Raw genomic sequence first — 70,872 nt, forward strand, 5'->3', positions numbered from 1 at the left:
CCTTTTAGGTACATCTCTCAGGCACACAGTGGGGACGGGAGTAAGGTACTGCCCTGGTTGCAGCCTAAGCCAGTTGTAGCATTGCTAATGAATATACTAGTTTGGGGTAGACTACAGAACAGCTATAGCCCAGTGGAGAGATTTGGGATCTCTTTTGCCCAAGAATGCAGCCCTTGGAGCAAATCGCTTCTGCCTTCCCTCAGCTGTACTAATTTAATATGGACATGACAGGTGCATGGAGCGCTTGGCCAGATCCTCTTCAGACAGATGAGATCACAAAAATACCAGCCTGCCTTTTCATGCCTTACCTTTCTTTTTCTGAGATATATCACCAACTTCTGACAACCCACTTTCATTTGAAATCTGTTGTGTAACATAGAGTAAAAAATAAGAGAAGCTAAGAAATTGTTTTGAGCTGAAATTGTGTGTTATCTGGAGATTTTCACCTATGTTCTCAAAAACGTGGCTCTTCAAAACAATTTCATCCATCATCTGATTTTCCTGTTTCACTTTCACCTCACAAACTATGGCTCCCCAAGTACCATAGCAGAGTGCTGATGTCATACATCAGTTTTATTCTTTTTTCAACATTTATCAGAGAGTGTATGAAATTCGTAATTTAATAGAATCTAGAACTCCAGAAAGTCACTGCATATATACTTTTTGTCTTGTTTTTGTAACTTGATTGCAAAATCATTGGTTTGTAAGAAAACTGGGAAATTGAAATGCAATGAAGTTGTTTAGATATTTTTGGAAAAAACAAAAAACCAAAAACCAACAAACAAAAAAACTTTTTTATAAATCTGTTTGGCATGAAACTCCAGCTGTGCACAAAAGCCATTGGAGATTACATCACTGGGACTTCTGCTACAGAGCTTCCACTAGAAAACAAACACTTTTATACCTTAGTGCTTCCCAAAACAGCCAAGAAATCTCCACAAATGACTCACTCCTGAAAAATGTCAGGTTCTTATTGAACTCACAGGAGCCCAACTTTCTGGGAAATTGGTAGTGGATACTGCTTCATGGCTTCCACTCCCCTAGTCTAATAAGAAATCCGTACCTTTCCTTGAGGGCTTTTCAGTTTATCAGTTATAAGCAGAGAGGAGTGCCATTTCGGGAACTGATCCATACTTCAGTTACTTAGAACAAACATGAACAGCAAAACGGAGTAAAATGAAGAGAATGACAACTTGGTGAAGATGTAAAGTGACAAGACTGTATGTGGTGCTTCAGCGCAACAATAAAACGCAAAGGGCTGAATTTAAAAACAGAACTGTCACTCTTTGAAGAACAAAATGAAATTCTTCTTTATGCTCCAGTATTAAGATATCACTGCTGTGAAGCCATACTCATAAAAACAGCTTTAAAACAGAAAGATTACTACACCAAGTCTAAAATGCACGTTGCTAAAATGCAGTAAATAGGTGTATTCATTTTTTTAAAATTTCAGTACTGTATTTTCCCAGAAGAACAATGGAGACATAGAAAGGAATTGAAACTATTTCTTCCATAAAATGCTAACTTCATTTTTCTTTGTTTCACTTTCATTTTGTGACAAATCTTTATGGTCTTTCTCTAATCATTACATGGAGGTTACATAAGTCTAGATGATGTAAGAAACTTAGTTTCATTTATGAAAAACATATCCTTTGGGTTTATGTCCTGGTTTCAGTTAGGACAGAGTTAATTTTCTTCCTAGTAGCTGGTAGAATGCTATGTTTTGGCTTAGGATGAGAAGAGCGCTGATAACACCCCGATGTTTTAATTGTTGCAGAGCAGTGCTTACACCAAGCCAAGGACATCTCAGCTTCTTGCTCTGTCCTGCCAACGGGCAGGCTGGGGGTGCAGTAAGAGCTGGGAGGGGACAGACCCAGGACAGGTGACCCAAACTAGCCAAAGGGGTATTCCATACCATCTGGGGTCATGCTGAACAACAGCTAGGGGTGGCTAGCCGGGGGAGGGGGGCCGGACTGCTCGGGGTTAGGCTGGGCATCGGTCAGCAGGTGGTGAGCAATTGCATTGTGCATCACTTGTTTGTACACATTATTAGTAGTAGTACTATTATCATCATTGTTGTTATTATTATTGTTATTGTTATTATTATTTTCCTGTCTTAATAAACTGTCTTTATCTCAACTCATGGGCTTTACTTTCCTGTTTCTCTCCCCCATCCCAGAGAGGAAGGGGGGAGGGTGAGCGAACGGCTGTGTGGTGTTTAGCTGCCGGCTGGGTTAAACAACTACAGTTTAGAAGGTCTGGAAAATATAAAGTAAAGTACATCTGTAGTCAACACAAAAGAAACTTTAAAACCCTTGACTTCTTTTTCTTTATTCCTTTTACTGACACAAAGCAACTAATATGGATATCAGAACAAACCTACAGTGAGGATTCAAGCAGGACTTAGTAATGCCATGACTTCATAATCACTTAAAAATTAAGTACACAGAAGTTTTTCTGTACACAAAAATTGCATCTTATGCAATCACCATGATTTTGACCCTGAGCAGTCCTCTGGCTCTTGGTGATCACTGCAAATGCCTACAGAGCCATGAGACCAGAAAAAGAAAGCCAAAGAAAAGGGAAGAGTAGTATGAACAACTCTTTCAGCAGCAATACAGTTTTAAAATGGTTGTCAGATTACAGCACTAGTTGCACCAGCTCCTGCAGGGTCTCCAGATGTTTCTTCAGTATCTACAACCAAAGATCATGAAATATCATGAAAGGTGTCTGTCAAGTAAGAAAGCGTAATGGAAGTTACATTCTCCAGGGCAACTTGCATTAAGCATTATGGTAAAGGACATAGGTGAGGATGCAGATGCCTTTGGACAAGGTAAAACTGAACAGAGGCCTCACATAAACGATAAGGTTAAGTCATTTTTCATTTACTACTAGAGACTTCACAGTAGTCGTTTGTATTTTTTTTTTGACTTAAACTGTTAGAGGAACTGTTTTATCTGTATTTTGACTTAAATATGCATTTATATAAAAGACAGAGCTACTTAATTTTATTACAGTTAACATATGTAAAAGCTATGAATTTCATCTTTTCATCAGTAAGAAGAATGTTTCTTGGTAGGAAAAACTCCAGTGAACAAATAACATTAAATAACACATTTTCCTTTTGCCTTTGGAATCTGTCACAGCCTTCAGGCTATATTAATGAAGTGAAGAAATGATAGTCAGTAAAAGTTGGATATTTATTGTTGTATAGACAATATACGGAGCAAAATTGAAATGTACATTGTTAAATAAATGTATATTGCTAGATTGTTAAATACTTGTATATTGCTAGTGAAAGTTTGTATTTAGCTGAACACACATTCCCTGCCTTCTTTGCATCTACCACGCATAATGCAGTCCTTTGAAACCTACTCTGGAGCTGCAAGATGTCAGCTCCTGATCTTTCTCTCTCAAACACCTATTTTTCCTCTTTCTGTGTGAAAGAATTCAATAGAGGTCTTGAGAACAACATATACAAGGTGCAACACATACATAAATTATATTGACTACACCACATTCAAAAGTGTTGTCTGCAATGCTAGTCAGGAAAGTTCCCCAAACCAACCTTTCCTTGCTGTTTGAGCAATTGTATGCTTCAGTAAATAACACAGAAATGATTCTGCAAACAGTTCAGAACATGAGTCCATACTTTTTCATTTATTAACTGCTTCCATGTTTAATATTGTTAATATGTTGTGATTTAAAGGAAAAAAATATATATTACCTCAAATATACATTAGTTGCCCACAAGTGCAGAGGGTGTACTCTGAACCTCCATAATCAAGCACTGAATCACATTCTTTTTCAGACTTGTATTTTCAAAACTGTCTGTAATGTATGTGTACATTAAGTTCCCAAGATAGTGGCACAGTGACAGAGAAACACTTATCTAACCTAACCTACATCTGGAAATAGCTCATTAAATTAAGAAAAATAATTACAGAAAGGGCACATGGACATTTCAAGACCTGGAAATATTTATGACTTGGAATAAACAAATCTTGATAGGAAATAAAGAACCAACAACTGTTTCTCATGCTGGCAATATTTATTTATTGTCATTTTGGAAACAGGTTACCATGTGTATATCAGGACTTCAGAGTAAAAACACATCAGGATAATGACCTCTTAATATATGCCAGTTGAAAATTGAAGGACTAAATGTAAAGCTGACTTTTAGAAAACCTGAACTTGGTCTATTTTTGCCCCCCTCCCGCCCTTTTTTTAAGCTGAATACCCCCACCCCCTCTCCATTACTATCTCAGAAAAATAAATGATCATCAAAATGCAACTTTTCCCAGTCTTACTAATGAACTAATGATCTGCTGGCCACCTCAGAACATTTATACTGTTCATTTTAACACCTTCAGAAGGAAGCTGACCTTTACAAACTATGTTCTTCCTCCACTTTAAGTAGCTACTGTGTCCAACTTAAAGGTCTAAATTTAAGCAGATCCAAGATTTGGTTATATTAGACTACTGTAGTTTTATCATCGCAGTGCAAACATTCAACATATGCACTTGGCTGTTCCAGAATGAGCTGCATCAGTGCAAGATCTGAGAGTCTGTGCAAAAGAAGCTGCAGTGCTATAAACTCTTTCCTCTCTTCTCTCACATGTATTGACTAGCAACATCTTCCTCCAGCTAAATTTCACCAATCCCATATACTATTGAAATAAGAGAAAGATGAAGATATTTCATGCTTTTATACAAAAAACAAATACCCCCCCCCCAAAAAAAAAAAAAATCCTCTTTTAATACCCATCCCCAAAACAAAGGTCAGAGCTATTTCTTCCCCACCCTCCCAATCCTCTTCTAGCTTTTATAAGTCACCATTAGAACTAGTGCATTCAACTTGCTGTACAAATATGAAGCTGCAGGCATTGTAATAACAGAACACTTGGAAAATATTTCAAGCATAAAAACTACACTTGATAACTGCAAAAATAAAGTCACTTTTTTTTAAAAAACATTTTGATCCAAGCTCTAGCAAAACAAACATTTAACAATTCCTGCTTCAGTTTACTTTCAGAGTAACGCCACCTTCAGAAATTAAAAACAAGTAACTCAGATTTTTGGTGATAAAGTAACTGACCATACCTTTTAATGACGTGAAATGGTATATACAACAATGGCACAGACCTTAAGCATCAACAACTTATGTCAGCCAAAAAGAAGTTCACAAGTCATCTGAGTAGTTCTTAGCATCAAAGAGTACTGATTACTAAGAACCATAATCTGCCAGGAATAGACATTAAGATACACTGGTATGAATGGAAGGAGAGATCCACAACATTGTACAGGCTCAGTTTTTGTCACTGAACTTTTTTTAGGCTAACAACTTCACTAGTGCAAGACCGTACGTTTACCTGATTAAATGAAACGCATAAGTGTCACAATTTAAGAACACTCATACAAAACTATTTTTTTCTTTTAAAAAAGTGCCACATACCATACTTTTACTAAAAAAAATACAAACTAATGGAAGACTGTCTGCCTCCATCTCTTGTCAACAAGGAACGGCCAAAGTGATTCCTTGATTCCAGCTCGAAATGGTGTTCTCTGACCAATCCCCAGCATCTCCAGCTTGGAGCAGTCTAGCTGAGCATTCCTTGGACGGAGGGCTCCCATAACTGGACAATCAGTAATCTAAAAAATAAATAAAAAACACATCACAAAACAGAAATGAAAAAAATGTATTATTTTATATGGTCATTTAAACGTTTCATTCATAGCTTTCTATATGGGTCATTTCCTCTGCTCCCTTCAACTATGCTATGTTCTCATTTTTTTGTGACTGTAGTTACAAGGTAAAAAAAAAAAAAAAAAAAAAAAAAAAAGCTTTACTCATTACTAAGGACAACTATAGAACTATTCTGCAGAAACTCTATCACCCTGCATACAGCTCACCAGCTAGGTAATTTTCATAATCCAGCAAGTTAAAGTAGTATCCTCAGCAATAAATCTGCTATGCTAAACACACTCATCTAGATTGTCCCACAGAAGTTTACTTGCAGAACCACTGTGAGACTGTTAACCTACTACTTGAAACGATAAAGCACATCCCTCTTTCTACAGGTTCAACAACACATCACTTACCGGTCTTAAGTGGCTGCTGGGAAGGTTGAAAGCATCTGCAATTGCGCATGCCATTTCATACTTGGTCATCTGTTCATTGCCAGACCAGTGAAATGTTCCTTTTACGGATGGGTCCTAGGAGGAAACAGTAAGCACAGGTGAAAAAATGCAGCTACCCTCCAGACTAATTCCTGTGCAGAATAAGCTTCCAGCAGGAGCCCATCCTGAGAGGCACTTCACAGCATTGCACTTTTCTGGGGACAACTCACATACCTTCAGGGCACACCTGTCTAAGGATTGAGCCTGCAAATGTGTTACATTTATTTGGCCAGACTTTTCGAAGACAGTTTATATTTGGTAGAATTAACATAAAGGAAAGGAGCCAACCAACCAAAGTTAAACAGCTGACGAAGAACTCTGCTGTTGTATACTGTTCACTTAAATCAAGAAAAAATGCGGAAGACACCACTCACATTCTGCATGTTAAACTTGAAACCATGTAACAGTCCTGTCAAAGAGTTTGACAGCACCACATCCACAATGTGTTTTTTTCATTTTTATTATTTTGCAAAGATGGTAGCCTTAAGATGCGGTGCTGAATAAATGCAATGAAGTATTTAAGTCCAGCGGTCTATCTTCTGTCTTTTCAATGTTCTTAATACAGTAATCAATAGCATCTTTGAAAGTACTTTCAACCTCCGTGATTTTTTTTTGATCAAAAGGGATAATTTGTAGAAGGCAGTGAATATATTTCTCTCCTGTATACTTGAAGAGATGTGACAGTTTTGAGAACAATCCATTCTGTTACTTCACCCACTTTTGTTCCAAATATCAGAGCACCTGCACACACTGTCACGTAACAAAAACATACTGCAATATTACAGACAGACAGACAGTTCTTTCCTCCCTCCCAGTGTTTCAGAACTACAAAGAATAAGGCAGGTTAGATGCAGGTCTCAGTTTTTCAGAAAGAACAGGAACTGGTTTTACACTGAAGAGGCTTGTTTATTTAAATTCTTACCAGCATTCTTTTCTCTGCTAGTTGTCTGCAAACAGTTGCTACATCCTTAACGTTAGTAGGAAATCTTTGTTGCCAATGATCCATGTTGGCAGATTTATTACTGAACTGCACTTTATCAAACATAACAGTCACAGCACTTTCCTCCAGTCTTTCTACCTCTCCATACAGGACAGGAATCCTAAGTACTGCAGCACCTAAAAAAGGAGTATTAAAAAGAGTATTAACAGTGCTTAGAAAAGGTATTAATGCTCTAGCAAAACCTGAAAGATGCTTTGGAAGCCTCAAGAATCATGTTGGTGATGATAATTGCTTTTTCCTTTTAATTTGTATGTGGTTAACATTTGAATGTTATATTTGAATATCCTCTGAATATGATTTTGAATTTAGCTCATTTAAAACACTTTTTTTACAAACACTAAGTTCACATACACTCATTGTCATTTATGCCACTGATTTTCACAGTGTTAACAAGCTTTACTTAATGTTGCAAGCCTGTTTGGGTTAGGGAAAAACAAAGTGGAACTATGCAGTTACTCCAACATTCCCCATCTTTTCTTAGTAGAAGCAGGAACAAAAATTCCCACCATCTACAGTATTCAGGCATCAGACAAACCCATGTCACCTGGCATGCAGAAACCACTTGCATAAAGGAGAGTACTCAGGCTATTATACAGCAGAAAAAGATAGGAACCTTGGAAGCAATAAGAAACATCACACATAAGGGGCAAATGCACAGAATAGCTCAGTAAGTAATATTAGATGCCAAGACAGTGAACTGAGAAATTAAAGTAAGTGTAAACAAGTGCTAAGGGAAGGACACCTAATGATGGAAAGCATCATACAGTTGTGTTAGTAACACTAGAAAGATCTTTTGGCAAAAATTTCCAGAAGGGTAAGACACGGATTAATAGTAATGCACATTTTTTTTGTTGTTAAAAAAAACAAAATACAAGAACAACAACAAAAAAAAAAAAAAAAAAACAACACAGCACACACTCTCTGTGAGTCACATAAAAGTAAAGAACTTAGAAAACAAAAAGAAATACAATAAAAAAACATGACATTGATTTCCTGCTGCTCTAGAAATACTTGTTGAGTGAATAACAGTGTTCTTCCTTACTTTAAATACTGCTGAAGATACTTGAAAAGAGAATTGTCAAGCAGTGTTCATTAGCTAAGTAAAAGACCTTCCTTTTGTTCTCAGCTAGAGGCTTGAAACAAACACCAGCTTCATTACCCATAGTTCTATAAACCTACTGGACCTTTTTAGTTTTATATGCATGAATGCTGAATGTGACTTATTTCCCCTCCTAAGCAAACTAAAACATGTTTAAAAAGATACACAAAACCCAACTAATTAAACTTAAATAACTAGTGGGGATCACTGTATTACACAACAGAAATGAATAGGGAAATAAACATCTTCATACAACCACAGACATTTGATAGACTGGAAGCTATCTGTACAGTAATATCAAGTTAGTGGCTAGAAAACTAATATGTGTAAAATAGGTGTTTATGAAACATTATTGATGTTTCCAAGCACCTTACTTGGCACCATCTCAAAATGCTTTCTGCTAACACCACTGCTGCTACCCACTAATGCTTGATCGTTCATGCTCAAAAAGGTTATGAAACAAAATTGCAACGCTGAACTGGGGGAAAGGATCTAGCAAGAAACCCACAGGTACTTGAATTTGTTGCATCTTATCTTCATTACCAATCTAGAAGAGGGAGCAAACAGCGTCATAATCAAACTCACATTATATTTACTTATTGAAAGACTGTCATGCTAATTTATCAATTGGTCAATCTTGTGGTTAAATAGGGCAGACTCAGAATGAGAGTACCACATTCACTTATCAGAAGCCTCTTTTACAGATGCATTGACATCTTCAAATTTCCTGAGGAAACAGGAGTGTAAACTGACAACATGCTATCTAAAACCAGTCAAACCTCTCTTACAAGAGTTAAATTTTACACACAAGGGAATATGTTCAGTCCTAAGATTTCTTCCTTGATGAAGCAGAACTTAAAAAAGTATGTTTCTGCATTTTGAGTTTTAGTTTTCATTAAGATTTACATCAAAAATAATCCAAGATGTTGCTTAAAATCAAAAGTTACTAACCCCTTAGAAAGTTGTAATACTAGGAATCTAATGCATGTGGCAAGCAATGCATGTGGTGCGTAAAAATAAAATGGAAAGTCTTATGTAAAGAAAGCACAACAGGAAACTGGCAAGAAAAACAGAAGAGTACATGTAAAAGCAAAAGCATATGTTGATTTCTTCTGTATTATCGTTTTATGAAAAGTCTGTTTTTCCCTTTGAAGTGAGCACACATTCAGAACAACTGCAATGCTTCCCCCCTCAGTAACAGCAGCTATGAGTCAAGTATGGCAACGTTTCTGCTATTACAACATATTCCTGATATATTTTATTTAGAAATAGTTGATTCACATCACACAAACTCTGGTAGATGTCCATAAGCAGAGACAAGGAAGACAAAGGAGAACAGCACAAGTAAGAAATAAAGAGTTAGTCAACCTGTAAGTAGCACAAATGCCTGATGAGCAAGGAGACTGACTCCTTGTCACACAGCTTTCCAACTCTGTTATCAACAGTTTCACAACTTCATCACTGACGAAGTTGTATGTTAGCTTAATCAACTCCTAAGTAAAAACAGAAGTCATGAAAAATGAACAAGTGTATTCTTACCGTCATTATTCTCCAGGACTGCCTTTTCACCCTCCAGTTTGGTTTTACCATACAAATTCAGGGGATTTGGTATATCAGTCTCTTTATAAGGAGGGTTTGTTCCATCAAATACATAGTCTGTACTAATGTAGATGAGAAATGCTCCAATTCCAGCTAGAAGGAAAACATTTGTAAGCATTATTTTAACGCACGCCTTGCTTGAAGTCTTAATTGAAGTTTAAACAACTCTCCAGAAGACCTCATCTCCTAGCCCCATTCATTGCCTCTGTTTGTCTTTTCACTGATTCTTCACCTAAGATCACGTAAGCTAGTCTTACAGAAAGTGCATCGACTGATGCTGGTAGCAGAAACAACTGGTTCAGAACTTTAAGCAACTTATTCATTTGTGCATCAGCATAAATAAATGCAGTAGTCTAACAAGAAAACAAATCCGTGTGACAGTCTCCTTACCTGCTTCTTTTGCTAGGTTCCCTGAAGCAGCCACGTTGAGCTGAGAAGCAGCATCTGGTTGGCTTTCTACAACATCTGGCCGTCTCTCAGCAGCACAATGCACTATAACATGAGGCTGGAAATCAAAGAATAATTTTGAACAAACGTCCTCAAGAAGCTGCAGTTCCATCCTAACTGTAGAGATCCACTCCCTCAGGCAAAAAGGCATTTTACTAAGCTGTAAGAAGTAATAAAAGTTGTATTGTTTTTAATCATTGCAATCTGAGGAGCATGTTTTCCTTAGGAAGCAAAACCACCAAGCTGCTTCAAGGTTTCACATCAGAATACCAAAGCTTTGACCATTAATTTTGCAACCACGACCTTCAGTACCTTCTATCTTACAGAATACCAAGACTGTCTTTTTTTTTTTCTTCAACAGTGTAATAACATAAAATAGGGGAAAATGCAACATCTCACATATGTAATTAAAATAGTTGGGTTAAGTCTTTTTGGATAAACTATTTACCCATGGATTATTTGACATACCAAAACTATTAACAAGATGTTTTTTTAGAGTGGCACCCTACATCACGCTCTTCAGGTTTTATATATTCCTGTTGCAAGTTGGAGTGAAAGGACAGTGCACTCCTTGCCCTACTGCACGCTCAACATGCCACAGCTGCTGTATTCTAGTGTTCTTCAACTTCAAAAGAACTACTTTGTGTTACTGGGTTAACAACTCACGTTTATCTTTTCCTTTAAACCACCCACGTGAGTGTACTGACACACACATCTGTCACCTGCATTCTCTCTGTGGTGACTGCAGAGAAGTTCGGAACTGTATGCACCTACAGAGCAAACCCCGCTCCGGATAGGTCAGGCATGACAGCTGTATCCTATTTCAGGGCTCTGCTAATGCATTAGCTCCACCAAAGCCACATGACCCAAGTATCACAACAGCACTGCCAGCTCACTGCTAGACATACCAAGAACTGCTCATACTTGTACCTGCTCCCAAAACTCACCTGAAAATCACGGATAATCTCATGAACTGCGACAGAGTCGAGAAGATTAATCTGTTCAAATTTAGGCTGAGCTCTTCTGTATCCACAGCCAACTGCATTCCAATTATTTTGATTGAATTCTTTAAACACTGCTCTGCCGAGAAGTCCCGTAGCACCAGTAATTAAAACTCGTCTACTGGGAATATCGACATCTTCCTAGGGAAATGAGAACAGAACAAGGTTGCCTTCTAATGTTATTTAGTTGTTTTGCTTGTTTTCTGTCCCCTTTCTTATAAAGTTAACAAGATTGCACCAAGTGCTACTGTATTCATTAGCTTTCCTTGTGATGCAAGTGTTTTGACTGGAGCATCTCATGGAACACAACCATCTGGGAGCACTGATACTGTACTAAGACAAGGACTTACACATAGTCTTGAAGATGCTGAAAATAAAATTCAAATAGGAAACTTCTTCCACATGAAGTGGGGGAAACAAACCAAACAACCAACACAGACAAACTCAAAGGGCAGAATTTAAATTTCACTCAGAATCTGATAACGTTATTAAACTTGAAATAGAAGAGAGAACTTCTTTTGAACATGGACCTGAATCTTTCAGATTTAGGGTCCACATCCTGCAGTAAATTATTTTGGACTGTGCCTGTAAAAAGCCCCAACAATACACTGCACCGTGGGCCTACACATTTGAAGACATATTTTAATATTAAATGCAGCACTAATTCATCAGCAATCGACACACTGGTTTAATATCCAAACAAAAATACAGCTCTCTAATCTTTGTTTTACTACATGGTTGTGGAAATGATGTGATCGTTTCAATTCCCCATCCGTACTGCTAACTCAAGCTTCGCTTCAGCCACAGCACATTTCAGTGCTTGAGATGGGCGCGCACATGAATCTGCAAACTTCATTCCTCTCCACCACCACTCACTCAATCCTCAAGCTCTCAAGAAAACAAACACCAGATTCCCAGCGGTCTGTGCAACCTTTACTTCCACGTTTTACTTCTGCATTAGTCATTGAACAAGAGCCTGCCAACAACAACAATAAAAACGTGCTTATATGTCAATACTGAAGAAAGCTGCAGGTGTACAGAACTTGTACATCTTGGATCTTCCAAGCATGTTATATGCACACAGCTTGTGATAACTGATGATATTTTCGTAAACACTGTCTGCTACGCAGCTGTAACATTTCAGCCCCTTCTGAGCCTTCTCACATTTCCAGCACCGTAACCCACCACTGCCTGCTGGTCACGGCACGGGGCTCCTGCCCTCGGCCCTGCAGGTTTGAACACTTTTGTTCCACAAAGGCCAATGCAGAGGTGTGCTACAGAGCTGGGCCTAGTCCAAAGCAACTGCTGAGAGCTGACAGCACATCGCATGTATTTTCTTTAAGGCTGTGGACAAAGGATGACTTATTCCTGCAAGCTACACGTGAAAATTAGTAACTTTTATATGGACTGTTTCCTGAAAGGGACAAACTACAGAAAACCCTCTTTAAAAAATCACCTTTATGTTTACAGTGAATTCGGCCTCACGATGCCAGTTGCGTGATTGTTCCTTAAAGCTGCCCGCGTCGGTCTGCACCGGGTGAGCGCAGGAGGGCCCCGATTCCCGGCTGCGTTTCGCACCCCTGAGCCTGGCAGGACAGACACCAGCACCTGGCACAGGCAGCGCCTGCCCCCAGTAACCAAAGGCCGGCGGCGGAAAGGGGACGCGCGCCCTGGTGAAGCGCCAGGACGGCTCCAGGCAGGACCGGTGCCCACAGCCGAGCCGCGGCTTTCCGGGAGCAGCCGGCGGCAGCCTCACGAGTGCCGGGCCAGCCCCCGGGCCCCGGCCCCCGGCGCTGCTCGCAGGACGCCGCCCGGCGCCGCGAGGAGCCCGTCCCGGCCCAGCCGGCGGCAGGAGGCCGCGCCCCGCCGCCCGGCACCTCCCGGGGCAGGGAGCGCCCCGCCGAGCCCCCCCCCGGCCCCGCGCACCTCCACCAGCTGGCAGCAGCCGGGCACGAAGCGGATCCGCAGCTCCTTCTCGCCGCCCACCATGGCGGGGCCCGGCGCGGCCCCGGCCCGGGCCTGCTCCTGCCGCCGCCCCGCAGCACGCCCCGAGGGGCCGCCCCGCGCATGCGCCGCCCGGCCCCGATCGGCCCCAAGGGAGCGGGCGGCGGAGGGGGCGCGGCCGGGCGGGCTCGGGTCGGCCTTGCCGCGTTACCGGCAGAAGGCTGAGCGGCTGACGGGATTAAAAGCAGCGGGGGGCGGTTCAGGAGTTCATAAACAGCTTCTACCACAGCAATTAAGTTATTAAAAATATCAGATGATTAAACTTGAATCCTATATGAACGATCATGACGTACAGCAAACCAACAACGACAGGAGAACAGCAGAGCTATAACGCTTCAGCTGATTCCTCCCTTCTTGAAGGAGAGAGATTTTTTTCCCTTGTAATGACCTGTAAATAGGTATTTATTCCCTTTCGGCTATCTCAGAATTTCATTCACAGTATCACTCATTCACAACTTGAAATGCAGAAGGAATGTGAAATGCCAAATTGTACAGCAATGCCAAGGAAACATCTGAGCCATACCCCTTCCACCCTATAAACACTGCCATACTTCACGTTTTTGAAAAAAGTGGAAATAAATTCTATTTTCCAGACTTAGATCAAGATGAAAATAGGAAAACATATTAAGCCTCGAAGTCTCAAGCTATTGCTATAAATTTGTCAGTAAAATACCTTCAGCTTTGTCACCACTATACCTGCTACAAAAACTATATGCAATTTGTTAACTATATTGTTATAAATAACCTTAATTTACACTCTATTCACTATTTTTTCTAATTTATTTTATTAGTTTTAATTATAAATACATTTATTTTGTGGAAAACGGCTTCCTTGGAGTAGTAGAATCAAAAATTGCCAATAGTCCGTATCACTCATACTAGCATAATGCATCCCTGGATAACTGGAATGTACCATTCATAATTTAACATTTCGGGCTGTAATTGCAGGAAAAACAACTAATTCTTTCCCTCATTCTGCCTAGATTTTGTAACCAAAGTGTGGCAGCAAACTTCTAATGTAAATCTCCAGATTCTTACCTGATCCATTTCCACCAGCATTTCAGGCATTGCCTCAAACTGTAGGAGGAATTTCCAGTCTAGGCAATCAATGCCTGTTCAACAGTTCATTCGTGCCTTTGTCTGCTTTTGCCTGCAGAGAGCACGTGGACTGAAAGAAGCTGTAGCTCAGATGACCTTTGAAACCCAAATGCTAATCCGAGCCCTAGATCACGTGTGGTTCTGAATCCCGTTGAGCTTGGTTTTATTCCCAGTGGTACCATTTGAAAGCCGCAATATGAACTTCAATTTTGACTTCATAGTAGCCAGCATGAGCAAGTGCAACCATTGTGTGCATAAATTTATTCCAAGCACTGGCACTGAGCCTCATGCCATTTTCTTTGTATGGGAAACAGGAGGTGGTCTCTAATGAGGTCAGCCAGACTGAGGATTCTAGTGCTCTTCATCTTAAATGTAGGCAAAGTTGAACCAAAATCTTGCTACAATACTGAGAGACATGATCAGAGAATAAGTTCTTGTACTGAAAGCAATGTGTAACAAAACAGAATAAGGTATATGCAACAACAGGAAATTAATGGATTCTTACAGCAACAGCTCAAGTCAGTTAAACAACTGAAAAATGGGTGGTTGATCACAAATATATTGCATGTGCATGAAACTAGCAATACCCCTTTAACTGAAGCTGACAAAGCTTTCCAGAAAAAGCTTCTTTTAAAAAACAGGGAAGCTAACAAAGCTTTTCAGCTTTCCCCCCACCATCTCTCACAAACCTGCTCTATGCTATTTATTCATATTCTAACATTAAAGCAAAATCTGACAGTGCTGTAAGGATGGTGTAATTATTTCTGAGTTGCCCTATTATTTTTATTAGTGTAAAACATTAAGGATTTAAAATGGACTTTAGCAAAACTCCCAATTAAGGTAGAAAGTTTTAATCATTAAGGCTGTGTGAAATAAGTATGTAGTCAGGCATAAAAGCATACTTCTGTAATACTTGCAGTACTTTGCTTCACTTAGTGTTCTTTCACCCATTGACCAACTCTTGCTAACTTTCTGCTATTTGACACGTTCTGCATCAGTAAGGTTCAGTTGAAAGTGTACATGAATTCAGTGCCATCATGTATGTTTGAGCTTTGGAGAGCCTTTGTTTAACATTCGTTCTTAATCTCTCATGTAATACAAGATTAGCTTACACATTTAAAAACACATGGAACTCTTAATGTCTTTTTTTTTTTTCAAAAAGGCGTTTCATCAGATTTTTTTGCATTCTGATTTATGAACAGTATTTTTCCTTAAAAACACCCTTAGGAGAAGAACACCAATGCAAGTGTGCAACTGTCAGCAACCTTGCTTAAGAGCATGCAATCTTGAGACAAAAACACCAGTATAATAACAGTCAAGTGTTACAACTGAAAATACAAGATCACAAGTTTTTTTTTGTTGTTTTGTTTTGTTTTTCTTTAGTATGGATTTTTCCCCTTACCCTGTTACTCTTTTCTCTGTTGTTCACTCAGTCAAGTTTGGTCTAACCAACTGTTCATTTTACAACCACTGGCTGCTGGATGTAAATGACCGTGTAACATTAGGCTTTCCACAAAGACCAGGTTCTCATCAAATGAGTCAGTAAGACTAAGCTCTCTTTCTTGCATAGTTGTCTTTCATCTCACTTGCATCTTTCAGACAACAAAACCAGCTAACTTTATCATTTTCTCCATATGGAGAGAGAACTCTAGTCTTCTTAAATTATTACAGTAAGTTCCTCATTAAAATGCCTCTCTCTACTTCAGCCAACCCCATAAATTGAACACTAAGTACTTCTCAAATCAAACAGCTCATCTTCAGAAGCACAAGTAAACACACAAAGATGGCATTAATGTACAAGAACCACCGATTTATTTCTTCAGACTTAGAAAGCATTTTCAGTATTTCATTTCTCCAGTATTACTGTAAGTGACATGCTAAGCTTTGTGTATTTTCTCTTTGCAGCACATGTATACAAAATATTAGTATATACAATTAGTAAAAACACAGCTCATGTTTCACTTGAGTTCCAGTATTTTTTATTAACAGAAATTCACCAGAAATAACAGAGTAAAATAATTGCAAGCTGTATATATTGTACAGTTCAGATAAATCATTTCTTCCGTACAGTTCAAGAAATACATTGTCTTTCAGACAAGCCTGATATTAAGTTTTGTTGTGAAGATTTCAGATTAGAACACTAGGTCACTTAGAGTGTAATTTTATGTTGCTTTTCTGAACCATTGGTTTAAGAAGAAAATGGAAAAAAACTCATTTAAAATGTTTATTCTGCTAAAACATTCTTAATTTTAGATGCAGTTCAACAGATTCCTTCCACCTTGCCAAAATCCAAGTCTATAAAAATGAATGTGTAATGGGCATCCTCAAACCCAATTAAAAAAAAAAGGTTCTGTTGATATTCCTGGCCACATAACATTGATCAGGTAAGACAGCTGGCTGCAACAGCTATGACTATTTAAGAATCCAGTGAGCACAACATTGGTAAAACAGATTTCCCTTAAGACCTTGATCTTAGCTATGGGATGCAAAGAGATTCACATAGACAAGGCAGACCAAGTCTGACATGGAAATCCTCTTCTGGAGATCAATAGTTGCATTATCTAGGCCCAGGAAAGAAATCAGCATATCCTGAATACAAATTAAAAAAAAAAGAAAAATCCAAACCAACCATACAATATAACTTTTTATATCTGACCTGTATTACGTAGGCCACAAAGGAGAGAGTCTCTGGAAAGTGCTCCTGTCATTGCTATCAAAGCAACTATAATCAGCAAAATTAATTTAACATGGAAATGAAAAAATTAGGTACAAAATAACATCATACACGAATGCAGGCTTTGTTATCCTTTTCGCCTAATTATTATTCACCTTTTCTGAACTTAAGTTGCGCTGTTAGAAAAACAAACTAAGCAGTCCGAGATTGCGAGGATGTTACTGGGAGTCTAGAACATGCAGCCCTCTGTGGCCTCCAATTTGAGGATGACCAAGTGTAGTTTTTCTAAAAATAGTCTGTTCTATATCACTTCTCAAGTAATCATGCTAATATGTATAACATACAGCACCCAATTTTACCTTGAACAAATAGTCTGTTGAAATCTTCTGTATTACTTAAGTTTATTGATGATGTAAAATATTTTTCTTCATAGCAAGAAAAGATTACACTTAGTTTCTATTACCTGCAATGCAAAAACATTATTAAGTTTGGATTTTGCACTACTGCTCCCTCACATTTAACAACTATTTGTGTGCTGGGGGAAAGGAAGGCATTAGATTGCACGTAACAGGTAAGACCAGAACTTCAGACACTGGAATACATTCTGAAGCAAAGGTCTGCTCAAGATCTGTATCCTTCCCCATCTCCATGTGGAATCTTCCACATTCACCTGCAGCAGGCTTTTTACTTCCTACCTGTATACCTACAGCAGTGTAAGGTCCTGCAAGTACCAACTAAAAAAACAGGGCTCAATCCTCTAAGTCACCTTTCCCCTTATTGCCATTGCAATAGATACTGACTACCACTGGATTAGCTACAACAGGTAAACTGTATGAGAAATCAGTGGGTGATACACAGCCACAAAACAAGGTTCACATCTTACAATCTCATGCAAAACAGTTGGGTCTGTAACCCACTCCTCCACATTAAACACACTTTCTGTTGTCTGACCCGACAAACAGCCGTCTCAGCTAGCATTAAAACAGGGCTGGGAAATGCAATGGCCAAAAGTACACTGGAAATACCCCACAGCTGTAGCCTCCCAACACATGCTGTAAAACACAGGAGATGCCATCTCCTTCCTTCCCTAAGTGAAGCAGACTATGCAAGACTGCCATATGTTCTTTGGGTAAGTTAAAGAGATACAAGGACACAGATGAATGTCCATGCTTACCTTCTTTCAAAGGAGTTCTTGGAGAAATATTTTCCTTGCTGCCATGCTGGAAAGCTTTGGAAGGATCAAACCGCCTAATGCCCTGAATTGCACAGAGTTGCTCCTGAAGATCCCTGTTTGCTTGCTTTTGTTTTGCTAGCAGTGCACGCAGTTTGGAGACATCCTAAGGAAAACAATCCTTAGAAGTTAGATTAAGAACACAAGAAAAGATCACCCTGTATACCACGTATCTAGTCCTCACTAAAACAGATTATCTTGCTGTTCTGGAACTGGTGGTTCATACTAGCCTAGCACACACAAGGAATTTAAGAACCATAGAAAACAAGTAGCTTGCAGAGTTAAGTCTGTAAGTAGTTAGAGAACTCAGCAAGTAAACAAAAAGAATTAAGTAAATGAATTTCCAATTTCTAACACTACAGTTAGACAAACCTGTTTCAAGTGGGTGTTCTCCTCCTTCAACTTCATAACATGCTTGATTTTTTGTTTCTGGTTCTGGTGGCCAAGTAGTTTCGCATATGCATCACTTAGTTTATTCAGTTCTTCTTGGGCTGCACCATGCTCACTTAAGAGAGCATTCTTCTCTGCTTCAAACGCATCTAGCTGGCGCTGAAATACATAGTACTTCTTTTTAAGTCTAACTTTTTTTTTTTTTAAAGCTGACTGAGATCTACAGAGAACGATTGTTTTGGGAAGTGACATAGCTGGATGAAGGGACGGTAACTTAGGAAATGGTAACAAGGTGAATGCTGTAGAATGGGAGATAACATGTTTATTTCTCAAGAGAAAAACTTGAGTCAATGTACTAATAAAGTCTGAAGTCAACACTGTAATAAACATCTATTTCTTCACATACCTGAAAAGGCTTAGTTTTGTTATGCAACTCTTCATATAGATTACGCCAAGTCTTTATCTCTTCTTTTAAGCTAGAGGTCATATCTTCACTTTCGGTTTTCCTAAGAAGCAAAAAATAGAATTTCAGCTCTCAGCATTTCTTCACAATAAAACTTGGGTGTGCTACAATACCCACCCAAGTTTAATTTCTGAAAAGTCACCTTGATCTTTGATCTGCTTCAAGTTTTTTTTGTAGGTCTTCAGTTTGCTCTTTCAGTTTTTCCTGAAGCTTAGTGATTTGTGCAAGGCAAGACTCTCTTGTTCTCTCTGCTTCTGCTTCTTTCAGTGCAAGCTTTGTCTGGGCTTCTAAAAGCATCCTGAGGAAAACATCAACCATCCATAATGAACCATCCCTAACTTTTTTTATTTTATTATTTACACTAGTAATTAATATTAAAATACGAGTAACCATGTTTGAAAATCTGTTACTTGAACTGAAATGAAGGTTTGTGCTAACAGTACCGTAAGAAAACAACATAGTACAGAAAACAATCAAGTTCAAGATGTGGTTTAACTTCTATGAAGAAGCAGTGCTTTCAAACTAAGGAAGTCTTGTGTTTCTTATTTGCGGCTGTTTAATACTAGGAGCTCTTAATGGAAGATACTCTAGTAGGCATGCAGAAGTTTGCTCAAGCAGAAGCTAGCCAAGATCATTCAGTGTGGATGACCTCAAGGATTCACAAATTTTACATCTAAAACGTTGACTTCACTCTCTTACCTAAGCTATTTATTTTTATCATTTAGGTGGAGACTAAATCCATCCCCCTGCCACACTCTACAGTAGGCATCTAAAACAGCAAATAGCTCTTAGCTGCTTTTCTTTTAACAACTGTAATAGAAACTGGAAGAAATATTTTCTCCTTGCTTGTTTGATAAAGGACATCATCTTAAAACCAAAGGTGCTTTAAAATAAGATGCAGTAAGCTGTAATTCTTTTTTGGACTGTCTTAACATCCTGGCTATAAGTGAATGAAAAAGCAGAAGCATTACAGAAACATTTTCTAAATCAGCAAAGCGTTATGACAGATGGGGAGATCAGAAATGGCTCAACTTAGTTTGGCCAAAAAAAAGGGTTTTAATGCAGTTGCATGTGAATGGTTGACACATTCAACTGCTGAAAACATTAGAGCATAGTTGCAGACTTAAAACCAACTTCAGCTTTGGAAGCTAGCTAGTGATGACACTCAGAGAAGCAGGGAAGGAAATTTAGTGGACACACAATGTACTCCATAATGCAGCACGTGTACAGGCAGTTGCCTCAGTTGCTTGATAATGGCAGTTGTACACTGGGACCGTTTATGACCCAATTCCCTCATTTCCTCCCATCACTTGCCCACAACAGGGAGCTTGCACATGGTCTGCCACACTGAGCTCAAAGGAGAACATGCACCACTAAGCTGCTGTTACCTGCTCAGAGAAACATATCCACAGTACTGCCCAAAGACAACTGCTGGCTCTACTACTTTTCAGCTGCACTGTGATGTTGCATATTGGGAAGAGGGCAGACTTTTGTTTACTTCACTGCAGTGCGTTAATTTGAGGACTGTTAATCATCATCTGCTTGTGAGCAGAACTTGAGATAACAGACGTTATTCAGGAGAGTGGCAGATGGTCAGATCTGAATTAAATATGTTTGTATGCCCCTGTGGATCCTACTAGTTCATGGAACAGTCATTATAACTAATATGTCTCATAAAACCAATATTCCAACAGAATTCAGTTAAAGATTTTCCTTTACCTGCATTCCACCTAAAGAAAAATTTGCAAGCAATTAATTGAGTCGATTAGTTTTCTAATACATATAATGCTAACGTATTTCGTCTATCAACATTTTCAACCTTCTGCACAGAGAAAAAGGAAGATATGTACAGTTACATCAAATGCTAATATTATTTGATAGAGCACCATGCTAAGTTCTAGTTAAGAAGGTAAGCTTCAGCTGGCTTAAGGAAAAGTTTGTCAGTCCAATACCTTGCACATTCTTCTTTTGCTTTGTCTTTAGCATACTCTGCTTCCTGAAGCAGCTGTAGATTATCTTGGCTTGTTTTTTTTAGTTCAGCAATTTGTTCTTGCAGAGATGTATTCTCCACTTTAAGGCTGCATATTTCTTCAGCTGTTGTCTTCTTGTAGCTAGTATGATAGTGCAAATAAGAAAATACTTGTTACTTTAAAAGAATTCAGATTAACCAGTTCAGGCCCCATGAGAGCAATCCAAACTCAAGCTGCAAAGGCATAAAAGATTTTCTAATCCATTAAGCCATAAGCAGCAAAACTATGGCATATTCTGTGATACGTTTAACGTTTCTACCTAGATATGAAAACACTGCCTATAAAAACAACAATATCTGAAGGATGCCTGATCCTTCAGGTTTGCCTTACGTTCTTAACAATAACAGTATCAATATAAATATACTACAATCTGAATATTGTGACAACAAAGATCCGCAAGAACTGTAGGACAATCATCGGTTTTGAGCCTGAACAGCAGGACTTACTGCAAGATATTTTAATGTACAGAGACCATCTTTACTAGTTACAACTCTCATTAAGTATCAAGAGCACTTGGGTATTCCACTTGGTTGCATTTTAGAAGAAACATCCACAGCTTCCTCAGCAAGATTACATAGTATGTCATTACACTTGACTAATACTCAAAAGGAATAAATAACATTTCTTAATGCTATCAGAAAAAAAAAAAAACAACACAAAAACGCTGTAATATCACACCAGCTGTCATATACAATATGAAGTACTAAGACAGAAGAATAAAGAGCATATGTTGTTATAGTTTCAGAGATCATTGCTGCCGGACATCTTAATGGAACTTAAATACCTTTCAAACTCAGCAAGAGTCTTTCCAAGTTTACACAATGTGTTGCTATGCTCTTCCTGGATTTGCCGAACTGCACTGCTGTGCATTTCGTTGATTTGCTCCAACTCAGCATTCTTCCTAAAATAAAAATGCAACACTCCATGCCTGAATGTATTACCTGTTACAGAAGGCTGGCAGCAGCAGCAGCAATACTTGCATACTGACAAATCAGTAACGTCACTGCCACAACTTTTCATGTATTAAAGCACCATCTTCATAGCAAACAAAGACTTCACCCACCCCTTAATTTCCAAGTTATCTTATGTGTGGAATAGATTTAATAGTTACTAGTAAGATTTCAATACATGAAAGTTAAAAACAACTTGCTTGAAAAACCTATCCTAGTGATTGCCTTCTTCAGAACATAAATACCAATAAAAGAAATCCATGCAGCTTATTCTTCCCAATAACTTCACATTACTACAGTACTGGCATGTCAGACAACTCTCAGCATACTAATTAAACAGCTTTAAATAACATAAGTTAAAGTTATTTAAATCATTCAGCTAGATTGCTTCTAACTGCTGCCATTAATCAAAACCCAGCAAGAAATACATTCCGATGTGTTCAGGTTTCTTTAAAACCTGAATTAAACTTAAAAGCTTTGCTTATGCTGCTGATTTAACATGTTTTCCTTCCAAAACTGTAAACTGAGATTACTTCACTAACCCTTTCAACTTTACTTCCATCTGTGCAAGTTCAAGAGTTTTAGATTTGGTTTCTTGTTCCAACCACTTCACCAACTTCTCAGCTTTCTTCTCCTTAGCATGCAATTTATCCAGCTCATTCATTGCAACCTTCATCTCTTCTTCCAAGAGGTGTCTCTCACTTGTTACCTCATCTTGAAAATCTAGTAACCTCTGCTGGATAGATGCAGACAGCTCCTGCGGGCCGGAATATAACTGATTTTAAAATTACTAGTAGTTTTCTAGATATTGAAGGCTATTTCGCAATGCTCAAACCTTATAGCACCACAGTAAGAGCAAATTTATGGAAGAAGCAGAACAACTATCATGCCAGCTTTGATTCTTATAAGACATGGTATCACACAGTTTTTGCTGGCCAGCATCCATTTCTACATCCCACAGATTAAACCATGATTAGCATAGCAACTCTATGTTTAACCAAAATCAGAACATTCAGTCCCAGGCATTGGGATTAGAATATTTTTAGACTAATTTTAAGTCTGTATTTACCTTCTCTTGCTGCAGCTGAGAGAGAACCTCCTCTTGCTTCTCAAGCAGTTTTTGGTGTTCTTGTTCTTCTAAGCTGATTTTTTTTTTCAGATCTTCTATTTCAGCATTCATACTCAGGATTTTTCCCCTGCTCTCAGAAGACTCTTTTTCTGCATAGAGCAATTGTCAGTATAACAGGTAGTGCCTTCTCTACCTTCAAAGAAATACAGCACTTTTTCTTCGTAGTACTTTAATTCTAATTCATCCTAGCTTTAAAGTTAGACATAGGAAAACAAAAACACTCATCTTTTACTCGCCTGGGAACTCACCAAGAATCCCACTTCAAATAATGTTTTAAGGGATAGGACTTTTAAGGGAAGGGATATTTTAATACAGGGATCTTTGGTTCAATGAATTAGCTTTTATCAAACCAATTAGGAATGGGGACAGCTATGGCTGAAGAAAAACTTCTGAATGATTCCCTCAAAGATGGGCTGGTGGAGATAGGAGAGGGGAAGGGGAGAATAGGGCAGGGCTGAAGGTTTCCTGGACGCACAGTACTTCAATGAACTAGTGCATAAACCTCTAACAGTGTATTACAGCAATATAGCACTGATTCTCAAGGAAGATTATGGAACAAGTCATTTGTGTCCAACTTTCAGATTAAAGCCTAGCATGCAAACAACTTTGAATTCTGTAGTGCCTACCTTAGTATACCTCCATGGAAATATAAATTTAGACTGGACAGAGGTGTTTCCAAGGAGTTTTCCATATACGCGGAATTATTAGCGAGCTGTTCTCAGTTGGAGCTTAGAGAGCTGACTTAGTTTTGAACCCACACAGACATTTTAAACAAACCTATTAGAGATGCTTTAGGATGTATAAGTGAGCCCAACTATGTGAACAGCAAAAAGGCACTAGCGATTACCTTTTTCTTGTTCAAGCAACTCACACCTTTCATTAAGTTCTCTGATCAGCATACATGATTCTTCCTCTTTTGTTTTGAGTGTATCAGTCAGGATCTTGATGTCTTGGTCTTTCTTTATCAAAGTCTCTTTCATCTGGGCAGCATCTAGTTTGTATTTCTCTACAGTTTCTGCAATACTACTGTAGAAGAAAATTCAGGTATTTGTTAACACTAAGTTTCATTTTTAAGCTTACACTTCAGCACAAAAGAGAAATTCTTCAAATACTTAGTACAGGTGGTTTTCGACAGAAAAGCAGCCTTCAGCTAGTGTTCCAGATAAGTTTTTGCGCACTAAGACAGGTTACTTAAAATTAAACGCAACTGATTTCAAAATGGATGTTTTAAGAAAAACTTAGATGATCACACAACCTAAAATGGTTTTGTATTTTCACCACATCCTGAGCTAGGTACACTTGACAATGAAAACTGGTTAGTGTTTCTATCTGTTACAAAGCACTGGACTGATAATTTTTACTATCAGACTACGCTCTTCTCAAGCAAAAGCAACATGGATCAACTCTTGAATGAAAACCAGAATATTACAAAGTCCACTGGAAATTAAAACTGTTTTTACAAGTGAGTGCTCAAAGGCATTACTGCCAGTAATTTAGAGGAAAACAAGTCTAGCTTGATTTATGAGTTTAAGTATATCATGTTAGAAAACTGATTTCAGGACTGATACAAAACTTGTCCATAATACTGCTTAGCCCACAAAAGTGCAGTCATTTAGAAAGGTAATTAAAATATTACCTTCTGACTCCTTCCTATTATCTGGAAAAAGGTCAGATTCCCCTTCCCACCCCTTCATTTCAAAACATAATTGTTGCCAACCTTCTACTTCATCCAGCAAGAACAAGGCTTAGTTTTACTGCCCTCTTAACTTACCCAGTCCAATCTAAGAACAATTTGTTTTTACCTGAGCTCTGTGATATATTCCAAGAGTTTTTCAGTGTCAAACTTGTCTTCAGCTTTCTCTCTCTCCGTAGCAGATCTAAAAATCAAGAAACTTTCATGATGGATGTATTGAAACATTTCAGAGCTATTTCTAAGCTATTTGTTTACAGATAAGCAAGTACAAACAAATTGTTTGACCACAACTTAAGAGTAACATGTTCTTTCTGTAATCCAGTGTGGCTGACAAACTCATATTGACTCTAAGAGGTGATTCTGTGATCTTCTACTCTTTATTCCATATGGTCTTCTCATTTGTACTAAAGATACTGAACTACCTTCCACCATGAGCAAATATGCTAGAGAGGCTGTATGAGCTAGACAAATCATCACTGCTTCCCACTGTGAACTGCAGTACCTGTGTAGCTTTGCGTATTTCAACTTAATGTAAAACATCCACTCATATTCAAGCACTAGGATTTTAGGTAAGAGCAGAAGGCCCTTGAGTGTAAGGAAAACTTGCCAGTGCTGAGCTTCTTTCCATCAAGTTCATTCCAGGCCTTTATCTCCCCCGAAACTATATGCTTGCTGGAAGTATATGCAGCTAAGCCCAGATACATTGCCGTCTAAGTGCATTTCCTACATTACCACTTACAGTTTTTCTTTTAACTCTGCTACTTTTCCTTTTGAATGCTCTAGATTCCTTTGCACCTCCTGCAGCTTCATTTCCATGTCTTCCTGTTTTGCAAGTGCAGTCTAAAAAAATAAACAAAACCAAAAATAAGTCCATTGTCTAAGACAAAGATAAACTGAAATTAATTCATAACCAGGATTTAATTACAGTACTTGCTACTACGCTAAATGTGACTCCTATATTCAAATTATCCACCTGTAAAGATATTAACATTTGTTAAAATTACAGACAATAACCACCCAAATAAACCATGTCTAAGCTTCAAACCACATTTCCAACCACTGGTTTTCAATGATATTAACAGTCTGACCAACAGACTGATACTGTTACAGAAGTATTTCTAGGCTTCCTTCCTCAGTCTTACTTACTCAGAGATACTTTACAGCAAAAACAAGATTTGTTGTTTGATCTTTCTTTCATAATTCCACTGAGCAAAAAGTAGAAGAAACTACAGAATTGAGGACCGAAACTGAGCACGATCTGTGGGACTGCTGCAAGCCCTTCATTGAAAAGTTCCTGAACAGCTCAGTTATTATCCCGTGCAGTGCAAGGCAGCTTACTTTTTCCTTAGCATCCCTCTTGTTTCTGAGCTTCATTAACTCCATACACAGGCTGCTCATTTTCTTCTGCACACCATCTTCACACAGCTTATTAGAAATAAACAGCAAATCAATAAGCATAACAGTTTCATATCGATCATTCTTCAGGCTGTCAAAAGAGCATCCCCCTACCACCCACACCTCTGATGATCTCTGTCTGTCCTGGACAGCAATGTTAGCCAGTCCAGCTCTTGTCTTTAGATAAACACGCAGTATCTCAAGATGTGTTCTATACCTCAACAGGCAAGTTCCCTCTTCACCAGGGAACTCAGTAACATCAAAGTCAAAGCAAATAGGTGATATATTCATTTGAATACCTTAGATTTTAGTAGTTCATTGGTTCTTGTTAGTTCCAGAAGCTGTTTTTTCAGGCAAGCAACATTTGCCAAAAGAGATGTTTTCTCCTGAACTGCAGCACTCAGCTTAGCTTCAATCTTAACAAAATCCTCATCCAGAGCCCGAAGTTTTTTATCCTGCTCTCCACGCTCTTTCACTAATGCACGAATCTACAACATAACAGGTATTCTTTTTTATTTAATGATATAACTTTTATTAAATAATCACTAAACCATGCCTTTTGTTTTCCTAGAAAGGCTGAGTATCTAAACTGTATTGACTTCCATTCAGAACATGCATCTTAAAGTTTGTCATTCACAGAAAAGGACATGAGACAATCACAATTCCATATTGTTAAATGCCGTAGATTTGCAGTCCTAAATCTCAACTTATCCTAAATCTCAACTGAATTATTTTGCGCTACTGAGCCAAATATATTTCAGTAAAGAGTTAGAATAGGCTTTGCTTTAACTTGTGAGAGAAGAAAACTCTCCTCCTCGGCTGTGGAATAGAAAGGCATAGTGTGCTATCTGAGACAAACGGAACATAGATTAGTAGTAAGCTTATTGTTTTGATTATGGGAAGCAGTAAACATATTCCAGAATTGCACACACATAATGTATTCATACCTCCTTCTCCAGTGTCTTCTGTTTCTTCTTCTCTTTCATGAGTATGAGATCTTTTCTAGGCTTCAGACTCCCACTAACCGGCTTTTTAAAACAAACTTATTAGAAATATTTAACTGATTTCTCGCTGCATATTAATTTAACATTAGAGTTCAGCGTAACAGTAGGCAACACTGTTAAAGACACACACAATAATCAAAAACAAATGTCTCTCTCCCGCAGATCAGCCAGATTAGAGTCAGTTTTACCACTGTACTGTTGTGTAAACATTACCATGAATGGACAGCTCAAGGCCTTTGTGACAGGAAGGAGACTGAGAAAACCTGAGACAAACACATCCCCTGAATTCAATAAAAACACTTTAACCTCTTAAGTTCAGCTTAAAGTTCTGCTTTCTTTGCCTAACTTCCTCCTATATCATGAGTACTAGTAAACTCAGTTACTAAGTCAGGGTTACCATTCAACTCATTAACCCATTTATTTCCTTGCATATTGCACTGAGAACCTGTATATACAGTGTTGTCCCCTCCTTGTTTCTTTTAGCACTGTGTTTATGCTCTGGCCTGTCTACCATAGAAAAGCAACAGAAACAAGATCTCACATAGAAGCATCTGCACCACAATTACAAGGTAAGAGAAAAAAAAAAAATAACCCCCAAACCACAAACCCATAGCAACCTACATTAAAGCAAGCTTCGTAAAGCCACTCAACACACCACTCAGTAGTCCCCAGTAATCATCATATGATCCCAAATAAAGTTAATCCATTTCCCTCCTTTGCGACTAAGGAATCCACACAAAATAACGTGTTCCATACATAGTTCACCAAGATAGGTTAATGGCAATTGTACAAAGGGACTAGGTGATTTAACTAGTTGCAGGGATGTTGAACCAGAATTCATAGCGCTACAGATACCACAGAAGAGTCTTACCATTGATCCAAGAGATCCACATCCCCCTCCAGTTACAGAGGTAGGTGCATTCTTCTCACTGTTCTGATTTGTCTCACCTGCAGAAGGATGTAGAAAAGAACAGTGAAGGAAAGCATTGGGCTTGCACATGGTGAGAGAAGTTTCACCAAGCTAGACAAAGTCAACTGATTTTCTATACAAAGGACAGAAGGCTATCTGTTTATAAAACTACTTGCCTAACAACTTAAGGCCAGCTGTTTTCCTACTATCATCAAGCAATTCAGTATTAGTCAGTGGGGCACTTGACAAGGTTCAGAGGCAGACTACCTGATGACAGCCTATTTTGAGAATTCACCTTCTTCCAAGTTCTCCACCACCATCCAGATTCATGCTGTCAGTTTTCAGTTGAGGAGTATCTTACATCTTAACAAACCGTGAGAACGTCACTAAAAGCAAAGTGTCCTGGTTTCAGCTAGGATAGAGTTAATTTTCCTCCTAGTAGCTAGTAGGGTGTTCTGGATTAGTAGTATGCTTTGGATTAGGATGAGAACAGTGCTGACAACCTGCTGGCGTTTTAATTGTTGCAGAGTGGTGCTTGCACCAAGCCAAGGATGTTTCAGCTTCTCACTCTGTCCTGCCAACGGGCAGGCTGGGGGTGCAGCAAGAGCTGGGAGGGGACAGACCCAGGACACCTGACCCAAACTGGCCACAGGGGTATTCCATCCCATCTGGGGTCATGCTGAACAGTATATAGGGGTGGCTGGCTGGGGTGGAGGGGCTGGGCTGCTCAGGGTTAGGCTGGGCATCAGGTGGTGAGCAATTGCATCGTGCATCACTTGTTTCTTACACATTATTATTATTATTTTCCTGTCTTAATAAACTTCTTTTATCTCAACTCACAGGCTTCACTTTCCCATTTATCTCCCAGAGAGGGAGGGGGGAGGGTGAGCAAACGGCTGTGTGATGTTTAGCTGCCAGCCGGTTTAAACCACAACACAACGCTCATGAAGTACTTGAATCATACGTCTGAACTCCTGATTAACAGAAATTACGTATAAAATTGTTTACAGAAAAAAAACCACTCCAATAGACATGTTGTTACCGCTCTAGTTGAGATGCAGGATAGGCAACGAGCCCCGTTACCAAAGCAAAGCGAGTAATAATTTTTTAAAAGAGCACAAAGCAGGAACAGCGTGGCAGCACGAACGAACGCAGCTGTCGGAGGCGTTACACCCCCCGTTCCGCAAGGCCTTAGGGACTACTCACCCTCCTGCCTCCCAGCCCGGCGATGCATTTCGGAGGACAGCGCACGCCTCGCGGCCGCTGAGGCCTCGTCACGGGATCCCGGCTGCGGGCCGCGAGCTGGAGCTGCCGCGCACACAACAGCCACAGGTCACGAGGGGAACGGCTGAGGCCGGTAACCCCCCAGCCCCAGCTCGGTAAAGCTCCCGACCCCCCAGGCAGAGAGGCGAAGGCCGCGGTTTCCCCTCAGAGCCCCCCCTCCCCTCCCCGTACCGCAACCGCCGCGCCGCGGGGCCGCCCCACGCGAGGCCATGGCGGCAGCCGCCGGCCGCGCGCCGCGATTCGAATGGGGCCAACGGCCGCGCGCCGCGGGGAGCCAATCGCCTCCCCCCGCTGCCGGCCCCGGCGGCCAATCCGCGCGCTCCGAGCGGACCGCGCGCGTCACCCGCGGCGGGGCGGGACGGGCGGCGCGCGTGCGCCGTGGCCCGGGTGGCGGGCGGAGGGGCGGCCCCGGCGGCGGGGGCTCGATGGCGGCGCCCTTCGAGGAGCGCAGCGGCGTGGTGCCCTGCCGCACGCCCTGGGGCCGCTGGTACCAGACGCTGGAGGAGGTGTTCGTGGAGGTGCACGTGCCGCCCGGCACCCGGGCCAAGGACGTGAGCTGCAGCCTGCAGAGCCGACACCTGGCGCTGGCCGTGGGGGGCCGGCAGCTGCTGCAGGTAGCGGCCGGGGGGGTGCGGGCGGTGCCCGCGGGCTGCCGGGCACCCCCCGCGGTGCCTTGTGCTGCTCTGCTCTGTGAGCCGCCGGGCACCGCCTGCGGGCGGAACTTCGCTGCTGAACGCAGCAAAAGAAGCGGGGATTGGGTTTCTCGTGGGTGAAAAGCGGTTGTCTGTGCGGTGACATCCGTGCCTTACGCCGTGGGTGTGGTACCCTAAGTGGGCACTCGGGAATTCGGATGGCGAATGAATTCAAAGGCCTGTTACCCACTGAGAAATACAGGCCTCCCTATGAATCGGGACGCTGAAACTAAGCGTATGTTTTTCATGTCAAATACCTGATTAAAAAGACACAGCTGTAACCACAACACTTTGATAGGCCATGTACAAACCTGTGCTAGTCAGGCCTGGTTGTGCTACCCCTTGCGAAGGAATTCTGAACGCAAGGAGGTGGGTAAGTTATGAGCAAAGCCATGCAATGCGGACTGGTCACTGAGCAGGTTTTCCTGTTAAGTAATCTTGGTCATGTCTTTTGCAGGGTAAGCTTTTTGACTCTACAATAGCTGATGAAGGAACATGGACATTAGGTAATACCCTGTCTCTCAAATGACATTTTGGAGTATAATAGAACTTGCCAAAATATGCTGTGGAAGAGTTGACCCATGTTTTTTGTTACGGGAAATGCTTTCTTCTGATTCTGATCAAGTTATGATTCTCTGTGAAAAATGATAATTGTTATTGCCAGACTAAGGAACTAAGGTAGTACAAAAGCCCTAAGGTATTAAGGACTAGGGGAGAAGTGCCACATCTGGGAAGGTAGTATTCAATCAATTAGGAACACTTCCTTAGAACTAACATTTACTTTTTAGGAAATTAGTACTAAGAAGGTTTTTGCAAACCCTTATTAAAACTGCACTGGTACAGTTATGTCCAAGAGAATCAGAAAGCAATCTAACAATTGGGCTAAGGTACTTAAAGGAGCAAAACGCTTCTCTGATTGTTGCTTTGTAAATATTGCGGTGTTCAGAGTAGTTTTTGAAAAACACATTTGTGGGCTGTGCTTTCCTATAACGGGTTTTATTTTCCATTAAGAATAAACATTGATTGGTAGTTTGGTAACTTAATCATTAAAACCAGAAGTGTAAATAAACATTGCAAAGTGAAGCCTACTCTTTTCTAGCGTGCAAACAGTCTTCAAAAGTCACTTTATAATGTTGCGCTTCCTCAATTAAGTTGAACTAAACATGTAGATGTTACCTTTGAGATGCACTTCTAATACCTTCATGATACTTCACACTGCCTGTGTTCAATAGCAATTGATTATAATTCCATGTTGTTTAAACTTAGTTCTGGTTTTATTGGTAATAACCTCCCTGTGAAGCCTGACCTGAAATACTTTGTTATTACCATAGCTGATCTGTATATACTAATAGGTTAAATCTCTGTTGTGAACCTCTCTAAAAGGTTACTTTACATTGGAATAGAAGTACTTATGAACGGTGCTTTAATTCCTTAAAACAGCTTTAGTATTTTACAGGTCTGAAAGTGTGGGCTGCATAGGCTTGCTTTGTCTCAGGTTGTGTTTCTTGGTAATGGTTTTATTTATTAATAACTCCATTGGCATTAAGAATTGAAATTACTTCAAGAAATCCCGTGCTTTGACATGTTAACAGTGAATACAGCAAAAAAGCTTGCACAAAGGACAGAGTCTAATAGGTGTGTTTTGTCTCTTTATTCAACAGAAGACAGAAAACTGATACGAATTGTTCTGATGAAGACGAATCGAGATGCTGGAAATTGTTGGACGTCTCTGTTAGAAAATGATTATGCTGCTGATCCTTGGGTACAAGACCAGATGCAAAGGAAACTTACACTGGAACGATTCCAAAGAGAGGCAAGTCAAAGGTCCCTGATTACTGCTTATATTTTGTTTGCACGTGTAGGTTATGGGCGTGAAAGCTGGGTAAAACGTCTGCTGTCTTGTGCCATGGAAACGTATACTGTAGGTCAATAGATAAAGACCTGTGAACATTCTGTATCAGTGTATTTTTAAGAGGTTGTTCTGCCTGTAGTCTGTCTGAAAGTTAAGTGAAAAGTTAAGGTGAGTGCCAGAGTGATACTGATTTTATGGTTTTGATATGTAACTAACAAATTTTTATTTAAGTTAGGCCATGTATAATTTCTATTATCTAGAATTACAACATACCTATATCTACAACATAACATCATACTCTACTGAAGATGTTTGCATGTAATGTCAGATGATGGAGAACAGTTAGCTGGAAAATATTTTCCTTTGACTTCAACTAAAATTGCTTAAATTGTTTTGGTACAATTTTAGCACTCAGCTGTTCTTACTCATGTCAGCAAGTTGTACAACTACAACTTATTACCTGACAGCTGAATCAGCACATTACATGCTGCAATAAGTACTATTTTTATCGACTTTGTGTATCCAGCATGGCAGGTACTTAGAGTCTTTAAATTGTAATTTCAAGGGATATCAAAAGCCAGAAAACTTTGTTAATTTCCTTAATACTACTTCACTGTGAGATAAAATTGCTTGCCAAGTTAAGAATGACATTACAAATTTAGGTAGTGGGCAACCAAACTATGGCAATGCAACATTTACTTGTTGATGCATTCTCCAAGCAGAATTTCAGTGCTCTGGCACTGGTTAACAAGTTGATAGCTGCATGACCTTCTTAGAGTGTTAACATGTTAACAGAAATGTTTTTTTGTTTTGTTTAAATCACTGCTATTCAAGAAAAATCTGTCTGCTAAACTTTTATCTCCATCAGAACCCTGGATTTGACTTCAGTGGTGCAGAAATCTCTGGAAATTACAGCAAAGGAGGACCAGACTTCTTTAGCCTTGAAAAATGAACTCTTTTAACCTATGTTCCTGGAGAGAAATTACACGTTGTACTGGAGGACAGGAATATGTAATTGGTGAAGACTTCAGTGATCTAGTCAGCGGATTGTTGGCAAGTAATTACTTCAGCAAAGAGAAAGGAGGTCTCTTCTAGCAGAACAAAGTGTTAGCAGCTGATTCATAAGCTGCAATAACTTTCTAGCATTAAAGGGATAAAATGCATGAAAAGGTGTATACAAAAAAAAGTAACATCTTGAAGCAGAACACTTTCTCTGATACAACAGTAAACTAGTCAGTTATAAATATACCACTTGTCTTATGTAAGAATATCTTTATTGTTGAAGATGGATCCTGTAAGTAAGATACTGAATATTTTTTCTTAACTTGCAACTAGAAGGATATTGGGAAGGCTACAGTTGCACTTCTGAAACAGACTTGCACTTCTAGCAGCCCTGTAAGAATTTGTACCTTATTCTAAAATAGAGGTTAATAAACTACTGCATCTTGCCTCAACTGAGGTTTTACAATCCACTGCATTGCCCCATATATCACTAAAAGGGGCTCTCAGTTCTGTGTGCGTGTCTGGGAATGGGCCTGTGAGTGCTGCAACTGCAGCCAGGCTGTGGGGCAACGGGCGTGTGTGCCCACAGCTGGAGTGAGTGCAGGCTGTGCCCAGGGAAGTGGTGGCATCACTGTCCCTGGGGGTGTTCAAGGAAAGGTTGGACCTAGTGCTTAGGGACATGGTTTAATGGGTGACAGTGGTGGTAGGGGGATGGTTGGACCAGATGACTTTGAAGGTCTTTTCCAACCTTAATGATTCTGTGATGCCTTGCTGTCAGGTAAGTGATACTGGAAAATGGACAAGTCAAGTGAAAGTCTGGGTATACGTAACTGTGTTAACGTCATAAAGTCTTTCAGTAGAAATATTTAAAACTTTTCAAGTAAGAGAATGTAATAATTCTTGAAAAGAGTAGGAAGTCTTTAAGAAAGAAATACCTTGCTTCTATTTGCCACCACCATACAGTACAAGCTGCTTATATAAGTTGAACATGCAGCTGTAGATTTCTGCAGTTAGTTTTCAGTTTGATAGCCACACCGTAACCTTGGCCCCTGCATAATTTAATATTTTGCATGTGCCAATTACTTATCACGATTTTTCTACTTGTTCCTAAGGATGCAGCTCAGAAGCCATCCAACTGCATCACATGGGACGAATGACGTGGCAAACTAATAGGAAGAAAACACAATTGCCAAATTCTGTTGTGTTCTGAACACTGAAACTATTGCCTGGAAGTAGGTCCTAAGCACAAGTCTCCCAGAGGTTGCCAACAGCATCTGTGATATTGTTGAACCTTACTAGAAAAATTGCATCATTATTTCATTTGGGATATGGCAAAAATAAAGTAAGAGTTGTTGACAAATGCTTTCGCTATAATTACATCCAATGCTTTCTTGCACCAATAAGCAAACCAGCAGTACTCCTGAAATAATAAAGTGTGATTTTTCTACCCCCGTCATCTACAGAAATATATAGTAGGTTCAAATGCCATGGTAAGGTTTTAGAGAGCTTGCCATAGTGTACAAAAGTAGATACGGGTTGGTATTAAGTGTTGAGGTTTAACGCAGCTGGCAGCAAAAACACACACACCAATTGGTTCACATCAGCATGTTATCAGCACTCTTCTCATCCTAAGCCAAAACATAGCATTCTACCAGCTACTAGGAAGAAAATTAACTCTGTCCTAACTGAAACCATGACATACGTATATGTGAATTCAGCTTAAAGGTCTAAACCCAGGCTTCTCTCATGTTGCAGAACTGACAGTGAAACCTCTGCACACTGTAAAAATTGCACAGAACCATTAACAAGGATGTCCGACGAATGTTGCATGGGAGACGTTCGGTTCTTTGTGATTTTTTTTTCATAGGTGTTTGTACTTTTGGCTTTTAGAGAAATTACCCAGTTAAGTTAATCCGTATTGCTTTCTTTTCCTACTTCATGCATGTAGTGTATCTTTAGATATATCTTAAATTAGGGAGCTTATACTGGATGCACAGGACAAACCAGGAGCTACAGTCCAGGAGAGATGTTAGTGACCAAGATGAGTGACTTTTTTTAAAGGTCCAGCACCCTTGCAAAAATGCTTGTGATGGCTTCCCACATGCAAGAGCAGGAAGCTGGAGATGGAACTAACTTCCTGCTTCTTCTTGATCAAGTCCTTCGGGAATTAGCTTAAGATCTTCTGAGGCTGGGATTATCAGTCTCAGATGCAAGCTCTATTGTAACTGCAGTTCTGGAGATTGAGTTCAGACTGCCATTGGTCATAGAACTGTGAATAGTCTGCTTCCTTCCAAACGAATTTTTAGTCAGAGGTGTATGGAGAAGAGCACGGTATGTTTTTGCAGCTTGTGATTGTTTGCTTCCCTTGGAAGCTTTTTCATTTGTTTATGTTGTATGGCCCTTTTACAAAGAGGTAGAAGCAATACGAATGCACAGCCAGGTGAAATATTTGTTGTTTGCTGCACAGGTGAGAGAAAGATACGAAAAAGTTGGCAAGAAGGCCCTAGAAATTCTTCCAGACGGGGTGTGCTGTTCGCACAGGACCTTAGAGATTTTGAAGTGGCATCTGTGTTGCGTACTTCAGGGATACGCAGACAGGATGGCACTGAAGGCTTCTTTTGTTGAAGCTTATTGCTCGGGCCTGTAGGAAGTGGATAAGAACATACCTGTGCACGCATCTAAAAACTTGAGTGGGTTGACTGACATCTTCATATAAGATAAAAGGTATGGTTAGTTTATCAGGTTAAACTGATGGAATCCATCAGCCTCTGAAATTAGTATGACATTGAACTCTTGGTTGATGTTGTGGCTCAGAAAAGGCCTATACTTTCTATTAAATCTTTACAGAAATAGCTTACTGCTTTTATCTTTCAAGCAGAAAACCATTTTTTGTAGCCTTTTCTGTCATTGCGAGGGTACATGAAGAGAACTCTGCAGAGAGGGGTGTGATTTAAAAGGCTAAGAGAACACACCGATGGTGTTGGCTTGCTTTTGAAATTGCGAACGTATCAAATCAAAGCATAGGAAGTGAATCAAGAAACGGGGGGTTGCACATCTTCCGTTTCTGGCATTATGTAGTGTTTATTCTAGTTGGACCTACAGAGCAGCCTCTGGCAGAGCACTGGCATTGCAGAGCATCACCTTGCTGAAGCAGCGCTATTGAAGTCACTAAGCATTTGCAAGAAACGGTGACAAACTGGGAAGAGATTGCTGTTTGCTTCTGTTAACATTGCCTGCCTGGGACACTGATGTCCCTCCCCGGCTGGAGAACCCAGAGGGACATCAAGGAGGCCAGAAGGGGGCTCTTCAGGGGACCACACATGGAAGGGGAAGCCAGGGCCAGGTGAGGAGTGATCCCCTTAAATAGCTTTACTTGCTTCCTGGCTCTTGAGTCAAAACAGCCATAGCTATGTTGCAGGACCAGCAACATGTCTGCTCCGGCTGCTCCAGCCAGAGCCACACTGTGATATCATTGTGATGACACTGGGGCGTCATGGTGACGTTTGAGCTTCCCCCACCAGAACCCCCAGACAGTCCGTTGAGCCTCGCTTGCTGACTGGCAGGAGCAAAAGTAGCCGTTTGCAGAAATGGCTGCAGATGGAAACTCGAGTGACAATGAGATCAATGAAATTAAACAGGAGCCACTTCCAGAAGACACGTCATACGGTTTTGCTCCAGACGAGCTGTTTGAGCCTTCGGACTCCCCTTCTCCTGAACCCCTGGGACAGGATGAAGGAGCAGCTTGTGATGCTCGTGCAGCATCCACAAGGGGAGAAAAAGATCCCCAAGCTCTCACTGATGACCGTGAGACCAAACACGTTCCTCATAATTCTTCTGAGGAGAACGCTGGCAACGGCAACGTCTTCTCATCCCTCAGCTTCCCAAAGAAACTCTGGCAAGTGGCTGAAAGTGACGAATTTAAGGCCATCTGGTGGGGTCACTCTGGAAACTATATTGTGATCGACGAGGAAATGTTTAAAGTGGAAGTGCTGGGAAGGACAAGACCTCGGAGAGTTTTTGAGACGGAGAGTATGACAGGTTTCATTCGTCAGCTTAATCTGTATGGGTTCACCAAACTGCAACAGGACCTGCAAAGATCTCCCTCGCTTCCTGATCTTCCGAAAGAAGAGGATGCATTTTCTGCTTGTAGGAAGGTACCTCCATTGCTCCACACGTGAACCAATTCTCACAATATTCTGGTGGGAGAGATGGGTGTTCCAATAAAATAAGCCTTGGCAATGGAGGAGATGAGGATAACAGTAGATGTTCTGATCTTAATTGCCTTTTCAGGCTACTTCCAGGTGTTTTAGAGCTAGCTTTGCTGAGGACTAGACATGCAGATAAAATATGTTTGGGTGGTACCCAAGGAGTTTGAACCCATGGAACACAAAGATAAGTAAAGCAGGCTATGATGAGTCCATTTATTTTAAGGCATTTGCAACGTACCAGAACTGTATCATCAGGACTGTATCATTAAGCTTTAGTCAGCCTAAGCTTTAGGCTTAAACTGACCAATAGATCTTTCTAACCCATGACTGCCTTTACCAATTACAGTCCTCAGTTCTTGTCTCTTGCTGTTTCTCAGTCCCAAACACGTAGCAAGTACTTCTTCTCCTTTGCGTTTTTTAGATACTCTACTACTACAACCCCAGCTTCAAGAGAGATTCTCCCCACCTGCTCCAGAACTGCAAGCGACGAGTTGCCCTGAAGAGGAAAGCCCTGCAGGCGGGGCTGGATGAGAGCTGCCCCAGCAGCAGCCTATATGCCCAGCCTGGGTGCAGAGATGCCATATGGATGAGGAGGACCCGCTGGCAGCAGCAACTCCAGCAGAAGCCACACAGCCAGCGGCACCCGCGGGGTCCCCAGTCCCCAGGCACTGGGCAAAAGCCACCCCTCAAGCCAGCGGTGCCCCTACAGCCTCGCAGGGAGCTGCTCCCACCCTGCCACATCCTGCTGCAGCAGCAGGCAGGGACAAGCAGCGGCATCTGGACCCCTCCCTGCTGCTAGCAGACAGCAGCCAGACCTCAGCTGCCGCTCCTGCTCCCTCCCCACACCACGTCCTACCTTCCCAGATAGCCCTGTGCCCAAACGCAGGAGCTCCGAAGGCTCCCTCGGCTGCCCTGCCTCCCTTCGGTCACCCACTCCTTCCAGTGGCCTTGCTGGCAGCAGCCTCTGCTGCAGCCATTTTGCAGCCGTACAGCTGGCAGGGCCTGGCAGCCCCACACTGCCCGACCCGCACCTGCGACCAAGACAGGGCAGCTGCAGGCGACAGAATGGCACCCAGGCATGGGACCCGCTAGACACAGCAGGGATAGCAGCACCCCCTTACAGCTTCACGGTCTGTTAGTTCATAGGTTGATTGTTCTGGAGTTAATCTGCTTGAATAATAATGATTAAGGAGGTATTGGGGAGGCATTGGGGAGGCAAGGACAATCCCCAGACATGGACTGTATATCTCGAAACAAGACACTGGAACTCATGATAAGGAAGCGGCAGACGGACAGAGAAACAAATGTAAGGACTATAAATCTCAAAATTGGACATTGGAATTCATTATAAAGATACAACAAACGGAAGAATTGGCAACACCCAGCTCTCGCAATTAAGAAACGTGCCAATTCAGCAGATTCCTGACCAAAGGTGAAAAGTACACTGTGAGGAAGACTCGGGGTCTTCCTCCCAAAGACCCCTGCCCACGTCCCAAAGACCCCTGCCCACAATTCTTGGGAGGCTCTACGCAGGCGCAAGGTGCCAAAAGGCTAATTAGCATGAGAAGTGAGGGAAGGCGGGGATAGGTAATGCATATGTATAGGCGCTTGTAGAATATTGATAGATTGATTGTATAAATTCAAGACTGCTTTCCGCTTTGGGTATGCACGATAGGTGGAGAGATCCCCCGTGCATCCAGCGCTGCAATAAAGAATATACCACTTAAAGGAATTTCGGCTTCAATCTTTGAATCAATCTGGCGACCCAGATGGGACGACCTCTCTGCCGGTCCGCAGGACCCGCTGGGGACAGGACTCCCTAGGGTACCCCCGGGATTTCCCGGAGGGACTCCTCGACTCACCGGATCACTGCGGAGGCAGACAAGGACCCCATCATTGTAAGTGAGTATATTCTTTATTCTGGTTTGGTTTTCTGGTAGACCGGTCGTCTGGGACTGTCCAGTAAGTCGGAAGGTGACTTCTGCAGGACAGTGTTTGGTATATACTTTGTGGTTAGTACCACAAGTATATCTGGGGACCTTGAGGTCCATCTGTATCTGGAACTGTCTGTAAGTCAGAAGGTGATCTTCTGCGAGGCAGTGTTTGGTATATACTTTGTGGTAAGCACCATAAGTATATTTGGGGACCTTAAGGAAAGAGCTCGCTTTAAGGTCCATCTGGAATTGTGTTGTTTATTTCGGTTTTCTGACTCATGGAGTATGGTATTTAACTCTGGTTATTGTTACTGTGATTTTGGCTATTTTTCTGGTGGTAATAGTAGGTTCGTGGCATTGTTATAAGAAAGATATCGTTATGGTGTTACACAGTTCGGTTTTCTGACTTATCGCATGTGGAATTTGACTCTGACTATTGTTATTGTGATTTTAGCAATATTGCTGGTAATAGTAGCTTTGTGACATCACTACTGAAAGATATTGCGTGCCTGTAATTTTGTGAGTGATACGTTTTTGTGATACGCTTTTGTAAGTAACACGTGTATTCTGAAAGTGTAAACTGGAAAATGGGGGGGCGAGTAAGCACTGAAATTCCTAAGAAAAGTGCGTTAGGATGTGTTTTGAGTCACTGGAAGGATATTGGAGGATCTGCCGGTGGAAGTGTGAACAGGAAAACATTGATAAAATATTGTAATCAATGGTGGCCGCTTTATAAGCTGGAATGTGGAGAAAAGTGGCCCCTAAATGGAACTTTAAACTCTAATGTTTTGCTACAGTTAATGTTGGTTTTGAGAAGGAGAATAGGATGAAATGTTGTATACTGATGTTGTTTCAGCATCTTGGTGGGAAAAGGTACGGAATTAAGTTGGCCCCTGACTGAGCCTTTGATGTTGGCATTAGAGAAGTACAGGCTGGAGAAAGATAAAGGAAGTGTTAAAAGGGTTGTTGAAAGTGTTAAAGGTGTTTGAAGTTGAATGAGCAGGGAAAGAGGATGTAGGAATGTTAATAGTTCTGCCTCTGCTCTAGGCAGAGATCTTAAAATCATGGGTGTTAGCCCTTTGGGGCAAATGGATCATGATGGGTCCGAGAGAGAGTTGTTATGGAAACAGAAAAACAGTTAACTCTTAAAACAACCTGAGTTCATGTGCGAGCTCAGATTACCGATGGGACCGCTCAGGGAACTGTGGACAACTGCATTCCCCTGACCGACCCCACTGAGACCCTAATCATCCCTAAAATTATGAACGGCTAAGTAAATACTAAAATCTGGATGAATTGGGAATTGAGAATATGCTTCCAACAAGGTCTAAAAGAAACCCCTATGGAATTTTTGGACCAACTCTGAAATGTAATGAAAATAAATAAATAAATAAATAAAACAAAACGGTTTGGACCTGGCTTCGGAGGACAAATTGACTAGCCTTTTTCTAGGGTAATCATTGGTCCCTGATTTCAACAGGAATAACGGGGACCTGGGGAATCTACCCTAGCGGATCCTCCACTGATTATAATGAAGCTAGGGGAGGAATGGAAGTGAAATTTCTTATTGATATGGGGCAACGTATTCAGTTCTAAATCAAGCATTAATGCCTTCACAGAATTATTATGTTAGGGTAAAAGGTGTGTTGTGGTTTGACCCGGCTGGCAGCTAAACACCACGCAGCCGTTCGCTCACCCTCCCCCTCCCTCTCTGAGACGGGGGAGAGAAATGGAAAGTGAAGCCCGTGAGTTGAGATAAAGACAGTTTAATAAGACAAAATAATAATAATAATAATAGTAATAATACAATGATGATAATAGTACCACTACTAATAATGTGTACAAACAAGTGATGCACAATGCAATTGCTCACCACCCGCTGACCGATGCCCAACCTAACCCCGAGCAGTCCGGCCCCCTCCCCCGGCTAGCCACCCCTATATATTGTTTAGCATGACGTCAGATGGTATGGAATACCCCTTTGGCTAGTTTGGGTCACCTGTCCTGGGTCTGTCCCTTCCCAGCTCTTACTGCACTCCCCGCCTGCCTGTTGGCAGGACAGAGCAAGAAGCTGAGATGTCCTTGGCTTGGTATAAGCACTGCTCTGCAACAATTAAAACATCGGGGTGTTATCAGCACTCTTCTCATCCTAAGCAAAAACGTAGCATTCTACCAGCTACTAGGAAAAAAATTAACTCTATTCTAACTGAAACCAGGACAAGGTGTAACCGAAAAGGCTTATTTTTGTGAACCTTTGAAGTACAAGTTAGGGAAACAATGGGGCATACACAGATTTTTATATACGCCTAACTCCTCATGGGCACTCTTAGGTAGAGATTTATTAGAGCAATTAGGAGCAGAAATTGTCGTTGAAAAAGGGAAAATGAAATTAAGAATAGGAGAAGAACAACTAATAAATGTGTTAAGCTTGGCACTAATACAAACTGACCCTAAAAGTGAAATACCTTTAGAGATCACAGATCAATATGTCCAGGAGTTTGGGCTACCGAAGTCCCTGGAAGAGCAAAAATGTGACCTTAATAATTATTAAATTAAAGCCAGGAGAGAAACCCGTTAAGGTTAAGTAATATCCTTTGAGGATAGAAGATAGGAAAGGAATTAAAGAGATAATTGATAAATTTTTACAGTATGGATTATTGATTGAATGTGAATCAGAATACAATACACCCATATTGCCAATTAAAAAGGCAGATGGAAAAAGCTATAGGTTAGTTCAGGATTTGAGGGCCATAAGTAAAATCACTGAGGATATACATCCAGTAGTGGCAAACCCTTATACTTTGCCGACTAAATTAAAGAATAGTCAAGTCTGGTTTACCGTACTGGATTTAAAAGACGCCTTCTTCTGCCTAGGCTTAGCCACAGAAAGCCAAAACCTATTTGCCTTTGAATGGGAAAATCCCAATTCAGGCAGAAAGACGCAGCTTACGTGGACATTACTACCTCAAGGATTCAAGAATAGCCCCACTATTTTTGGAAACCAATTAGCAAGGGAACTCGAAACATGGATGCCTCCGGACACTGAAGGTGCTTTGTTACAATATGTAGGTGATCTCTTAATAGCTACCGAGACTAAAGGGAGCTGTATTCAATGGACTATAAGTTTTCTTAATTTTCTGGGTTTAAAATGGATATCAAGTCTCTTGACAGAAAGTCCAGCTGGCTCAACAAAGTGTGACCTATCTGGGATTTGAAATTTTGGGAGGACAACGAGAACTAGGAACTGAACATAAGGAAGTCACTTGCGGGACTCCAGAACCTCAAACGGTAAAGGAGCTACAAACCTTTTTAGGAATGACAGGTTGGTGTCGCCTTTGGATTTATAATTATGGACGATTGGTAAAGCCTCTATGTGAATTGATAAAAATTAACCAGTCAAAGTTAGTCTGGACTGGAGAAGCACAAAAAGTCTTTAAACAACTTAAACAAGAATTGATGATTTTAAAATATCAAGCAATATTAGTAGAACAAGATGATGTGGGAATTGTGGTCATTAACATCGTAAATCCAGCTTCTTTCCTTAGTGGAACTCTGGATCAACCCATAACCCATGATTGTATAGAAACAACGGAGACTGTGTATTCTAATCGACCCGATCTTAAGGAAGAACTTTTAGAAGATGCTGACGTATCTTGGTATACTGATGGAAGCAGCTTTGTGAAACAAGGACAACGTAAGGCAGGGTACGCCATTACAACCACTCAACAGGTAATCAAGTCCAAACCATTACCCCTGGGACATCCACCCAGAAAGCAGAGACAATTGCTCTTATGTGAGCACTGGAACTAGCAGCAGGAAGGAAAATAAATATTTGGACAGATTCTAAATATACATTCGGCATGGTACATGCTCATGGACCAATTTGGAAAGAAGAAATTTTAAAATTGTTAGAGGCTGTAAAACAACCAGAAAAGGTAGCTATCATGCATTGTCAGGGACACCAAAAGTGGAACACCGATTTTGAAATTGGAAATCGATTGGCAAAGGCTAAGCGGGCAGCTGAAATAACTGAGGTGAAGGCATTGTCTTTGATACCAGACGGTAAAATCCAAACTATATCCAAATTATACAAAAGAAGACTTAAAATTAATTGAAGATTTGAAAGGTAAAATGAAACCAGATGGACGAGTATATTTAAAAGATAACCACATAATAATACCCTCTAATTTGACATGGCTTAGAATAAAAGGGAATTTGAGTCCCTTTAAAATCTTATATGGAAGGCCGTATCCATTTCTATTTAGTGGAAAGGATCGAACGCAGTTAGGATTAGAATATTTATATGCATATATAACTGAACTTCAGAAATAATTAAATAAAGTACATAAATTTGTTCTCAGGACCTGGGCTAGACGGTTGGATCAACCAATCCACCCTTTTAAGCTCAGGGATTATATATATAAAGACTTTTTCAGGACAACCCCTAGAGGAAAAACGGAAGGAAAGTGGACGGGACCATACCAGGTATTACTGACAACACACACCGCCATTAAGATTAAGGAGCAAGCAGCTTGGATCCACGATTCAAGGGTGAAGAAGGCCCTGGCGAGGATATGGACCACGACCCCAATTGGACCAGCAAAATTGCGTTTTTCCAGATCCTAATGATTGTGGGGGTATGGTTGTCAGATTTGGGATGGGCAACTTGGGACGGGAACTTACACCTGACCTTAATACAAACTGTATCTCAAGTGATTAATAAGATGAACTGTTGGGTATGCACCCATCTGCCACAGCATGGGAATAAGGGTGTATCGTTAATCAGGATTCCCTTGCCTGCAAACTTACCTTGGACTAATTTGTGGGAAAACACATCTTGGGGTCAAAAATATGAAGAAGTTTTGGAACTAGAAGTTAGTAGCTTCGTGCCATTGGAATCTTACTATGTATGTGTACAAAGGTGTAACCCGCCTAAGGGTATGGGAAAACAGGATTGTATAAATACGGGTACTACTTATGTGGGAAATCAGACATCTTGTACTTGAGAAATCATATCTGGAGAATTAGATGAAAAATTAACAATCCATTGATAGAGAGACACACCGCTTTTCATAGTTTTGTTCGATGGTTTATCCCATGGTTAGGAGTGAATGAATTGGAAAAGGCGATAGTTAATATTTCTGCAATTATAGAGAAGTTAGAAAACAAAACTCTGGATGCTATAAAGGCTCAACAAGAAGAGATATCTAGTTTATCACAGGTAGTATTACAAAATCCGATGGCCCTAGACTTGTTACTGGCCGCTCAAGGGGGAGTCTGTACAGTAATAAATACAAGTTGTTGTATGTATGTAGATCAGAGTGGAAGGATCTCTACCGACCTGGAAGAAATATGGAAGCAGACAAGGGTCCTACATGAGATCAGTAAAGATGATCTTTCATGGAGTTTTAGTGAAATATGGAATAAGTTAACCTCCTGGTTGCCCAATTTCCAATGGTTGAAACAAGTGTTCATTGCTCTATAACATTAGTAGTGTTAGGAATATTTGTGTGCATGTTGTTTAGATGCCTGCTTTGTTTTGTTACTGTAAATAATGAAAGTATCTGATGCAAAAGAATTTGCATGGGAAAAGAAAAGGGGGGATTGATTAAGGAGGTATTGGGGAGGCATTGGGGAGGCAAGGACAATCCCCAGACATGGACTGTATATCTCGAAACAAGACACTGGAACTCATGATAAGGAAGCGGCAGACGGACAGAGAAACAAATGTAAGGACTATAAATCTCAAAATTGGACATTGGAATTCATTATAAAGATACAACAAACGGAAGAATTGGCAACACCCAGCTCTCGCAATTAAGAAACGTGCCAATTCAGCAGATTCCTGACCAAAGGTGAAAAGTACACTGTGAGGAAGACTCGGGGTCTTCCTCCCAAAGACCCCTGCCCACGTCCCAAAGACCCCTGCCCACAATTCTTGGGAGGCTCTACGCAGGCGCAAGGTGCCAAAAGGCTAATTAGCATGAGAAGTGAGGGAAGGCGGGGATAGGTAATGCATATGTATAGGCGCTTGTAGAATATTGATAGATTGATTGTATAAATTCAAGACTGCTTTCCGCTTTGGGTATGCACGATAGGTGGAGAGATCCCCCGTGCATCCAGCGCTGCAATAAAGAATATACCACTTAAAGGAATTTCGGCTTCGATCTTTGAATCATAAAACTTTTCCCGTTCCAGTTGTCTTTTTGGTATTATTTTTAAATGGGGAAATCTCAGGTTGAATTTGTATTTCGTCTCTCAAAAGGAAGTAGAAGCAACTGTTCCAACACCAATTTGATCGTTTTCCACAACAGACCAGCTCTCTAGGTTCTCAGCCACAGAGAGCAAAAGAGTGGATAATGTCTGCATGCCACATGCACCGAGGATGCTCTTCCTAATGATGACTTCGAACGGAAAGTTAGGAGAGAGTAATTAAATAACACCATCTTAATTATGGAAGACTCAGAAAGGGAATGTCACAGACTCACAGAATTGTGGGGGTTGGAAGGCAGCTCAAGAGATCATCGGTCCAAACCCCTGCCAAAGCAGGTTCCCGAGAGCAGGTTGCCCAGGTAGGCATCCAGACGGGCCTTGAATGTCTCCAGAGAAGGAGGCTCCACAACCTCCGCAGGCTGCCTGTCCCAGCGCTCCGTCACCCTCACCATGAGGAAGTTGTTTTGCACGTTGTTGCGGAACTTCCTGTCGTCCATTTTGTTGCCATTGTCCCTTCTTCCAGCCAGAGCCACACTGTGATATCATCGTGATGACACTGGGGCGTCATGGTGACGTTTGAGCTTCCCCCACCAGAACCCCCAGACAGTCCGTTGAGCCTCGCTTGCTGACTGGCAGGAGCAAAAGTAGCCGTTTGCAGAAATGGCTGCAGATGGAAACTCGAGTGACAATGAGATCAATGAAATTAAACAGGAGCCACTTCCAGAAGACACGTCATACGGTTTTGCTCCAGACGAGCTGTTTGAGCCTTCGGACTCCCCTTCTCCTGAACCCCTGGGACAGGATGAAGGAGCAGCTTGTGATGCTCGTGCAGCATCCACAAGGGGAGAAAAAGATCCCCAAGCTCTCACTGATGACCGTGAGACCAAACACGTTCCTCATAATTCTTCTGAGGAGAACGCTGGCAACGGCAACGTCTTCTCATCCCTCAGCTTCCCAAAGAAACTCTGGCAAGTGGCTGAAAGTGACGAATTTAAGGCCATCTGGTGGGGTCACTCTGGAAACTATATTGTGATCGACGAGGAAATGTTTAAAGTGGAAGTGCTGGGAAGGACAAGACCTCGGAGAGTTTTTGAGACGGAGAGTATGACAGGTTTCATTCGTCAGCTTAATCTGTATGGGTTCACCAAACTGCAACAGGACCTGCAAAGATCTCCCTCGCTTCCTGATCTTCCGAAAGAAGAGGATGCATTTTCTGCTTGTAGGAAGGTACCTCCATTGCTCCACACGTGAACCAATTCTCACAATATTCTGGTGGGAGAGATGGGTGTTCCAATAAAATAAGCCTTGGCAATGGAGGAGATGAGGATAACAGTAGATGTTCTGATCTTAATTGCCTTTTCAGGCTACTTCCAGGTGTTTTAGAGCTAGCTTTGCTGAGGACTAGACATGCAGATAAAATATGTTTGGGTGGTACCCAAGGAGTTTGAACCCATGGAACACAAAGATAAGTAAAGCAGGCTATGATGAGTCCATTTATTTTAAGGCATTTGCAACGTACCAGAACTGTATCATCAGGACTGTATCATTAAGCTTTAGTCAGCCTAAGCTTTAGGCTTAAACTGACCAATAGATCTTTCTAACCCATGACTGCCTTTACCAATTACAGTCCTCAGTTCTTGTCTCTTGCTGTTTCTCAGTCCCAAACACGTAGCAAGTACTTCTTCTCCTTTGCGTTTTTTAGATACTCTACTACTACAACCCCAGCTTCAAGAGAGATTCTCCCCACCTGCTCCAGAACTGCAAGCGACGAGTTGCCCTGAAGAGGAAAGCCCTGCAGGCGGGGCTGGATGAGAGCTGCCCCAGCAGCAGCCTATATGCCCAGCCTGGGTGCAGAGATGCCATATGGATGAGGAGGACCCGCTGGCAGCAGCAACTCCAGCAGAAGCCACACAGCCAGCGGCACCCGCGGGGTCCCCAGTCCCCAGGCACTGGGCAAAAGCCACCCCTCAAGCCAGCGGTGCCCCTACAGCCTCGCAGGGAGCTGCTCCCACCCTGCCACATCCTGCTGCAGCAGCAGGCAGGGACAAGCAGCGGCATCTGGACCCCTCCCTGCTGCTAGCAGACAGCAGCCAGACCTCAGCTGCCGCTCCTGCTCCCTCCCCACACCACGTCCTACCTTCCCAGATAGCCCTGTGCCCAAACGCAGGAGCTCCGAAGGCTCCCTCGGCTGCCCTGCCTCCCTTCGGTCACCCACTCCTTCCAGTGGCCTTGCTGGCAGCAGCCTCTGCTGCAGCCATTTTGCAGCCGTACAGCTGGCAGGGCCTGGCAGCCCCACACTGCCCGACCCGCACCTGCGACCAAGACAGGGCAGCTGCAGGCGACAGAATGGCACCCAGGCATGGGACCCGCTAGACACAGCAGGGATAGCAGCACCCCCTTACAGCTTCACGGTCTGTTAGTTCATAGGTTGATTGTTCTGGAGTTAATCTGCTTGAATAATAATGATTAAGGAGGTATTGGGGAGGCATTGGGGAGGCAAGGACAATCCCCAGACATGGACTGTATATCTCGAAACAAGACACTGGAACTCATGATAAGGAAGCGGCAGACGGACAGAGAAACAAATGTAAGGACTATAAATCTCAAAATTGGACATTGGAATTCATTATAAAGATACAACAAACGGAAGAATTGGCAACACCCAGCTCTCGCAATTAAGAAACGTGCCAATTCAGCAGATTCCTGACCAAAGGTGAAAAGTACACTGTGAGGAAGACTCGGGGTCTTCCTCCCAAAGACCCCTGCCCACGTCCCAAAGACCCCTGCCCACAATTCTTGGGAGGCTCTACGCAGGCGCAAGGTGCCAAAAGGCTAATTAGCATGAGAAGTGAGGGAAGGCGGGGATAGGTAATGCATATGTATAGGCGCTTGTAGAATATTGATAGATTGATTGTATAAATTCAAGACTGCTTTCCGCTTTGGGTATGCACGATAGGTGGAGAGATCCCCCGTGCATCCAGCGCTGCAATAAAGAATATACCACTTAAAGGAATTTCGGCTTCAATCTTTGAATCAATCTGGCGACCCAGATGGGACGACCTCTCTGCCGGTCCGCAGGACCCGCTGGGGACAGGACTCCCTAGGGTACCCCCGGGATTTCCCGGAGGGACTCCTCGACTCACCGGATCACTGCGGAGGCAGACAAGGACCCCATCATTGTAAGTGAGTATATTCTTTATTCTGGTTTGGTTTTCTGGTAGACCGGTCGTCTGGGACTGTCCAGTAAGTCGGAAGGTGACTTCTGCAGGACAGTGTTTGGTATATACTTTGTGGTTAGTACCACAAGTATATCTGGGGACCTTGAGGTCCATCTGTATCTGGAACTGTCTGTAAGTCAGAAGGTGATCTTCTGCGAGGCAGTGTTTGGTATATACTTTGTGGTAAGCACCATAAGTATATTTGGGGACCTTAAGGAAAGAGCTCGCTTTAAGGTCCATCTGGAATTGTGTTGTTTATTTCGGTTTTCTGACTCATGGAGTATGGTATTTAACTCTGGTTATTGTTACTGTGATTTTGGCTATTTTTCTGGTGGTAATAGTAGGTTCGTGGCATTGTTATAAGAAAGATATCGTTATGGTGTTACACAGTTCGGTTTTCTGACTTATCGCATGTGGAATTTGACTCTGACTATTGTTATTGTGATTTTAGCAATATTGCTGGTAATAGTAGCTTTGTGACATCACTACTGAAAGATATTGCGTGCCTGTAATTTTGTGAGTGATACGTTTTTGTGATACGCTTTTGTAAGTAACACGTGTATTCTGAAAGTGTAAACTGGAAAATGGGGGGGCGAGTAAGCACTGAAATTCCTAAGAAAAGTGCGTTAGGATGTGTTTTGAGTCACTGGAAGGATATTGGAGGATCTGCCGGTGGAAGTGTGAACAGGAAAACATTGATAAAATATTGTAATCAATGGTGGCCGCTTTATAAGCTGGAATGTGGAGAAAAGTGGCCCCTAAATGGAACTTTAAACTCTAATGTTTTGCTACAGTTAATGTTGGTTTTGAGAAGGAGAATAGGATGAAATGTTGTATACTGATGTTGTTTCAGCATCTTGGTGGGAAAAGGTACGGAATTAAGTTGGCCCCTGACTGAGCCTTTGATGTTGGCATTAGAGAAGTACAGGCTGGAGAAAGATAAAGGAAGTGTTAAAAGGGTTGTTGAAAGTGTTAAAGGTGTTTGAAGTTGAATGAGCAGGGAAAGAGGATGTAGGAATGTTAATAGTTCTGCCTCTGCTCTAGGCAGAGATCTTAAAATCATGGGTGTTAGCCCTTTGGGGCAAATGGATCATGATGGGTCCGAGAGAGAGTTGTTATGGAAACAGAAAAACAGTTAACTCTTAAAACAACCTGAGTTCATGTGCGAGCTCAGATTACCGATGGGACCGCTCAGGGAACTGTGGACAACTGCATTCCCCTGACCGACCCCACTGAGACCCTAATCATCCCTAAAATTATGAACGGCTAAGTAAATACTAAAATCTGGATGAATTGGGAATTGAGAATATGCTTCCAACAAGGTCTAAAAGAAACCCCTATGGAATTTTTGGACCAACTCTGAAATGTAATGAAAATAAATAAATAAATAAATAAAACAAAACGGTTTGGACCTGGCTTCGGAGGACAAATTGACTAGCCTTTTTCTAGGGTAATCATTGGTCCCTGATTTCAACAGGAATAACGGGGACCTGGGGAATCTACCCTAGCGGATCCTCCACTGATTATAATGAAGCTAGGGGAGGAATGGAAGTGAAATTTCTTATTGATATGGGGCAACGTATTCAGTTCTAAATCAAGCATTAATGCCTTCACAGAATTATTATGTTAGGGTAAAAGGTGTGTTGTGGTTTGACCCGGCTGGCAGCTAAACACCACGCAGCCGTTCGCTCACCCTCCCCCTCCCTCTCTGAGACGGGGGAGAGAAATGGAAAGTGAAGCCCGTGAGTTGAGATAAAGACAGTTTAATAAGACAAAATAATAATAATAATAATAGTAATAATACAATGATGATAATAGTACCACTACTAATAATGTGTACAAACAAGTGATGCACAATGCAATTGCTCACCACCCGCTGACCGATGCCCAACCTAACCCCGAGCAGTCCGGCCCCCTCCCCCGGCTAGCCACCCCTATATATTGTTTAGCATGACGTCAGATGGTATGGAATACCCCTTTGGCTAGTTTGGGTCACCTGTCCTGGGTCTGTCCCTTCCCAGCTCTTACTGCACTCCCCGCCTGCCTGTTGGCAGGACAGAGCAAGAAGCTGAGATGTCCTTGGCTTGGTATAAGCACTGCTCTGCAACAATTAAAACATCGGGGTGTTATCAGCACTCTTCTCATCCTAAGCAAAAACGTAGCATTCTACCAGCTACTAGGAAAAAAATTAACTCTATTCTAACTGAAACCAGGACAAGGTGTAACCGAAAAGGCTTATTTTTGTGAACCTTTGAAGTACAAGTTAGGGAAACAATGGGGCATACACAGATTTTTATATACGCCTAACTCCTCATGGGCACTCTTAGGTAGAGATTTATTAGAGCAATTAGGAGCAGAAATTGTCGTTGAAAAAGGGAAAATGAAATTAAGAATAGGAGAAGAACAACTAATAAATGTGTTAAGCTTGGCACTAATACAAACTGACCCTAAAAGTGAAATACCTTTAGAGATCACAGATCAATATGTCCAGGAGTTTGGGCTACCGAAGTCCCTGGAAGAGCAAAAATGTGACCTTAATAATTATTAAATTAAAGCCAGGAGAGAAACCCGTTAAGGTTAAGTAATATCCTTTGAGGATAGAAGATAGGAAAGGAATTAAAGAGATAATTGATAAATTTTTACAGTATGGATTATTGATTGAATGTGAATCAGAATACAATACACCCATATTGCCAATTAAAAAGGCAGATGGAAAAAGCTATAGGTTAGTTCAGGATTTGAGGGCCATAAGTAAAATCACTGAGGATATACATCCAGTAGTGGCAAACCCTTATACTTTGCCGACTAAATTAAAGAATAGTCAAGTCTGGTTTACCGTACTGGATTTAAAAGACGCCTTCTTCTGCCTAGGCTTAGCCACAGAAAGCCAAAACCTATTTGCCTTTGAATGGGAAAATCCCAATTCAGGCAGAAAGACGCAGCTTACGTGGACATTACTACCTCAAGGATTCAAGAATAGCCCCACTATTTTTGGAAACCAATTAGCAAGGGAACTCGAAACATGGATGCCTCCGGACACTGAAGGTGCTTTGTTACAATATGTAGGTGATCTCTTAATAGCTACCGAGACTAAAGGGAGCTGTATTCAATGGACTATAAGTTTTCTTAATTTTCTGGGTTTAAAATGGATATCAAGTCTCTTGACAGAAAGTCCAGCTGGCTCAACAAAGTGTGACCTATCTGGGATTTGAAATTTTGGGAGGACAACGAGAACTAGGAACTGAACATAAGGAAGTCACTTGCGGGACTCCAGAACCTCAAACGGTAAAGGAGCTACAAACCTTTTTAGGAATGACAGGTTGGTGTCGCCTTTGGATTTATAATTATGGACGATTGGTAAAGCCTCTATGTGAATTGATAAAAATTAACCAGTCAAAGTTAGTCTGGACTGGAGAAGCACAAAAAGTCTTTAAACAACTTAAACAAGAATTGATGATTTTAAAATATCAAGCAATATTAGTAGAACAAGATGATGTGGGAATTGTGGTCATTAACATCGTAAATCCAGCTTCTTTCCTTAGTGGAACTCTGGATCAACCCATAACCCATGATTGTATAGAAACAACGGAGACTGTGTATTCTAATCGACCCGATCTTAAGGAAGAACTTTTAGAAGATGCTGACGTATCTTGGTATACTGATGGAAGCAGCTTTGTGAAACAAGGACAACGTAAGGCAGGGTACGCCATTACAACCACTCAACAGGTAATCAAGTCCAAACCATTACCCCTGGGACATCCACCCAGAAAGCAGAGACAATTGCTCTTATGTGAGCACTGGAACTAGCAGCAGGAAGGAAAATAAATATTTGGACAGATTCTAAATATACATTCGGCATGGTACATGCTCATGGACCAATTTGGAAAGAAGAAATTTTAAAATTGTTAGAGGCTGTAAAACAACCAGAAAAGGTAGCTATCATGCATTGTCAGGGACACCAAAAGTGGAACACCGATTTTGAAATTGGAAATCGATTGGCAAAGGCTAAGCGGGCAGCTGAAATAACTGAGGTGAAGGCATTGTCTTTGATACCAGACGGTAAAATCCAAACTATATCCAAATTATACAAAAGAAGACTTAAAATTAATTGAAGATTTGAAAGGTAAAATGAAACCAGATGGACGAGTATATTTAAAAGATAACCACATAATAATACCCTCTAATTTGACATGGCTTAGAATAAAAGGGAATTTGAGTCCCTTTAAAATCTTATATGGAAGGCCGTATCCATTTCTATTTAGTGGAAAGGATCGAACGCAGTTAGGATTAGAATATTTATATGCATATATAACTGAACTTCAGAAATAATTAAATAAAGTACATAAATTTGTTCTCAGGACCTGGGCTAGACGGTTGGATCAACCAATCCACCCTTTTAAGCTCAGGGATTATATATATAAAGACTTTTTCAGGACAACCCCTAGAGGAAAAACGGAAGGAAAGTGGACGGGACCATACCAGGTATTACTGACAACACACACCGCCATTAAGATTAAGGAGCAAGCAGCTTGGATCCACGATTCAAGGGTGAAGAAGGCCCTGGCGAGGATATGGACCACGACCCCAATTGGACCAGCAAAATTGCGTTTTTCCAGATCCTAATGATTGTGGGGGTATGGTTGTCAGATTTGGGATGGGCAACTTGGGACGGGAACTTACACCTGACCTTAATACAAACTGTATCTCAAGTGATTAATAAGATGAACTGTTGGGTATGCACCCATCTGCCACAGCATGGGAATAAGGGTGTATCGTTAATCAGGATTCCCTTGCCTGCAAACTTACCTTGGACTAATTTGTGGGAAAACACATCTTGGGGTCAAAAATATGAAGAAGTTTTGGAACTAGAAGTTAGTAGCTTCGTGCCATTGGAATCTTACTATGTATGTGTACAAAGGTGTAACCCGCCTAAGGGTATGGGAAAACAGGATTGTATAAATACGGGTACTACTTATGTGGGAAATCAGACATCTTGTACTTGAGAAATCATATCTGGAGAATTAGATGAAAAATTAACAATCCATTGATAGAGAGACACACCGCTTTTCATAGTTTTGTTCGATGGTTTATCCCATGGTTAGGAGTGAATGAATTGGAAAAGGCGATAGTTAATATTTCTGCAATTATAGAGAAGTTAGAAAACAAAACTCTGGATGCTATAAAGGCTCAACAAGAAGAGATATCTAGTTTATCACAGGTAGTATTACAAAATCCGATGGCCCTAGACTTGTTACTGGCCGCTCAAGGGGGAGTCTGTACAGTAATAAATACAAGTTGTTGTATGTATGTAGATCAGAGTGGAAGGATCTCTACCGACCTGGAAGAAATATGGAAGCAGACAAGGGTCCTACATGAGATCAGTAAAGATGATCTTTCATGGAGTTTTAGTGAAATATGGAATAAGTTAACCTCCTGGTTGCCCAATTTCCAATGGTTGAAACAAGTGTTCATTGCTCTATAACATTAGTAGTGTTAGGAATATTTGTGTGCATGTTGTTTAGATGCCTGCTTTGTTTTGTTACTGTAAATAATGAAAGTATCTGATGCAAAAGAATTTGCATGGGAAAAGAAAAGGGGGGATTGATTAAGGAGGTATTGGGGAGGCATTGGGGAGGCAAGGACAATCCCCAGACATGGACTGTATATCTCGAAACAAGACACTGGAACTCATGATAAGGAAGCGGCAGACGGACAGAGAAACAAATGTAAGGACTATAAATCTCAAAATTGGACATTGGAATTCATTATAAAGATACAACAAACGGAAGAATTGGCAACACCCAGCTCTCGCAATTAAGAAACGTGCCAATTCAGCAGATTCCTGACCAAAGGTGAAAAGTACACTGTGAGGAAGACTCGGGGTCTTCCTCCCAAAGACCCCTGCCCACGTCCCAAAGACCCCTGCCCACAATTCTTGGGAGGCTCTACGCAGGCGCAAGGTGCCAAAAGGCTAATTAGCATGAGAAGTGAGGGAAGGCGGGGATAGGTAATGCATATGTATAGGCGCTTGTAGAATATTGATAGATTGATTGTATAAATTCAAGACTGCTTTCCGCTTTGGGTATGCACGATAGGTGGAGAGATCCCCCGTGCATCCAGCGCTGCAATAAAGAATATACCACTTAAAGGAATTTCGGCTTCGATCTTTGAATCATAAAACTTTTCCCGTTCCAGTTGTCTTTTTGGTATTATTTTTAAATGGGGAAATCTCAGGTTGAATTTGTATTTCGTCTCTCAAAAGGAAGTAGAAGCAACTGTTCCAACACCAATTTGATCGTTTTCCACAACAGACCAGCTCTCTAGGTTCTCAGCCACAGAGAGCAAAAGAGTGGATAATGTCTGCATGCCACATGCACCGAGGATGCTCTTCCTAATGATGACTTCGAACGGAAAGTTAGGAGAGAGTAATTAAATAACACCATCTTAATTATGGAAGACTCAGAAAGGGAATGTCACAGACTCACAGAATTGTGGGGGTTGGAAGGCAGCTCAAGAGATCATCGGTCCAAACCCCTGCCAAAGCAGGTTCCCGAGAGCAGGTTGCCCAGGTAGGCATCCAGACGGGCCTTGAATGTCTCCAGAGAAGGAGGCTCCACAACCTCCGCAGGCTGCCTGTCCCAGCGCTCCGTCACCCTCACCATGAGGAAGTTGTTTTGCACGTTGTTGCGGAACTTCCTGTCGTCCATTTTGTTGCCATTGTCCCTTCTTCCAGCCAGAGCCACACTGTGATATCATCGTGATGACACTGGGGCGTCATGGTGACGTTTGAGCTTCCCCCACCAGAACCCCCAGACAGTCCGTTGAGCCTCGCTTGCTGACTGGCAGGAGCAAAAGTAGCCGTTTGCAGAAATGGCTGCAGATGGAAACTCGAGTGACAATGAGATCAATGAAATTAAACAGGAGCCACTTCCAGAAGACACGTCATACGGTTTTGCTCCAGATGAGCTGTTTGAGCCTTCGGACTCCCCTTCTCCTGAACCCCTGGGACAGGATGAAGGAGCAGCTTGTGATGCTCGTGCAGCATCCACAAGGGGAGAAAAAGATCCCCAAGCTCTCACTGATGACCGTGAGACCAAACACGTTCCTCATAATTCTTCTGAGGAGAACGCTGGCAACGGCAACGTCTTCTCATCCCTCAGCTTCCCAAAGAAACTCTGGCAAGTGGCTGAAAGTGACGAATTTAAGGCCATCTGGTGGGGTCACTCTGGAAACTATATTGTGATCGACGAGGAAATGTTTAAAGTGGAAGTGCTGGGAAGGACAAGACCTCGGAGAGTTTTTGAGACGGAGAGTATGACAGGTTTCATTCGTCAGCTTAATCTGTATGGGTTCACCAAACTGCAACAGGACCTGCAAAGATCTCCCTCGCTTCCTGATCTTCCGAAAGAAGAGGATGCATTTTCTGCTTGTAGGAAGGTACCTCCATTGCTCCACACGTGAACCAATTCTCACAATATTCTGGTGGGAGAGATGGGTGTTCCAATAAAATAAGCCTTGGCAATGGAGGAGATGAGGATAACAGTAGATGTTCTGATCTTAATTGCCTTTTCAGGCTACTTCCAGGTGTTTTAGAGCTAGCTTTGCTGAGGACTAGACATGCAGATAAAATACGTTTGGGTGGTACCCAAGGAGTTTGAACCCATGGAACACAAAGATAAGTAAAGCAGGCTATGATGAGTCCATTTATTTTAAGGCATTTGCAACGTACCAGAACTGTATCATCAGGATGATGATACACAGCGAATGGCTGTGCGGTGCTTAGCGGCCTGCCAGGTTAAAGCACAGCAGGAGAGTAACACCAAAGTATATACATTGGCTCAGAAATGTTTTTAATTCGAATGGGTAGTGTTTGGGGCATCGTAATTGAAGTCCAGCCTGGCACTCCACCTAGCGTGATGTAGAGCTGGCAAGTGAGAGGACCCTACAGGAAAAGAGCCACGGACTTCCTGGCTGACAAGGGCAACATCTTCAGGAAGCATTTCATCATTTAACCATTCTGCTTCCTACCTGGAAAAAAAGAAGTGCTCCTGTAAGTCCTGCACGAGTGAAGTAGCTACAACCAGATGATGGCATGGAGAATGTGAAATGTATGGTAAAAAAATGACAAAGTTTTAAGTCTTGATGAATCAGTGGAGTACTAACTGGTACAGTCACTGTGTCCTCTTTGCTCTCTTACTGCTCTCTGGAAGGCTTACAGAAAATACCTACAGAAAAGACCTACAGAAAATACCTAGAAAAGACTTATAGAAAATAAAAGATGATAACTTGGTAGACAGTCCTATTGAATGTAACCAGACTGTGTTCTGACACATGCACCAAAACCATGATCTTCAGTATTGATTATTTAAATTACGTACCAATATTTCTGAAGAGAAAACTGCTTATTCAGAAATGAAGGAGTTCCCCTTAATGTAACACACTCCCGAGTGTTATTTCATAAAAAAATAATTTAGATAACTACATTATAAACAAAGCCAATGTTTTAATGTGTAAGATAAACCCCAAACCTATGGAATCAGTATTTCTGTGCAAAGTGACAGTTGCCTAATGGATTTTTTTTTTTTTTTCCCCTTTATCAATGAGCAAAATGGTTATAATCATCCGGCCAAGCTTTTTGTTAGAAATGATGCTGCTACTATCTGGAGAGAGCTGGAAGTGAGTTTTCCTAGAATAAGATAGTTCAGTTGGAAGAGACGTTCAAAGATCGAGTCCAACTGTCTGACCTCTTCAGGGCTAACCAGAAGTTCAAGCATATTCTTGAGGGCGTTGCCCAAATGCCTCTGGAACACAGGAAGGCACAGGGCATCAACCACAGTTCAAGGAAGCCTGTTCCACTATTTGACCACCCTGAAAGAAAGCAGGCCACCTGTAGGACAGCATCTTCAAAGCAGTAGTAATGTATGTACTTACTTAATGTATGCAGTCTAAGTAGGACTGGTACGGAAGTCTCCATTCTGATTTAAAAATAAAAATAGAAATCTGAAGACTAGTTGCTTAATCTAATGAAGTCATGCACATTACTCTCTGCCATAAGGTGACAGTTGCTCCAGTTCTTTTCAAGAATGGAGTATTGCTATTACACTTTGGGAAAAGAAAAAAAAAAGGGGGGGTGGGGGGGGGCGGGGAGGAAACGGTGGGAACGGTGTAGTCCCTATGTGGATAAAACAGTAGAATTAAACTGTAACGTAGAAATCTTGTGCGTATGATACACATATGTGAATTCAGCTTAAAGGTCTAAACCCAGGCTTCTCTCATGTTGCAGAACTGACAGTGAAACCTCTGCACACTGTAAAAATTGCACAGAACCATTAACAAGGATGTCCGACGAATGTTGCATGGGAGACGTTCGGTTCTTTGTGATTTTTTTTTCATAGGTGTTTGTACTTTTGGCTTTTAGAGAAATTACCCAGTTAAGTTAATCCGTATTGCTTTCTTTTCCTACTTCATGCGTGTAGTGTATCTTTAGATATATCTTAAATTAGGGAGCTTATACTGGATGCACAGGACAAACCAGGAGCTACAGTCCAGGTGAGATGTTAGTGACCAAGATGAGTGACTTCTTTTAAAGGTCCAGCACCCTTGCAAAAATGCTTGTGATGGCTTCCCACATGCAAGAGCAGGAAGCTGGAGATGGAACTAACTTCCTGCTTCTTCTTGATCAAGTCCTTCGGGAATTAGCCTAAGATCTTCTGAGGCTGGGATTATCAGTCTCAGATGCAAGCTCTATTGTTACTGCAGTTCTGGAGATTGAGTTCAGACTGCCATTGGTCATAGAACTGTGAATAGTCTGCTTCCTTCCAAACGAATTTTTAGTCAGAGGTGTATGGAGAAGAGCACGGTATGTTTTTGCAGCTTGTGATTGTTTGCTTCCCTTGGAAGCTTTTTCATTTGTTTATGTTGTATGGCCCTTTTACAAAGAGGTAGAAGCAATACGAATGCACAGCCAGGTGAAATATTTGTTGTTTGCTGCACAGGTGAGAGAAAGATACGAAAAAGTTGGCAAGAAGGCCCTAGAAATTCTTCCAGACGGGGTGTGCTGTTCGCACAGGACCTTAGAGATTTTGAAGTGGCATCTGTGTTGCGTACTTCAGGGATACGCAGACAGGATGGCACTGAAGGCTTCTTTTGTTGAAGCTTATTGCTCGGGCCTGTAGGAAGTGGATAAGAACATACCTGTGCACGCATCTAAAAACTTGAGTGGGTTGACTAACATCTTCATATAAAATAAAAGGTATGGTTAGTTTATCAGGTTAAACTGATGGAATCCATCAGCCTCTGAAATTAGTATGACATTGAACTCTTGGTTGATGTTGTGGCTCAGAAAAGGCCTATACTTTCTATTAAATCTTTACAGAAATAGCTTACTGCTTTTATCTTTCAAGCAGAAAACCATTTTTTGTAGCCTTTTCTGTCATTGCGAGGGTACATGAAGAGAACTCTGCAGAGAGGGGTGTGATTTAAAAGGCTAAGAGAACACACCGATGGTGTTGGCTTGCTTTTGAAATTGCGAACGTATCAAATCAAAGCATAGGAAGTGAATCAAGAAACGGGGGGTTGCACATCTTCCGTTTCTGGCATTATGTAGTGTTTATTCTAGTTGGACCTACAGAGCAGCCTCTGGCAGAGCACTGGCATTGCAGAGCATCACCTTGCTGAAGCAGCGCTATTGAAGTCACTAAGCATTTGCAAGAAACGGTGACAAACTGGGAAGAGATTGCTGTTTGCTTCTGTTAACATTGCCTGCCTGGGACACTGATGTCCCTCCCCGGCTGGAGAACCCAGAGGGACATCAAGGAGGCCAGAAGGGGGCTCTTCAGGGGACCACACATGGAAGGGGAAGCCAGGGCCAGGTGAGGAGTGATCCCCTTAAATAGCTTTACTTGCTTCCTGGCTCTTGAGTCAAAACAGCCATAGCTATGTTGCAGGACCAGCAACATGTCTGCTCCGGCTGCTCCAGCCAGAGCCACACTGTGATATCATTGTGATGACACTGGGGCGTCATGGTGACGTTTGAGCTTCCCCCACCAGAACCCCCAGACAGTCCGTTGAGCCTCGCTTGCTGACTGGCAGGAGCAAAAGTAGCCGTTTGCAGAAATGGCTGCAGATGGAAACTCGAGTGACAATGAGATCAATGAAATTAAACAGGAGCCACTTCCAGAAGACACGTCATACGGTTTTGCTCCAGACGAGCTGTTTGAGCCTTCGGACTGCCCTTCTCCTGAACCCCTGGGACAGGATGAAGGAGCAGCTTGTGATGCTCGTGCAGCATCCACAAGGGGAGAAAAAGATCCCCAAGCTCTCACTGATGACCGTGAGACCAAACACGTTCCTCATAATTCTTCTGAGGAGAACGCTGGCAACGGCAACGTCTTCTCATCCCTCAGCTTCCCAAAGAAACTCTGGCAAGTGGCTGAAAGTGACGAATTTAAGGCCATCTGGTGGGGTCACTCTGGAAACTATATTGTGATCGACGAGGAAATGTTTAAAGTGGAAGTGCTGGGAAGGACAAGACCTCGGAGAGTTTTTGAGACGGAGAGTATGACAGGTTTCATTCGTCAGCTTAATCTGTATGGGTTCACCAAACTGCAACAGGACCTGCAAAGATCTCCCTCGCTTCCTGATCTTCCGAAAGAAGAGGATGCATTTTCTGCTTGTAGGAAGGTACCTCCATTGCTCCACACGTGAACCAATTCTCACAATATTCTGGTGGGAGAGATGGGTGTTCCAATAAAATAAGCCTTGGCAATGGAGGAGATGAGGATAACAGTAGATGTTCTGATCTTAATTGCCTTTTCAGGCTACTTCCAGGTGTTTTAGAGCTAGCTTTGCTGAGGACTAGACATGCAGATAAAATATGTTTGGGTGGTACCCAAGGAGTTTGAACCCATGGAACACAAAGATAAGTAAAGCAGGCTATGATGAGTCCATTTATTTTAAGGCATTTGCAACGTACCAGAACTGTATCATCAGGATGATGATACACAGCGAATGGCTGTGCGGTGCTTAGCGGCCTGCCAGGTTAAAGCACAGCAGGAGAGTAACACCAAAGTATATACATTGGCTCAGAAATGTTTTTAATTCGAATGGGTAGTGTTTGGGGCATCGTAATTGAAGTCCAGCCTGGCACTCCACCTAGCGTGATGTAGAGCTGGCAAGTGAGAGGACCCTACAGGAAAAGAGCCACGGACTTCCTGGCTGACAAGGGCAACATCTTCAGGAAGCATTTCATCATTTAACCATTCTGCTTCCTACCTGGAAAAAAAGAAGTGCTCCTGTAAGTCCTGCACGAGTGAAGTAGCTACAACCAGATGATGGCATGGAGAATGTGAAATGTATGGTAAAAAAATGACAAAGTTTTAAGTCTTGATGAATCAGTGGAGTACTAACTGGTACAGTCACTGTGTCCTCTTTGCTCTCTTACTGCTCTCTGGAAGGCTTACAGAAAATACCTACAGAAAAGACCTACAGAAAATACCTAGAAAAGACTTATAGAAAATAAAAGATGATAACTTGGTAGACAGTCCTATTGAATGTAACCAGACTGTGTTCTGACACATGCACCAAAACCATGATCTTCAGTATTGATTATTTAAATTACGTACCAATATTTCTGAAGAGAAAACTGCTTATTCAGAAATGAAGGAGAAGGAAAATAATTTAGATAACTACATTATAAACAAAGCCAATGTTTTAATGTGTAAGATAAACCCCAAACCTATGGAATCAGTATTTCTGTGCAAAGTGATAGTTGCCTAATGGATTTTTTTTTTTTTCCCCTTTATCAATGAGCAAAATGGTTATAATCATCCGGCCAAGCTTTTTGTTAGAAATGATGCTGCTACTATCTGGAGAGAGCTGGAAGTGAGTTTTCCTAGAATAAGATAGTTCAGTTGGAAGAGACGTTCAAAGATCGAGTCCAACTGTCTGACCTCTTCAGGGCTAACCAGAAGTTCAAGCATATTCTTGAGGGCGTTGCCCAAATGCCTCTGGAACACAGGAAGGCACAGGGCATCAACCACAGTTCAAGGAAGCCTGTTCCACTATTTGACCACCCTGAAAGAAAGCAGGCCACCTGTAGGACAGCATCTTCAAAGCAGTAGTAATGTTATGTACTTACTTAATGTATGCAGTCTAAGTAGGACTGGTACGGAAGTCTCCATTCTGATTTAAAAATAAAAATAGAAATCTGAAGACTAGTTGCTTAATCTAATGAAGTCATGCACATTACTCTCTGCCATAAGGTGACAGTTGCTCCAGTTCTTTTCAAGAATGGAGTATTGCTATTACACTTTGGGAAAAGAAAAAAAAAAGGGGGGGTGGGGGGGGGCGGGGAGGAAACGGTGGGAACGGTGTAGTCCCTATGTGGATAAAACAGTAGAATTAAACTGTAACGTAGAAATCTTGTGCGTATGATACACATATGTGAATTCAGCTTAAAGGTCTAAACCCAGGCTTCTCTCATGTTGCAGAACTGACAGTGAAACCTCTGCACACTGTAAAAATTGCACAGAACCATTAACAAGGATGTCCGACGAATGTTGCATGGGAGACGTTCGGTTCTTTGTGATTTTTTTTTCATAGGTGTTTGTACTTTTGGCTTTTAGAGAAATTACCCAGTTAAGTTAATCCGTATTGCTTTCTTTTCCTACTTCATGCGTGTAGTGTATCTTTAGATATATCTTAAATTAGGGAGCTTATACTGGATGCACAGGACAAACCAGGAGCTACAGTCCAGGTGAGATGTTAGTGACCAAGATGAGTGACTTCTTTTAAAGGTCCAGCACCCTTGCAAAAATGCTTGTGATGGCTTCCCACATGCAAGAGCAGGAAGCTGGAGATGGAACTAACTTCCTGCTTCTTCTTGATCAAGTCCTTCGGGAATTAGCCTAAGATCTTCTGAGGCTGGGATTATCAGTCTCAGATGCAAGCTCTATTGTTACTGCAGTTCTGGAGATTGAGTTCAGACTGCCATTGGTCATAGAACTGTGAATAGTCTGCTTCCTTCCAAACGAATTTTTAGTCAGAGGTGTATGGAGAAGAGCACGGTATGTTTTTGCAGCTTGTGATTGTTTGCTTCCCTTGGAAGCTTTTTCATTTGTTTATGTTGTATGGCCCTTTTACAAAGAGGTAGAAGCAATACGAATGCACAGCCAGGTGAAATATTTGTTGTTTGCTGCACAGGTGAGAGAAAGATACGAAAAAGTTGGCAAGAAGGCCCTAGAAATTCTTCCAGACGGGGTGTGCTGTTCGCACAGGACCTTAGAGATTTTGAAGTGGCATCTGTGTTGCGTACTTCAGGGATACGCAGACAGGATGGCACTGAAGGCTTCTTTTGTTGAAGCTTATTGCTCGGGCCTGTAGGAAGTGGATAAGAACATACCTGTGCACGCATCTAAAAACTTGAGTGGGTTGACTGACATCTTCATATAAGATAAAAGGTATGGTTAGTTTATCAGGTTAAACTGATGGAATCCATCAGCCTCTGAAATTAGTATGACATTGAACTCTTGGTTGATGTTGTGGCTCAGAAAAGGCCTATACTTTCTATTAAATCTTTACAGAAATAGCTTACTGCTTTTATCTTTCAAGCAGAAAACCATTTTTTGTAGCCTTTTCTGTCATTGCGAGGGTACATGAAGAGAACTCTGCAGAGAGGGGTGTGATTTAAAAGGCTAAGAGAACACACCGATGGTGTTGGCTTGCTTTTGAAATTGCGAACGTATCAAATCAAAGCATAGGAAGTGAATCAAGAAACGGGGGGTTGCACATCTTCCGTTTCTGGCATTATGTAGTGTTTATTCTAGTTGGACCTACAGAGCAGCCTCTGGCAGAGCACTGGCATTGCAGAGCATCACCTTGCTGAAGCAGCGCTATTGAAGTCACTAAGCATTTGCAAGAAACGGTGACAAACTGGGAAGAGATTGCTGTTTGCTTCTGTTAACATTGCCTGCCTGGGACACTGATGTCCCTCCCCGGCTGGAGAACCCAGAGGGACATCAAGGAGGCCAGAAGGGGGCTCTTCAGGGGACCACACATGGAAGGGGAAGCCAGGGCCAGGTGAGGAGTGATCCCCTTAAATAGCTTTACTTGCTTCCTGGCTCTTGAGTCAAAACAGCCATAGCTATGTTGCAGGACCAGCAACATGTCTGCTCCGGCTGCTCCAGCCAGAGCCACACTGTGATATCATTGTGATGACACTGGGGCGTCATGGTGACGTTTGAGCTTCCCCCACCAGAACCCCCAGACAGTCCGTTGAGCCTCGCTTGCTGACTGGCAGGAGCAAAAGTAGCCGTTTGCAGAAATGGCTGCAGATGGAAACTCGAGTGACAATGAGATCAATGAAATTAAACAGGAGCCACTTCCAGAAGACACGTCATACGGTTTTGCTCCAGACGAGCTGTTTGAGCCTTCGGACTCCCCTTCTCCTGAACCCCTGGGACAGGATGAAGGAGCAGCTTGTGATGCTCGTGCAGCATCCACAAGGGGAGAAAAAGATCCCCAAGCTCTCACTGATGACCGTGAGACCAAACACGTTCCTCATAATTCTTCTGAGGAGAACGCTGGCAACGGCAACGTCTTCTCATCCCTCAGCTTCCCAAAGAAACTCTGGCAAGTGGCTGAAAGTGACGAATTTAAGGCCATCTGGTGGGGTCACTCTGGAAACTATATTGTGATCGACGAGGAAATGTTTAAAGTGGAAGTGCTGGGAAGGACAAGACCTCGGAGAGTTTTTGAGACGGAGAGTATGACAGGTTTCATTCGTCAGCTTAATCTGTATGGGTTCACCAAACTGCAACAGGACCTGCAAAGATCTCCCTCGCTTCCTGATCTTCCGAAAGAAGAGGATGCATTTTCTGCTTGTAGGAAGGTACCTCCATTGCTCCACACGTGAACCAATTCTCACAATATTCTGGTGGGAGAGATGGGTGTTCCAATAAAATAAGCCTTGGCAATGGAGGAGATGAGGATAACAGTAGATGTTCTGATCTTAATTGCCTTTTCAGGCTACTTCCAGGTGTTTTAGAGCTAGCTTTGCTGAGGACTAGACATGCAGATAAAATATGTTTGGGTGGTACCCAAGGAGTTTGAACCCATGGAACACAAAGATAAGTAAAGCAGGCTATGATGAGTCCATTTATTTTAAGGCATTTGCAACGTACCAGAACTGTATCATCAGGATGATGATACACAGCGAATGGCTGTGCGGTGCTTAGCGGCCTGCCAGGTTAAAGCACAGCAGGAGAGTAACACCAAAGTATATACATTGGCTCAGAAATGTTTTTAATTCGAATGGGTAGTGTTTGGGGCATCGTAATTGAAGTCCAGCCTGGCACTCCACCTAGCGTGATGTAGAGCTGGCAAGTGAGAGGACCCTACAGGAAAAGAGCCACGGACTTCCTGGCTGACAAGGGCAACATCTTCAGGAAGCATTTCATCATTTAACCATTCTGCTTCCTACCTGGAAAAAAAGAAGTGCTCCTGTAAGTCCTGCACGAGTGAAGTAGCTACAACCAGATGATGGCATGGAGAATGTGAAATGTATGGTAAAAAAATGACAAAGTTTTAAGTCTTGATGAATCAGTGGAGTACTAACTGGTACAGTCACTGTGTCCTCTTTGCTCTCTTACTGCTCTCTGGAAGGCTTACAGAAAATACCTACAGAAAAGACCTACAGAAAATACCTAGAAAAGACTTATAGAAAATAAAAGATGATAACTTGGTAGACAGTCCTATTGAATGTAACCAGACTGTGTTCTGACACATGCACCAAAACCATGATCTTCAGTATTGATTATTTAAATTACGTACCAATATTTCTGAAGAGAAAACTGCTTATTCAGAAATGAAGGAGAAGGAAAATAATTTAGATAACTACATTATAAACAAAGCCAATGTTTTAATGTGTAAGATAAACCCCAAACCTATGGAATCAGTATTTCTGTGCAAAGTGATAGTTGCCTAATGGATTTTTTTTTTTTTCCCCTTTATCAATGAGCAAAATGGTTATAATCATCCGGCCAAGCTTTTTGTTAGAAATGATGCTGCTACTATCTGGAGAGAGCTGGAAGTGAGTTTTCCTAGAATAAGATAGTTCAGTTGGAAGAGACGTTCAAAGATCGAGTCCAACTGTCTGACCTCTTCAGGGCTAACCAGAAGTTCAAGCATATTCTTGAGGGCGTTGCCCAAATGCCTCTGGAACACAGGAAGGCACAGGGCATCAACCACAGTTCAAGGAAGCCTGTTCCACTATTTGACCACCCTGAAAGAAAGCAGGCCACCTGTAGGACAGCATCTTCAAAGCAGTAGTAATGTTATGTACTTACTTAATGTATGCAGTCTAAGTAGGACTGGTACGGAAGTCTCCATTCTGATTTAAAAATAAAAATAGAAATCTGAAGACTAGTTGCTTAATCTAATGAAGTCATGCACATTACTCTCTGCCATAAGGTGACAGTTGCTCCAGTTCTTTTCAAGAATGGAGTATTGCTATTACACTTTGGGAAAAGAAAAAAAAAAGGGGGGGTGGGGGGGGGCGGGGAGGAAACGGTGGGAACGGTGTAGTCCCTATGTGGATAAAACAGTAGAATTAAACTGTAACGTAGAAATCTTGTGCGTATGATACACATATGTGAATTCAGCTTAAAGGTCTAAACCCAGGCTTCTCTCATGTTGCAGAACTGACAGTGAAACCTCTGCACACTGTAAAAATTGCACAGAACCATTAACAAGGATGTCCGACGAATGTTGCATGGGAGACGTTCGGTTCTTTGTGATTTTTTTTTCATAGGTGTTTGTACTTTTGGCTTTTAGAGAAATTACCCAGTTAAGTTAATCCGTATTGCTTTCTTTTCCTACTTCATGCGTGTAGTGTATCTTTAGATATATCTTAAATTAGGGAGCTTATACTGGATGCACAGGACAAACCAGGAGCTACAGTCCAGGTGAGATGTTAGTGACCAAGATGAGTGACTTCTTTTAAAGGTCCAGCACCCTTGCAAAAATGCTTGTGATGGCTTCCCACATGCAAGAGCAGGAAGCTGGAGATGGAACTAACTTCCTGCTTCTTCTTGATCAAGTCCTTCGGGAATTAGCCTAAGATCTTCTGAGGCTGGGATTATCAGTCTCAGATGCAAGCTCTATTGTTACTGCAGTTCTGGAGATTGAGTTCAGACTGCCATTGGTCATAGAACTGTGAATAGTCTGCTTCCTTCCAAACGAATTTTTAGTCAGAGGTGTATGGAGAAGAGCACGGTATGTTTTTGCAGCTTGTGATTGTTTGCTTCCCTTGGAAGCTTTTTCATTTGTTTATGTTGTATGGCCCTTTTACAAAGAGGTAGAAGCAATACGAATGCACAGCCAGGTGAAATATTTGTTGTTTGCTGCACAGGTGAGAGAAAGATACGAAAAAGTTGGCAAGAAGGCCCTAGAAATTCTTCCAGACGGGGTGTGCTGTTCGCACAGGACCTTAGAGATTTTGAAGTGGCATCTGTGTTGCGTACTTCAGGGATACGCAGACAGGATGGCACTGAAGGCTTCTTTTGTTGAAGCTTATTGCTCGGGCCTGTAGGAAGTGGATAAGAACATACCTGTGCACGCATCTAAAAACTTGAGTGGGTTGACTAACATCTTCATATAAAATAAAAGGTATGGTTAGTTTATCAGGTTAAACTGATGGAATCCATCAGCCTCTGAAATTAGTATGACATTGAACTCTTGGTTGATGTTGTGGCTCAGAAAAGGCCTATACTTTCTATTAAATCTTTACAGAAATAGCTTACTGCTTTTATCTTTCAAGCAGAAAACCATTTTTTGTAGCCTTTTCTGTCATTGCGAGGGTACATGAAGAGAACTCTGCAGAGAGGGGTGTGATTTAAAAGGCTAAGAGAACACACCGATGGTGTTGGCTTGCTTTTGAAATTGCGAACGTATCAAATCAAAGCATAGGAAGTGAATCAAGAAACGGGGGGTTGCACATCTTCCGTTTCTGGCATTATGTAGTGTTTATTCTAGTTGGACCTACAGAGCAGCCTCTGGCAGAGCACTGGCATTGCAGAGCATCACCTTGCTGAAGCAGCGCTATTGAAGTCACTAAGCATTTGCAAGAAACGGTGACAAACTGGGAAGAGATTGCTGTTTGCTTCTGTTAACATTGCCTGCCTGGGACACTGATGTCCCTCCCCGGCTGGAGAACCCAGAGGGACATCAAGGAGGCCAGAAGGGGGCTCTTCAGGGGACCACACATGGAAGGGGAAGCCAGGGCCAGGTGAGGAGTGATCCCCTTAAATAGCTTTACTTGCTTCCTGGCTCTTGAGTCAAAACAGCCATAGCTATGTTGCAGGACCAGCAACATGTCTGCTCCGGCTGCTCCAGCCAGAGCCACACTGTGATATCATTGTGATGACACTGGGGCGTCATGGTGACGTTTGAGCTTCCCCCACCAGAACCCCCAGACAGTCCGTTGAGCCTCGCTTGCTGACTGGCAGGAGCAAAAGTAGCCGTTTGCAGAAATGGCTGCAGATGGAAACTCGAGTGACAATGAGATCAATGAAATTAAACAGGAGCCACTTCCAGAAGACACGTCATACGGTTTTGCTCCAGACGAGCTGTTTGAGCCTTCGGACTGCCCTTCTCCTGAACCCCTGGGACAGGATGAAGGAGCAGCTTGTGATGCTCGTGCAGCATCCACAAGGGGAGAAAAAGATCCCCAAGCTCTCACTGATGACCGTGAGACCAAACACGTTCCTCATAATTCTTCTGAGGAGAACGCTGGCAACGGCAACGTCTTCTCATCCCTCAGCTTCCCAAAGAAACTCTGGCAAGTGGCTGAAAGTGACGAATTTAAGGCCATCTGGTGGGGTCACTCTGGAAACTATATTGTGATCGACGAGGAAATGTTTAAAGTGGAAGTGCTGGGAAGGACAAGACCTCGGAGAGTTTTTGAGACGGAGAGTATGACAGGTTTCATTCGTCAGCTTAATCTGTATGGGTTCACCAAACTGCAACAGGACCTGCAAAGATCTCCCTCGCTTCCTGATCTTCCGAAAGAAGAGGATGCATTTTCTGCTTGTAGGAAGGTACCTCCATTGCTCCACACGTGAACCAATTCTCACAATATTCTGGTGGGAGAGATGGGTGTTCCAATAAAATAAGCCTTGGCAATGGAGGAGATGAGGATAACAGTAGATGTTCTGATCTTAATTGCCTTTTCAGGCTACTTCCAGGTGTTTTAGAGCTAGCTTTGCTGAGGACTAGACATGCAGATAAAATATGTTTGGGTGGTACCCAAGGAGTTTGAACCCATGGAACACAAAGATAAGTAAAGCAGGCTATGATGAGTCCATTTATTTTAAGGCATTTGCAACGTACCAGAACTGTATCATCAGGATGATGATACACAGCGAATGGCTGTGCGGTGCTTAGCGGCCTGCCAGGTTAAAGCACAGCAGGAGAGTAACACCAAAGTATATACATTGGCTCAGAAATGTTTTTAATTCGAATGGGTAGTGTTTGGGGCATCGTAATTGAAGTCCAGCCTGGCACTCCACCTAGCGTGATGTAGAGCTGGCAAGTGAGAGGACCCTACAGGAAAAGAGCCACGGACTTCCTGGCTGACAAGGGCAACATCTTCAGGAAGCATTTCATCATTTAACCATTCTGCTTCCTACCTGGAAAAAAAGAAGTGCTCCTGTAAGTCCTGCACGAGTGAAGTAGCTACAACCAGATGATGGCATGGAGAATGTGAAATGTATGGTAAAAAAATGACAAAGTTTTAAGTCTTGATGAATCAGTGGAGTACTAACTGGTACAGTCACTGTGTCCTCTTTGCTCTCTTACTGCTCTCTGGAAGGCTTACAGAAAATACCTACAGAAAAGACCTACAGAAAATACCTAGAAAAGACTTATAGAAAATAAAAGATGATAACTTGGTAGACAGTCCTATTGAATGTAACCAGACTGTGTTCTGACACATGCACCAAAACCATGATCTTCAGTATTGATTATTTAAATTACGTACCAATATTTCTGAAGAGAAAACTGCTTATTCAGAAATGAAGGAGAAGGAAAATAATTTAGATAACTACATTATAAACAAAGCCAATGTTTTAATGTGTAAGATAAACCCCAAACCTATGGAATCAGTATTTCTGTGCAAAGTGATAGTTGCCTAATGGATTTTTTTTTTTTTCCCCTTTATCAATGAGCAAAATGGTTATAATCATCCGGCCAAGCTTTTTGTTAGAAATGATGCTGCTACTATCTGGAGAGAGCTGGAAGTGAGTTTTCCTAGAATAAGATAGTTCAGTTGGAAGAGACGTTCAAAGATCGAGTCCAACTGTCTGACCTCTTCAGGGCTAACCAGAAGTTCAAGCATATTCTTGAGGGCGTTGCCCAAATGCCTCTGGAACACAGGAAGGCACAGGGCATCAACCACAGTTCAAGGAAGCCTGTTCCACTATTTGACCACCCTGAAAGAAAGCAGGCCACCTGTAGGACAGCATCTTCAAAGCAGTAGTAATGTTATGTACTTACTTAATGTATGCAGTCTAAGTAGGACTGGTACGGAAGTCTCCATTCTGATTTAAAAATAAAAATAGAAATCTGAAGACTAGTTGCTTAATCTAATGAAGTCATGCACATTACTCTCTGCCATAAGGTGACAGTTGCTCCAGTTCTTTTCAAGAATGGAGTATTGCTATTACACTTTGGGAAAAGAAAAAAAAAAGGGGGGGTGGGGGGGGGCGGGGAGGAAACGGTGGGAACGGTGTAGTCCCTATGTGGATAAAACAGTAGAATTAAACTGTAACGTAGAAATCTTGTGCGTATGATACACATATGTGAATTCAGCTTAAAGGTCTAAACCCAGGCTTCTCTCATGTTGCAGAACTGACAGTGAAACCTCTGCACACTGTAAAAATTGCACAGAACCATTAACAAGGATGTCCGACGAATGTTGCATGGGAGACGTTCGGTTCTTTGTGATTTTTTTTTCATAGGTGTTTGTACTTTTGGCTTTTAGAGAAATTACCCAGTTAAGTTAATCCGTATTGCTTTCTTTTCCTACTTCATGCGTGTAGTGTATCTTTAGATATATCTTAAATTAGGGAGCTTATACTGGATGCACAGGACAAACCAGGAGCTACAGTCCAGGT

At 41.8% G+C, this 70,872-nt stretch overlaps 4 protein-coding genes across 6 annotated transcripts; 2 read left to right on the forward strand and 2 right to left on the reverse strand.

Moving 5' to 3' along the window:
* Positions 1-4,032: 4,032 nt before the first annotated feature.
* MAT2B (methionine adenosyltransferase 2 non-catalytic beta subunit) lies at positions 4,033-13,566 on the reverse strand. Of its 2 annotated transcripts, XM_027465164.3 has the most exons (8): positions 13,253-13,566; positions 12,783-12,912; positions 11,273-11,467; positions 10,269-10,383; positions 9,819-9,971; positions 7,103-7,296; positions 6,103-6,216; positions 4,033-5,652 (listed from the first exon to the last, which is right to left on the reverse strand). In XM_027465164.3, exons 1-8 carry the CDS (start codon positions 13,393-13,395, stop codon positions 5,482-5,484), a joined length of 1,215 nt encoding a protein of 404 aa, XP_027320965.1. In that variant the 5' UTR covers positions 13,396-13,566; the 3' UTR covers positions 4,033-5,481. The 2 variants fall into 2 exon arrangements, with proteins under 2 accessions (XP_027320965.1, XP_027320966.1); XM_027465165.3 differs by lacking the exon at positions 12,783-12,912 and having other exon boundaries at positions 13,253-13,412.
* Positions 13,567-16,390: 2,824 nt separating this feature from the next.
* On the reverse strand, positions 16,391-29,904 carry HMMR (hyaluronan mediated motility receptor). The gene is made up of 18 exons (XM_038186336.2): positions 29,753-29,904; positions 29,504-29,605; positions 28,259-28,335; positions 27,331-27,411; positions 26,683-26,871; positions 26,327-26,413; positions 25,728-25,828; positions 25,098-25,172; positions 24,143-24,321; positions 23,236-23,384; positions 22,709-22,923; positions 22,001-22,117; positions 21,139-21,297; positions 19,329-19,484; positions 19,130-19,229; positions 18,706-18,882; positions 18,277-18,439; positions 16,391-17,565 (listed from the first exon to the last, which is right to left on the reverse strand). The coding sequence occupies exons 1-18, from the start codon at positions 29,790-29,792 to the stop codon at positions 17,552-17,554; spliced, it is 2,181 nt and encodes a 726-aa protein (XP_038042264.1). The 5' UTR covers positions 29,793-29,904; the 3' UTR covers positions 16,391-17,551.
* A 26-nt stretch (positions 29,905-29,930) lies between these two features.
* Positions 29,931-33,579, forward strand: NUDCD2 (NudC domain containing 2). Of its 2 annotated transcripts, none has more exons than XM_038186337.2 (4): positions 29,931-30,195; positions 30,731-30,779; positions 31,935-32,097; positions 32,994-33,579. In XM_038186337.2, the coding sequence occupies exons 1-4, from the start codon at positions 30,007-30,009 to the stop codon at positions 33,085-33,087; spliced, it is 495 nt and encodes a 164-aa protein (XP_038042265.1). In that variant the 5' UTR covers positions 29,931-30,006; the 3' UTR covers positions 33,088-33,579. The 2 variants fall into 2 exon arrangements, with proteins under 2 accessions (XP_038042265.1, XP_038042266.1); XM_038186338.2 differs by having other exon boundaries at positions 29,934-30,195; positions 31,935-32,086.
* Positions 33,580-35,270: 1,691 nt separating this feature from the next.
* Positions 35,271-54,852, forward strand: LOC139998708 (uncharacterized). The gene is made up of 3 exons (XM_072023556.1): positions 35,271-37,281; positions 37,757-46,709; positions 47,185-54,852. Exons 2-3 carry the CDS (start codon positions 46,143-46,145, stop codon positions 47,560-47,562), a joined length of 945 nt encoding a protein of 314 aa, XP_071879657.1. The 5' UTR covers positions 35,271-37,281; positions 37,757-46,142; the 3' UTR covers positions 47,563-54,852.
* The last annotated feature ends 16,020 nt before the right edge of the window (positions 54,853-70,872 follow it).

The sequence above is a fragment of the Anas platyrhynchos genome, chromosome 14, assembly GCF_047663525.1.
Source record: "Anas platyrhynchos isolate ZD024472 breed Pekin duck chromosome 14, IASCAAS_PekinDuck_T2T, whole genome shotgun sequence".
Taxonomy (NCBI): Eukaryota; Metazoa; Chordata; class Aves; order Anseriformes; family Anatidae; genus Anas; species Anas platyrhynchos.

Coding starts and splice junctions, on each gene's coding strand:
- MAT2B (XM_027465164.3), bottom strand. CDS start 13,395: ATGCGCGGGGCGGCCCCTCGGGGCGTGCTGCGGGGCGGCGGCAGGAGC. Junction 12,913..13,252: donor GCTGCTGCCAGCTGGTGGAG/GTGCGCGGGGCC, acceptor CTGTCCTGCCAG/GCTCAGGGGTGCGAAACGCA. Junction 11,468..12,782: donor AATTCACTGTAAACATAAAG/GTGATTTTTTAA, acceptor TCATTTCCCTAG/GAAGATGTCGATATTCCCAG.
- HMMR (XM_038186336.2), bottom strand. CDS start 29,792: ATGGCCTCGCGTGGGGCGGCCCCGCGGCGCGGCGGTTGCG. Junction 27,412..28,258: donor GTGGATCTCTTGGATCAATG/GTAAGACTCTTC, acceptor TGTTTTAAAAAG/CCGGTTAGTGGGAGTCTGAA. Junction 22,118..22,708: donor ATGGAAGTAAAGTTGAAAGG/GTTAGTGAAGTA, acceptor TTTTTATTTTAG/GAAGAATGCTGAGTTGGAGC.
- NUDCD2 (XM_038186337.2), top strand. CDS start 30,007: ATGGCGGCGCCCTTCGAGGAGCGCAGCGGCGTGGTGCCCTGCCGCACG. Junction 30,780..31,934: donor TGAAGGAACATGGACATTAG/GTAATACCCTGT, acceptor TTTATTCAACAG/AAGACAGAAAACTGATACGA. Junction 32,098..32,993: donor CAAAGAGAGGCAAGTCAAAG/GTCCCTGATTAC, acceptor TATCTCCATCAG/AACCCTGGATTTGACTTCAG.
- LOC139998708 (XM_072023556.1), top strand. CDS start 46,143: ATGGCTGCAGATGGAAACTCGAGTGACAATGAGATCAATGAAATTAAA. Junction 46,710..47,184: donor CATTTTCTGCTTGTAGGAAG/GTACCTCCATTG, acceptor TGCGTTTTTTAG/ATACTCTACTACTACAACCC.